At 37.4% G+C, this 71,867-nt stretch overlaps 6 protein-coding genes and 2 pseudogenes across 6 annotated transcripts; 5 read left to right on the top strand and 3 right to left on the bottom strand.

The window, feature by feature from the left end:
* Positions 1–1,048: 1,048 nt before the first annotated feature.
* LOC149385272 (peroxisomal membrane protein PMP22-like) lies at positions 1,049–6,606 on the top strand. Its single transcript, XM_089626817.1, has 7 exons — positions 1,049–1,165; positions 1,402–1,500; positions 4,186–4,287; positions 4,441–4,516; positions 5,793–5,863; positions 5,952–6,037; positions 6,422–6,606. Exons 1-7 carry the CDS (start codon positions 1,094–1,096, stop codon positions 6,474–6,476), a joined length of 561 nt encoding a protein of 186 aa, XP_089482943.1. The 5' UTR covers positions 1,049–1,093; the 3' UTR covers positions 6,477–6,606.
* Positions 6,607–10,841: 4,235 nt separating this feature from the next.
* On the top strand, positions 10,842–12,171 carry LOC149385273 (putative F-box protein At4g22030 pseudogene; annotated as a pseudogene).
* A 4,388-nt stretch (positions 12,172–16,559) lies between these two features.
* LOC149385274 (uncharacterized) lies at positions 16,560–17,107 on the top strand. The gene has a single exon (XM_089627073.1). The coding sequence runs from the start codon at positions 16,581–16,583 to the stop codon at positions 17,058–17,060; it is 480 nt and encodes a 159-aa protein (XP_089483199.1). The 5' UTR covers positions 16,560–16,580; the 3' UTR covers positions 17,061–17,107.
* Positions 17,108–21,821: 4,714 nt separating this feature from the next.
* LOC149385275 (uncharacterized) lies at positions 21,822–24,045 on the top strand. Its single transcript, XM_089626018.1, has 2 exons — positions 21,822–22,329; positions 23,522–24,045. The coding sequence occupies exons 1-2, from the start codon at positions 22,047–22,049 to the stop codon at positions 23,902–23,904; spliced, it is 666 nt and encodes a 221-aa protein (XP_089482144.1). The 5' UTR covers positions 21,822–22,046; the 3' UTR covers positions 23,905–24,045.
* Positions 24,046–24,129: 84 nt separating this feature from the next.
* LOC149385276 (S-type anion channel SLAH4-like) lies at positions 24,130–26,612 on the bottom strand. Its single transcript, XM_089626019.1, has 3 exons — positions 26,091–26,612; positions 25,247–25,666; positions 24,130–24,562 (listed from the first exon to the last, which is right to left on the bottom strand). Exons 1-3 carry the CDS (start codon positions 26,589–26,591, stop codon positions 24,308–24,310), a joined length of 1,176 nt encoding a protein of 391 aa, XP_089482145.1. The 5' UTR covers positions 26,592–26,612; the 3' UTR covers positions 24,130–24,307.
* Positions 26,613–32,187: 5,575 nt separating this feature from the next.
* Positions 32,188–34,497, top strand: LOC149385277 (uncharacterized). Its single transcript, XM_089626289.1, has one exon. It carries the CDS (start codon positions 32,188–32,190, stop codon positions 34,495–34,497), a length of 2,310 nt encoding a protein of 769 aa, XP_089482415.1.
* A 10,752-nt stretch (positions 34,498–45,249) lies between these two features.
* On the bottom strand, positions 45,250–46,682 carry LOC149385278 (mitogen-activated protein kinase kinase kinase 18 pseudogene; annotated as a pseudogene).
* A 16,320-nt stretch (positions 46,683–63,002) lies between these two features.
* On the bottom strand, positions 63,003–66,691 carry LOC149385279 (aspartic proteinase A1-like). Its single transcript, XM_089625285.1, has 14 exons — positions 66,576–66,691; positions 65,856–66,230; positions 65,707–65,767; positions 65,505–65,599; positions 65,312–65,424; positions 64,921–65,089; positions 64,793–64,832; positions 64,642–64,706; positions 64,439–64,552; positions 64,287–64,351; positions 63,789–63,930; positions 63,583–63,702; positions 63,408–63,496; positions 63,003–63,312 (listed from the first exon to the last, which is right to left on the bottom strand). The coding sequence occupies exons 2-14, from the start codon at positions 66,222–66,224 to the stop codon at positions 63,228–63,230; spliced, it is 1,527 nt and encodes a 508-aa protein (XP_089481411.1). The 5' UTR covers positions 66,225–66,230; positions 66,576–66,691; the 3' UTR covers positions 63,003–63,227.
* Between the last annotated feature and the right edge of the window lie 5,176 nt (positions 66,692–71,867).

Consider the following 71,867-nt stretch of genomic DNA (forward strand, 5'->3'; position numbering starts at 1 on the left):
CTAGATCTAAAAGTTTTATAAACCCTAAGTTACCCTAAACCCCTAAATATTAGACAAAAATATAATCAAAATGATAAAATTAGTTAACTTACCCATGATTACTCCAAAATAGAGAGGGTTTGAGAGGATTTGAGAGCTTGAGAGATGATTTGAGTGAGAATATGTGAGAGAAAGAGGGTTTATAAGGTTAGAGGGGTATTTTCGTCCATTTTGGAGCCAAAGGTTCAGTTTTAGATATTTTTAAAAAACGTGGTCTAGTAATGATATTTTGTACATATTTAGGTCCACTTTATGAAATTTTTCTATCATTAGATATATATATATATATATATATATATATATATATATATATATTATATAACTGATGTTGACATTTCAATTTCCCAAAATATATCATCAATATACGCTCTTTTTTTTTTCTTCTTTAATACAAATATACAATGATACCTAGTCCAAGTCCATATGTACACCAAAAAATGCTATGAATACACTATTATTAATTTATTTGACGACTCATTTTCATTTTTACACATACATTCTTTATCTTAAGACACTGTATTTTATTTTTCCTAGTAGTGTAATTACTAAGATTTTGTCGATTTTTATTTTTACTTCGACATACTTGGCCCCTCCTTGTATAAGAATATGGCTCCGCCTCTGTTCCTTCCGTTAAGCTTGTGTACTGATAAAGGGACCGTTGGAGGAGTGCATGTTTTTTTAAGGCAGTTTTGCTGCCAGTAGAGATTGAACCCACAATCTTCGCTTTGCAGGTGACGTGGAATTTTCGACTAACCTATGCTACCACGAGTAGTGCTTGTTTACATGCCAATATTTAGCTCTTTAATTTCTATTATATTATCCAGCTTGCCACATTAATCAATGATCAAAGTAAAAAATAGTACACTACCTAATAAAAAAATATTATAACAAGTACACGATACGAGCAATATCATTATGCTTGATGTGATAATAATAATACAATAATTGTGTTGATAAATGTTATAATTGTACTTTAGTCAATTGTTTTAGTTTGGTAGATCGGAACAGACACAGCCTGTGATCGAAGTTTCGGAAATCCCCATTTGAAGAATCCATGGGCTCCGTCGCCAAGAACGGTTTGCAACAGTTCATGGTTCAGCTTCACCGTCATCCTCTCAGGACAAAGGTCCAATCTTTTTTTCAATTTGATGGATTTTTTTAATGGTGGATGTAAAATGAAAATCACACATCTTTTCTTTATTTTCTCTATATTCCTTGTTGGTTTCGTAGGGGTACCTTCTGATCGTTGTTGCCAAGAAGATGCCCATTTTTATTTTTTTTCCTTGTTTCTGAAAAAACGTTGTGTCCCTTTCATGTGAATCAATAAAATGAAATACTGATATGAATTTTTAATGTGTTCAGGCGATTCTAGCAGGGGTTTTGTCAGCGGTGAGTGATGTGGTATCTCAGAAGCTGACTGGGATTCAGAAACTTCAAATTAGAAGGCTTCTTCTCAAAGTGGTGTTGCTCTAACCCCTCTCCATCTCTCTCATTCTCTCAAATAACAATGCCATATCATTACAAAAGAACATTCCAGATCTTTCCTCAATTGATTATGAAATGAATCTTCGTGACAGTAACGAAACCAATCCAATCCTTCTCTTAAAGGAAAGATCCCCATGTGATTGTAAACATTGTTATTAGGGAAAATATCAATAGTATCCCTTGTGTTTAATCGAAATGCGAGATTTATCCCCTTCATTTTTAGAAATATCAGACATATCCCTCCAGTTTAATATAAATGACATATACATCCCCTACAAAAATGTTATATTACAAATATCACCATTTTTCGTTTATTTTTTACAAAAAAATAATTTGAAATCCCCTAAATACCCTTAATGAAATAATTTTTAATCTTCTATTCTATATACAAAAAAATTAAATTAAAAAATTTCTTTATAAAAAGTTAAGATTTTTTTTTATAAAGAGAGATTTTGATTTTTTTTTTAATAAAATAGTAAATAAATATTTATTCTATTAAGGGTATTTTGAGGAGTTCAAATTATTTTTTTGTAAAAAAATAAACGAAAAGGGTGATATTTGTAATATAACATTTTTTTAGGGGAGGTATATGTCATTTATATTAAACTGAAGGGATATATCTGATATTTCTAGAAATAGAGGGGATAAATCTCGCATTTCGATTAAACACGAGGGATACTCTAGATATTTTCCCTTGTTATTACTCCTCTTTATCTTTCTGATAATATATGGTTGTTTACGATGACGGATCCATTCAGAGGGGCACGATAATATAAATTATATAAATACATGCATAATTAATTTATAAATAATTTTTTAAAATTAGATTTGATAAAGAAAACAATTAATAGTTATAATAATTTATAATTAAGAAAGTAATTTAACTATAAATTTCTGTAAAATATTTGTTAAAAATGAAAAAAGGTAACATTTAATATTGTAATATATACAACAAAGAAATATTATAATTAATAATATTAAGTTTGTTAGAAAAACTATGTTTAATTTTTTTTTTGAATTATTTCAAATTTATAAGTAGATTATGTAGGAAATAAAAGCTAAAAAATTTAAAAATTCAAACCACTAACACCTGTTAAATTTATATCTTAAAGAATTATTTTATATGAAAACTATCGATATACTTGTCGATATTGAGTATAATCGGTATTGATGTCGGGCATTTTTGGAAATATTCAATTTTTTGTGACTTGCAATAAATTTCATATCAAAGCCCAAATGAGGCCTACAAGGACGCCCGATCCAAGCACGAAAGGCAAAAAGACCAAAAGAAACAAGCCACCCACGCACACAACAACATCACAAGCGCGCCGCGTGGACGAATGCATGACGCGCGTACCAGCGGACCAACGCGCACACATGAGATCGCAGCGCGCGCGAGAGGCCTCTCGCGCACGGCTTGCTTTCGCCCACTCTGATTTTTTGAGCTCTTTCAGCCCTTCAACAGCTATAAATAGACCCTTCACCTAGAGAAAAAAGAAAACCAATTCTAAACTCTCTCTATTCAATTCTAGAGTCTTGAAACAATGTCAAGGACCCTCCGCACACAGCTTTACTCTAAATCACTCACAAATCTCAAATATTCTCAAAAGAATAACGGCCACTCACCTCACTCATAACAATCAGACTAATGTTGAGCGTCGGAGAGCGCGCAAGAGGCATCGTCTTTGCGCCATTCTAGCTTATTTTCTTTTTCTTATTATTCGTAGTTTCTCTGCGACGAACGAATGTTCTTGAGCTAGAGGAGCGACATTCGTTACTTTCGAGTTCTGCATACCCGACTCAAGCGCGACTGCTTGGTCCGGCCTTGGGTCGACCCGTCCAAAGTCTTTAACCTTGTTCAATTTTCAGCGACAACATTTTGACGCTAAAAGGAGGGGGTTCGAGAAATATTCACGAGCTCCCACAACAATCTTTTTCTGACTTAAACATATTGAAAACTTTCAACATAACTCTTTGATCGTGATGTCTGTAACTAAGATTCCCAACACCTCTGAGGGAGGCGCAATCACCCTCGCCGAAAATTCCCAATATAAACTGCATCAACTGCGTAGATAAATTAAAACTTGCCTCTGAACGAGATCGCATGTCCGATCCTAGAGCAAGACCCGTTCGAAGCCTTGAACATTGTTCAATTTTCAGCGACAACATGTATAAATCGGTAGTGATCGTAAAATCATTTTAGATTTTTCGTCGATAATCGATATACCAGTGAAATCAAAACTTCAATATCGTAATTAATATTTTGAACATTGGTTGGAATAAATGAAAATCCCGTGTATACACATATATATACACATACAAATTTCAATATACATATATATAAATATATACATATATATATATATATATATATATATATAAAGTTTTCTAAAAATTCATGATGCAAGATGTATCAATCTATAAACCTTGAATTTGAGTGAGGCGTTAATAAGACATAGCCAATCATTAAGTTAACATATCTTTTATCCGATAATATGCAAAATGTAAATTTGTATTGTACAAACACTCTTTTAATGTATATAAATTCATAAACAAATACATAAACAAACTTGTTTCTCGAATTTTTGAGGGGGGCACGTGACCCCTTGGCCGTGTTGTACATCTGTGGCTGGCTCTTTTTGTTAATGTGTATGAATTCAGGTTTTTGGAGTTACGTACGTTGGTCCGTTCAGCCATTATGCGCTTAAATTACTTGACAAGATCTTCTCGGGAAAGAATGACACAAAAACAGTCGCCAAGAAGGTACAAAGCCTCATCAACCCAAAATAATTTAACATGTTTGGTTAAGAATAATTTATTTTAGATTCTTTGCATTCTCAAGACATAGCTTGGTTTGCTCGATTTAGAAGAAGCAAAAAATAATCAGTCTGAAGATGTTTGATTTGATCGTTTCAGGTGATTTTTGAACAGCTAACCATTTCTCCTTGGAACAACTTGGTTTTCATGGTTTACTACGGGTTGGCCGTGGAAGGTGAGTTTGATAGTAACCGAATAAAATTTCGTAGATTTTATTAATAGAAATCGTATGAACATATAATAGTCAATATCTATATACTTCGAGAGCTAGATCGTTAGTCTCTCGTGATATTCTGACAAAGACTAACGGAAACATGAAAAATAAACTAACTTAGATGGTTTATTTTAAATTTTTATAAGCTTGAATACCTTAATTCTACTAGGAATCGTACTTAACATAAAAATATCCCTAAATTACTCTTATCTATTAGAAAACTAGTGATAAATAAATTAAATGACTTCCCTGGCCTACTCCTTAGCCTACACGATTGCTAAGATCTAACAAAGTGATTCCTAAACACCTGGCTTTATTAGCTTGACCGTTTTAAAACAATAAATAAAAGAAATTAAAAAAAAAAAAAACGACTTTAGCTTTGATGTAAGAGATATGTGGGTGAAGGGAAAAATGGAATATTTAAACAAAAAATTAGTCAAATAGGCCACGAAAATTCTAAGAATTGCTACATAGTCAACCTTTTGTAAATAGTCACCTCAACTTATTTACAACACTTAAAAAGACAAAAATACCCAAAAACATTCCCGTCTATTTTGAATTTTTTTTGTATTTTTGCGTGCCGTAAATAAGTTAAAGTGACTATTTACAAAAAAATTATAAAAAGTTTGCTATTATACAAAACGATATAAGTCAAATGACTATATAACTAAAAGACCCATATTTAAAACTAGTGTCAGGGTTGACTCTTATATGTCTTCTAAACACCTAAAAAAGTCAGTCTTTAAAAGAAACCTCAATTGGCATAGGCTTAGTGTGAACATTGGTTTCTTAGAATTGTTTTTAGAGCATTTCCAATTTTAATGCTAAGATGGTGTGATTTTTACACTTAATACGGTATAATTTTTACACTAAATTTTTGTTTTTTTTTAATATTACATTATTTTACAATAAATACAGTATTTATAGAACATACCCTTAGTTTAGTTAATCTAACTTAATTATCTATTAATTATATGTATATTCTAAAATATATACACTTTAATTATTATAATATGGATTGATTAGATTATTAGACTAATGCCTAAACATGTCGAGTAATTTTTATAGAAATGAATAGTGTTACACTAAATTTAGTATAACACTACTAATTTGGTGTAAAAACTAGATTATTTATTAAACTTTTATGTTATTTTTGGGACAAGTTTAGCCCACTTATGGGATTTTGGAATTTTTAATTGGAGATGGTCTTACTCAATAAAAAAAATACGAAATGCAGGTAGACCTTGGTTTCAAGTGAAAGCTAAAGTAAAGAAGGACTACCCAACTTTACAATACAGTGCATGGATGGTATTAGTTTTTTTATTCTGCTCCGTCTCTTCGATAAAATACATGGATTGCCGTATAATGCTATAACAGCTTATATTATATCACATAGATCGGGCCGGTTATTGGGTGGATCAAGCACCAGTACGTGCCGCTACAAATGCGTGTCGTTTTCCAGGCCTTGGTTGCGTTTTGTTGGTAAATTATTGTTAATTATATCAGATTTCAATTTTTGAGTTTTTTTAGGGTTTATTAAATATGTAACTTTATAGACATAATCGAACCTTTCGATTATATGTAACTTTCGTTAATTGTAAATAAATAACAATGTTTTTATTTCATTAACACAGCCATATTTACAACCTATATTAACATAACACAAATGAGTATAGATGGAATGTTTGAATTGCTCACATGACTACTTATAATTAATAACATGTTAATTATTTGCAAATTCATAACTATTAGTAGCTTAGTTAGTTAGTTTTTTTTTTTTTTTTTTTTTTTTTTTAATTTTTTATGATATGTTCAATGTTTCAATGGGTGAAATAACGGGCGGATATTTTTGCTTTTATCTTGTAGGGGAATTTTCCTAAATCTTCGATCAAGATCGGTGGCGTTACCAAAGCCCAAGTGAGGGCAGAATATATTTTACAGCTTCAGTTCCATTACTGCTACTTAGAATATTTAATTCATCATCATGGTCCTATTGCTCTGCTTTGTTTGTTGATTATTATGTACTACTGAACCTGAATCTGAACGCCTATTAATTGTGTTCCATGGCCATGTTGATTGAGAAATAAAATCAATTGAATCTTTGATTATCGATAATTGCCATGCTTGTGGAATGTCTTTTTTGCAATTATTTTAATTATATGCAATACTCTCTACTTTGCTTGTTGTGGTCACACGTGCGATGTCACGTGGACACTGCTCGGCTCGTACTCCATGTTTGATAGCATGCGTGTATCGTAACTAAAAAGTGAGTTTATTTTTATTTTATTTTTTTGGATCGAAAAGAGCATTGCATAGCACTAGTATCTCCCCAAAAAACAAAGTTTGTGTTGCCCATTTACATAACATATGAGCATTTTGATTACTATTTCTAGAAATCCAACTCAAAACAACATTATAAAAAGAAAGTAGAAGCTCTGCTTCTTGGTGCCGTGGAGTCTCCCAATATGCTTCAGCATAAGCTTTGCTATGAATTGGGGGAAGAAAAACAACAAGGGCTGTGGTTGAAATTGAACCTCTGATTTTTATTTCAGTTTTTAATGGTCAAACTTGGAATTTTTTTTGTTGAATCGGAATAGTATCCCATTGAAGCCTCGTACATTGACCAATGAAATTTTACAAGACTGTCTACCAGCTGTCCAATTTATGGAATCAGATGAAACAGTTGTAACCGTTTCTGTTGTGAGATGAAGGTTTCTACTGATAACCATAATTGAAGAGGCAAATTACATTTTATTGGAGGCTAAATTAAAATCAGTATTTGATTTAAATAATCGTTTACATGATTTTAATTTTTAAAATTATATAATTTTTTAATAAGAAATTATATAATAAATTATAACTTTTTATAAATTTTCCAACGCTTGTTAATATTGATAAAATCAGATGTAAAATGAAAACTTATGACCAAAATAGTCTAAATACTTGCAGGTTGCCAGAGTCGATTAAGAATATCAAAACTTCATAAAATATTCTAAAACAAAACTCGATTTGTTTGAAACATTGGTAGAACTACGGATTTAGATGTTGTTTTCGATGATTTTGAAATACGAAAAATCAACATACCTATGAAAAATCGAATGAAAAAAGAGTAGAATATGAAAACATATTATTTTCAGAAAAAAGAAAAAAGAAATGGTGGCCAAAAAATATTGCATAATGCAGTAAATAAATACCATTTTTATATGTTTTGTACATTTGAATTCAAAGTTGTATATTTGTGAAATGGTTTGTGTTTGTAGAATATGTGTACGCTACTTGCAACTTCTTTCGACCTCTTTGGTTACTTGAAAAGATATTGAAATTCTGTTTCGACAGAAGAAAAATGTAACGCACAATGTAGAATCAATGTGTTCGAAAACTTGTTCTGAAGCAAGCAATGAATAAGAAATAACAGTGCATAAAAGAAATGAATGACACAAAGAACGGTTCGGTGAAATGTCACCAATCATGGGGAGGCTCTCAGCCAAGTGAAAATGAATTCACTAAAACAATAAGTAGTCAATAGAACCAATGTCTTATATGAACAACACCGGACTCGATGTCATTTTATTATTACTACATATGAATACCAAAACAAGGCTCCCCTTGAATTTGAGACTCCTCTCAATTACACTCTTCAAACACGTTCCTGATGTTTGGTCACCTTCAATATCAATGCACGTGAATACTTCAATCACGCAATCACAAACTCAAACTCTCACAAACACTTAGATCTTTGGAAAAGTATTTAGAGATTTACACCACACGAATCAAACAATTAGCTTCTCAGTCCGCCAGTCTTACACGTCTAAGAACCCTAAAAGTTTGATCGATGTGTGCGTCAAAACTACTATGAGAGAGTCGCACGGCTTTTATAATAGTCAAACAAGGCATGAGGCCAATCTAGGGTCTCCTTACCCATACACGCGTAAAGATCCATTGAGTAAAGACTCCTGCAAAACATTCTGACTAACCAAGAAACTTGCCAGATATACAGTCTGCGCTCAATGGACAAGTTGATCGACATCTTTCCACAACAACTTCAGTAAAAAAAAAATAAACCAACACAAACGTAACAACATATTTAATCTCATATTCTATCTTATTCATATAGAAATTTTGATAGAGTTTCCTTTGTTTTACTCAAAACAAAACTTACTAATAAGAAATAAAATTGAATTTAATCAATATTAAACTTAAATCAATAATCAATAAGTATTTCAAATTTGAATTCTATATATAAAAAAAAAAAGTCATCACCTCAAAATCACTGACGGAGGAAATTATAGGATTCGACAATACACGGCACCGAGCGACGACTCGAGGTTGGCTAGAAGTTCCGGCAAGAAGACAAATAAAATATTTAAAAAAATCATGTTTCTGAGTTTGTATTTATCTTTACCTGTTAGGTATTTGCAAAAATCATATTTTTCATTATATAGTATTTGATTAGATCTACCCATCAACTATATTTGATATATTTTGAAAGAATTTTATATGTGCTCCAAGCAAGGAATCAAATGCCCACGAATTTTCACAATTTTCGCCGGGAAATTCGTTTCCGGTGAGTAAACGGCCGTCGAAAGCTAAATATGTCGTTTGTCGTCGTTTTTCGTCGATTTTCATCATTTTTCATTTTTTGTCGTTTTCGTCGATTTTCGTCGTTTGTCGTTTCACTGTCGTTTTTTGTTGCTGTCGTTTTTCTTTTTTTGTGTCGTTTTTTCGCTGTTGTCGTTTTTCTTTTTGCTGCCCTACTGCTGTCAGTGTTGTTGTTGTTTTTTTATTTATTTTTTATCATAGTCTAATATATAATATCATACATTTAAAAAAAAAATATATCACGCATAATCTAATATATAATATCACACATTTAAAAATTATATATAATATCACACATACTATGAGACAATTCTAATAGATAATATCACACATTTATAAATTATATATATTAAATATTATTAATAGCACACATTTATAAAATATTATATATATACAATTTTCTATTAAAAAAGATTAGATACATAATGTATTTTCTTTATATATGTTTAAAAATTGAAAAATATATGTATGTATTACATGTATATATTTTACCACATTTTTTCCGTTCGATTTTCCATCGGCACGTCGGTTTTCCATGGAAAACGGCATTTCACTTGTGTTTTTCCACATTTTTTTCGTTCGATTTTCCATCGACATGACGATTTTCCGTAAATCACGAGTCTCGAAACGGCCACGAAAACGGCATTTGATTCCTTGGCTCCAAGTAGCATGTGATGTATGCTCCTTACTTTATCGAAAATATACATAAGATCAATAGAATAAAATCCGTGTAATTTTTTAAAATATCAAATTCGGGGCACTGAGATAAGCAATTTAGATTTCATATCTTTTGTCAAAATGTCACTATGAATTAATATTATTTATTTAAATTAAAATAAATGAAACAAAACTGTTTGATTTTGTCAACTTTTTTTTCAAGATGAGAGAAAAACAAAATTCAACGTGCATGAATTACAAATAACTGACCAGAGGGACTAATTTATTGGTAAATCATCTCCACCTTTAATTAAGAGATGGCAAAAAAATGTAAAAACATTGATTAGACTATAATTTAAAAGTGGGACTAATCAACACCCATTTTTTAAAAAAAATAGACAATATTTAATTTTATTAAAAAATAATTTATCTGGTCGAAGTAAATTAAACTAACTGTTTAAGTCCATTTAATTTACTTCGAACTGATGGATTATTTTTATAATAATTTTTTTTTAAAGTGAGAGGATTGGTTATTTGTAAGAAAAAAATGACAATAACCTAAAGTATTTATGTTTTATGCGGTGAGTATACATAATCATAACGGTTAAAAAGTACTACAAATCTAATTATTAAACTATGAAATTATATGGCTTGAAAGTTAGATTTCGTCCCATACAAATATGTACAACTGGGTAAAGGGGTGTTGAAAGTCAATGTGAAGCAGCCAAATCTAGAGAGGGTTTAGACCAGAAAGACGACGTCATGCGAGAAGCGGTCTAGTCTCGCCATAGCATTATTCAAACCGTCAAACTTTTACTACATGACTTTTTCAGGTTTTTAATAATAAATCTCCTATATATATATATATATAAGGCGACCTTTCATTCAACAATTCATTTCATCAATAAACAACCGAACACAAAATCACCGTCTCTCTACCTCTCTCAAACCCAATATAAGCCATTGAAATTAATCCCCAAAGCAAAAGCTCAAAAAGAGAAAGAGAGCTAGTAATTATTACGTAGTTGATATGGCAACAACACTACTTCAACGGTCTTCAAACGCGTTCGGCAACAATGCAACTTATTCTCAGATCAAAAACAGTTCATCATCATCATCATCATCAAGAAGAAGACCATCGTCAGCGATCACGAGATCCATCATTAGCTTGCCCAAACTCCAATCAAAGGGCTTCCCTAACATTCTCCAGCGGGATAACCTGATCATGACCACACCCGATTATTTCCCAAACATCTCAGTCAACGCCGATGATGATGAGCGGTCGTCGGCGATGATCCTGGCGAAGATTCACGCCGTCATGGACGCGGCGGCGGAGAGGGCGGAGATGCACCGGAACGTCGGTGAACAGCGAGACAACTGGAACGCCCTTCTTCTCAGCTCCCTGAACTCCATGACCCTCGCCGCCGCCACCATGTCGGCGCTCTCCGCCGCCGCACCGGACCATTCCTCCGCGCTCAGAATCGGCGCCGTCGCGCTCTACGTGGCGGCCACCGGAATCTCCGCCGCGATGAGCAAGCTCCAGCCCTCTCAGCTCGCGGAGGAGCAGCGCAACGCCACCAGGCTCTTCCAACAGCTCCGCCGCGAGATAAAGACCAAAATATCCCTCGGTGGGGTATCGGAATCCGACGTGGCGGAGGCGATGGAGCGAGTCCTGGCGTTGGACGAGGCGTTCCCGCTCCCGCTGCTCGACGGAGCCATGCTCGAGAAGTTTCCGGAAGAGGTGGAGCCCGCCGTCTGGTGGCCGAAGAACAACCGCCGGAGATCCTCCGCCGCCGGGGGATGGAGCCCGGAGTTGGAGGAGGAGATGAGAGCGATCCGCGGGGTCGTTGAGCGGAGAGACTCGGAGGAGTATCTGAAGCTCGGCGAGAAGGCGTTGAAGCTCAACAGAGTCCTGGCCGTGTCCGGACCCGTCCTGACCGGTCTCGCGGCCGTCGGGACGGCGGTCTCGGGACACGTGGCGGCGGCGGCGGTGGTGGGAGTTCTGGGAGGGGCTCTGGCGAGTTTTGTGAGCTCGGTGGAGCACGGGGGTCAAGTGGGAATGGTGTTCGAGATGTACAGAAGCAACGCCGGGTTTTTCAAGCTCTTGGAAGAGACGATCGAGACGAATGTGAGGGAGAGGAGAGAGAACGGAGAGGTTTTGGAGATGAAGATCGCTTTGCAGCTCGGAAGAAGCGTCTCCGATCTCAAGAGTCTCGCTCGTCGATCCACGTCTAGAGACAATGAAGACCACGATGGATCATCATCACCGGAAGAGTTCGCTAGCAAGCTTTTCTGATAACATATGCAAATAGTTTGTTTGCTGTTAGTTCATTAGTTGTAGATACGTGTAAATCTACTAACCACGATTCTTTTGTTCATGACATTATTCATATATACTCAACTATTCTTTTATATATCTACACTATTACTTACAGTGGCATGCAGAACAAGAGTGATATATAAATGAGAACACGATCAAAGTTTCCTGAAAATATGAACTGAATCAATTACGTGTGTACTCTATTGCGCGTGCACTTGTATTAAAGATTTTTATTTATATGTATGAAAACACTACAAGTGGCATTAGTACACACTCCACTGTTTAGCCGTCAGTGTGAAACGTGTTATATATGTATAGAAGCACTATAAAAACAGCTCAGCGAGCGTATCTTTTTAGTAGGAGACAAATATAATAACTGAAAATCAATGTAAAACAGCAGTTTATACATTATCGTTATAACAGGAAAATCGGCAATCCATCAAACATGATAAGATTTATGCCGAGCCTACTAAAGAATACCAAACATAAATAGTTGGTACCGAATGAGAAATCATATGTTAAGTTTTGCTAATCACAAAGCATAACCGAGAAGATCGGAGAAAATAACGGTCGGTTACATTATGGCTAGTCAAATCGAATATTTACAATGGTCAAATAAACGCCGAATAATCCACTAAGGACCGAACAGTTACTAAATAACTGGCATAACAAGACATAATTATATAAGCGAATTGAACTAACTGTTCAGACGTGAAGTGATCACCCCACGATCTAACTGCATCGACACCTATAAAAGGCGAAACAAGCACATCAATAAAAGGCTAGAAACTCACACAGAATTGAAGCATGGCTGAAATTTCTCTCATCTTCACTTCACCTATATTTTTAGCACCCTTGTATTCATTTCAATTGTTATATTGAGATTTGTTTTATTAAACAATCTGGCCAATATTATCGTTGTTGTATCTATTTTTTTTTGTCATCAATAGATGTCATGTAGTTTCTATCGAAAGAAACGGTAGGTACAACTAGTCCATGGACAGCTAATCATCGCACTGTAAAAATTGGATAGATTCTATATATAGTCATTGGGGCATCCTAAAAAGATCTAATACATTCATCGAGTTCTTCCAAACGATCAAAATGGCCTGTTACTAATGAAATTCATTGTCGGCTCTCTGTCCAGGCCCATGCCTAAAAAGGCTTAAAAAAGTGGTCAAAATTCATTTTAAAAACAATCATAAGAATGCATTTAATTTTTTAAAATTACATTTTTAATGGCATAAAAAACATTAAATTCTTAGTAATACATTACTTAGATGTGTTAAGTATATTTTTTTGTGCTTACTTAATGAGCAAGAGACACACTTGTGAATAAAACCCAAAAGGATTATTCCTAGCTATCACTCTCTATGATCCGTTGTTGGCTCTGAGTTCTGTTCCAACGAAGGCAATGTTCGCCCATATCCAGACTTTGTATGTAAATTTGAGCCGATCACCATGTTCGACTTTCGTTGTTGGCCACGAACAAAATTCCTCGCAAGATTACTTTGGCCAGAGAGCAAGAGCGTACCCGTCTTATGTGTGGATACTCCATATATCATTTACCGCGGGATACCAGTAAAATCAGAGTTGCAGCGTGGCTGCATAAGCAGTAATTTAATCTACGGATGAAACTACTATTTGCATTGCAGAACACTTTGTTTTGTGTCGCAAATATTCATGTCGAGCAAATAACATTTCTATTGTGCAAAGAATTCGCGCGACATAAATATTTATCAATGATCTGTCGCGCAAACATATAACTATGGGTTGAAGAAAGTTAAAAACTATAAATCGGGAACTCTTGCCCGTACTTTTGTGTATCTACTTTTGTCTTTGTGTGACACACATGCATGTCGCGCAAATTACTTTGCAATACAGAAATAGTTGTGCCAATGAGTGGTGTAGTGCATGATTTGGATTTGAGAATACAAAAATCTAAAATGGCCTAGATGGGTTTGCCTGCACAACCCCATTTTTTTCAAATCCAAAATGCATACAACAATATTCTAACAATTTCAAATTTATAAAACCATACAATTAACAAGAAGCTACCAAAACTAACATATATTGATTGAACTTAAAAACTTACAAATAAAAATTAATTTCCTACCTAGCAAATATTTATTTCAAATTTCTAAACAAAATTTTTATTTCAATTCAAAATCAATCACCTTCAAAGAAAACTAAATTAGTAGTTCAAATCAATCTAAAACTAAACTAAATTATAACGGTATGTAAAAACAATTAATTTAAACAAAAACGGAATACTTAACCGGAAACAGCATTGACTATCACTGCGAGTAGCAGAATCACGGAGAGTCCATCATATTTATCAATGTCTACGCAATTAACATAATATAACAATAAAACTATTTTAATACAAATAAGTAACATATAATTGAGTAATTAAGCCACCAAAATTTGGAGATTTTCTAAATAGTCACCTTTTGTAAATTTCAATAGTAAATAACTATTATGGTGATCTGACATTATGTAGCGCTTTTAGCATTTCATTTATACAATTGGATGACAGTGGTTATTTACAATTATTAACGAATATTTACAACTATAATTGTTTTTTTTTTTTGTTAATAAAATATTGTGGCTATTTACTTAAAATTTACAAAAACTTGTCTATATGGAAAAACTTGAGTTTTCATATGTCTATATATCTAGAGAACCCAATAAGTAATCTGTATAAAAATAAACAGTTTAAAGAAGATGAAGTTAATTGAGAATAACATCAATATTAATAGATAGAACCAATAGATACAAATTTAGGAAAGGAATCACACACACACACACACACACACACACACACACACACACACACACAGAGAAAGAGAGAGAGTTCATTTCGTTAAAAAGAACTTAAACGCGAACAAGTCGCGACTAATTTTTAAAAAAAATCATGTAATGAACATATCGAATGTGGCTCTATATTTGGTGAAAATTTGAAAGAGCCACGCCAAGTTAATAATGTATGTTGTCATGGACGAAGCCACAGGCTGCTCAAGGGGACTACAACCCATTCCTCAACTCTTTATTTATTTTTAATTTTTTTTGCACTTTTTGTCCCTTTTTAATATATGTTTATTTTTTTAACTTAAAAATTTACAAATCAGTCTCATTGAACTTTTATTTTTGCATATTAGTCCCCTAGTTTAGATTCCTAGCTTCATCCCCGTATGTCTTCACGATTTCTCGCGCTTATATTTTATCATGGCTGAATCATTATTTTGTTACCACGTGAAAAACTATCAAGACTAAAGGGGTCAAGAGAGATAAACCAATTCTGGTGATTCTGTCACCGCTGTCGTTGTTCTCGTCGTGGATCGAGGTAGGTTTTCTCGATCTATAATATTTTGTGAAAATCATCTAGTTCTAAGATCTTCGCTAATTAGGATCGTTTAAATTATGCTTACACTTCGTGCCGAATCTCTTGATTTTGATGTAGTTGGGTCAATTTTATGGGTTTGGGACACGCTATGCTTAATTTGGGCATGACTCAATGCGTTGTTAATGGAGGACGAAGTCCAACATCAACATATATAGCCTTTCAAACTTTGACGTGATCACCGTTACCTAAAATAACTTGAGGATGATAGGAAACAGATGACTTGATGAAATAGTAGTATAGTACTAATTGAAAAAAAAAAGTATTTTTATTAGTATTTAGATTTGATTGAAAAAAGTGTATGACTCAAACTCATCTACTTTTGGGAGTAAGCGTGCATACTACTAATTGTGGAATAATTTAAAGAAATATTTATGTATATAGTATACTTATCATATTATCCCATTTACAATCAAGCTTTAAGCATATCGCGGTAACAGCCGTTGATAATGGGTCTGTTCAACAACTAATTAATATAATTTATAGATTATTCAACAAACTAAACAAAGGTAATTCAAAGTATGGTAGTAAATGCTTTTGATAAAGCTTAGGTAAAAAATAAAAAATAAAATAAAATAAAAGCTTTTAAAGGTGTAGATGGTATATAAAAATGTAACTTGATGTGGTTAATCTAAATTATCAATTGGTGACATTATTACTGAGACATGTATCATTAGTCATGTGTATAGCAGTACCACTTTCTAAGGGATTTTTATATGTATGTGTACAGACATATTAACCACATCAGAATTCTCGAGGTTAATTAACGCGCGAGTAGAGAGATACATAGTCTCATAATTGTATTTTACTTAGGAACATAATATATAAAAGGGCTTTCTTTCTGTTCCTACTACTGGTAATTTTAAGAGATTTGTAAGTATCTGGCCCAAATAATATACCTCTTATAAAATTATAGCCAAACTATTTGTTTATTAAAGAAAATAGCCCAAACCTAAAACTAACATTACAACATTCCAATTATACCCTTCTATAAAAATACCATAACTCATCAGAACCCAGAAACACCCACCACCGTGGCCAGAGGTATGAGTCATCGCAAGTCAGCTGCTTGCGGAGGAGGATCGCCGACATCGCCCACCGGCCTCCGCCGATCATCGGCGGCGACGCTCCCATTCACTTTCCTCCGCCGGCGATGGCGCGCGACAGCCACGCGCTACGTCAGTCTCTTTTCAAGCAGCGATCGTGGTCGCCGGACATGGGGCGCGAGTAGCTGTGGCTCCGGCGGAAACGGAGCAACAACAGTGGGAAAATCGCATCTGCAGAGGAGCAAGAGCGTGACCGACGACGACGTGGACGAGCTCAAAGGCTGCATCGAGCTCGGCTTCGGCTTCGAGTCGCCGGAGCCAGCCGATCATCATCACCGCCTCTCCGATACTCTGCCGGCGCTAGGGTTCTACTACGCCGTCAACAAGCACTACGCCGATTCTCTCTCCGAATCCTCGGGTAGCCCTCCTCACGCCATATTCGATCCAGGTTCGTACCAATTCCTCAATCAATTTGATTGATTTTGTGTGAAGAGATTCTGATTTGGGTGTTTGTGTTTGTGTTTGATTTTGGGGAAAATAAAAATCAAACCTTTTGATAATTCCGAGCAGCGGCGGCCATGACATTACCGAGAGCTAAATTCGTGAGAGTCGATTTCACAGAATCCGGATCCATGATTTTTGTGTTTCAAAAAATGACTTTCGAATTCGCTAAAAAACCTGAAACACGTTGAAGATACAAGAACTTTCGGGATTGGAAACTAGGGTAAATGTAAGAAAATGAAGAGAGAGATTTATAAGCGAAACATTCCTCTTGACGAAATTGAATGAGCAGTGATTCAAATCGCTAGTGGTGTTTTCAAAGGAGTCTGAGGATTCACTTCGAATCGATCGATATTGCGAATAGTTTGCCTTAGGTCACAGATAAATATTCAAAGTCCGAGAGAGAGAGAGAGAGAGAGAGAGAGAGAGAGAGAGAGAGAGAGAGAGAGAGAGAGAGAGAGAGAGAGAGAGGAGAACCTGTACGAAGACAATCGAAGTCGTGAATCTGAGACAGTAAATGAATGTGAAACTAATTAATTGTTCACGGAAATAATTAGTAAATCGTATTTACTATTAGATTAACTAGTCATATTTACCATATAAACGAATGATTTACTCAATGGTTAATATGATTTACTGTCGGATTTTTAGTCCACGATTGTTCACGGAAATAATTAGTAAATCCTATTTACTGTTAGATTAACTAGTCATATTTACCATAGAAATGAATGATTTACTCAATGGTTAATATGATTTACTGTCGGATTTTTAGTCCACGATTGTTCACGGAAATAATTAGTAAATCGTATTAACTGTTAGATTAACTAGTCTTATTTACCATAGAAACAAATGATTTACTCAATGGTTAATATGATTTACTGTCGAATTGTTAGTCCTCGATTGTTCACGGAAATAATTAGTAAATCATATTTACCGTTAGATTAACTAGTCATCATCTCTGATACTATTTACTAATTTTGTTATTGTTAATTAGATTTACTAATTTTTTTGTTATGGATGATATTATTTACTATGATAGTTAATAATATTAACCTAAGGGTATAATTGGAATATTGGAATGTTGTCATGATAAATTGGCTATTTTCCTAAATATATTAATAGTTTGGCTATAATTTTAAAGTAGGGGTGTCATTTGGCTGGTTCTTTAACCGGCCCTAATTTTAACGTAAAGCATTTGGAATATATGACATCGAAAAGATATCCCCCAAGTAAAAGAACCAAAATTTCTCAGAGAAATGATGTTCCAAAACCTACTAATTGATTGTTACTAAGTAGGTGAAATCGCTCGTCCAATCTTAACATTTTGAAATGTAAAAGAATAAAATAAAAAACTTCACAGTTTGTTTGTCTAAGGCCATCCCCAACCAAATTTTAAAACACATTTTAAAGTATCGTTTTAGCTTTAGGCTTTAGCTGTACTATAAATCTCACTCCGATAAAACATTATGAGAGATTGTTGAACAATATTGCGCTAAATGTAGCGCAACACTGTTTATTATTTAACGTGTAAAAAAAATTTGTCTTAAATTTTAAATGTTAATTTATTTTATGGATTTGTTTTCGCTACACTAAATATTTTGAATAGCTCAAAAGACAACAAGAAGTTTATATAATAATAATTATTGCAATTCTAGGATTTGAGAAGATGAAATCAAATTGGGAATTTGGACTCTGTTCTTGAATGAATCAGAGACCCAAAACTGTTTTATTTGACTTACCGATTTGTATATCAAACCAGCCTTTATATAGGCTGTGAGCAATATGTAACGACTGATAAAAAACTAAACTAACCAAAAACGACATAACAAAGACTTCTTAAACTAAACTAAAACTGTAAACAACATAACCAAATCTCAGTTCTAATACACCCCCTCAAGATGAACTTTCTTGAAAGTTTATCTTGGACTGAAAAAGATTAAACATCGGAGAAGAACTTGATTGTGCGAATGAAGAAAAAATGGACTTTGTGAAGAACCGGTCTTGTTTTGAGAAAAAAATTTCTCTGAGACATTTTGTCGAACACCTTGAGTGCGCTAAGAAGAACAGAATTGCAGAACATAGCTTTCTTGGCAGCTCTTGGCACCCAATCACCCGTAACGTCAGAGAAACCAACAAAGCTATCCAGCTCTCCGAAATGAGCCTGAGTGGGAGCCTTGGCTTGGGCCGGGTCAGCGAGCTCCGACAAAGGAACTCCATAGAAGGCAACGACAGCATCTGCAGCTCTCTGGATGTCGGTGTATTATTCGAGCACGAACTCGTCTCCGCCGGGACGGTACGGACCGGTGACGTACACGTTCAGCGAGAGCACTCTGGCGGATCGGAAGGCGTCGCCGAACTCGGGGATGTCGGTGATGATTGCTTCGGCCGCCGAGTCGCGAAGCCACGGCTCGGCCGGGGAAACCAGATCTGCCGGAACCCGCCACGGAAGGTCGGCGAACATGTCGGAGACGATGGTCTCGGTTGAGCTGTAGAAGTCTCGGCGCTCCACAACTCGCTGAGAGCTGAACAGACAGAGCGTCTGTATTCTTCCGGGGGCCCGAGAATCGCCGACGTAATCGAGGGTGAGGATGAAGTACTCTTCGCCGTCTTCCAGCGGCGGAGGATCCGGAGGGTACGGCGGATCTTCGTTCACGTCGAGATAACAGTAGTATTGTTCGCCGTCAAACACCGCTCCGCGGTGATCGTATAGTCGAAAGAATATCTTGAATGTCGACACGGCGGGAATTCGCCGGATTGGGATCTTGAACCCGTTGATACGACGTTGAATCGCCGAAAAAAAAAGATCTTGAAGTCTTGACAAAGCGGAAAATTGCCGGAAGAAGATCTTGAAAGTTAACACGGCTTGAATCGCCGGAAATAGATTCTTGTTGATGAAACGGCTTGAAATTCGCCGGACTAGAATCTTGATAAAAATACTCCGAACTTCCAATGCGCTCCGTCGATGAAGCTTCTTCCGTCGATGAAGCGATGGTGAGAAGAACTTGAAATCGAGAAAAAGAGGCGCCAAATAACCGGAATACTCGGAGGTAAAAGAAAATTGACCTTCGTGAAATTCCACCGGGCTCGCGTCGGAGATCTTTTCCGATCGTCGAGGAAATCGGGGAGGACGAAGTGGATTTCTCTAACCTAAAAAATTGAATGCGGAAATTCGCTCTGATACCATATTGCAATTCTAGGATTTGAGAAGATGAAATCAAATTGGGAATTTGGACTCTGTTCTTGAATGAATCAGAGATCCAAAACTGTTTTATTTGACTTATCGATTTGTACATCAAACCAGCCTTTATATAGGCTGTGAACAATATGTAACGACAGATAAAAAACTAAACTAACCAAAAACGACATAACAAAGACTTCTTAAACTAAACTAAAACTGTAAACAACATAACCAAATCTCAGTTCTAATAATAATAATAATAATAATAATAACTCTGAGTGATGGAATTGAGAAATAAAATAAATATGAGGTTTTGAGCAAATAAAAGATAAAAAAGAATATACTTGATTTGACATTTACTTTCAAATAGTGTAAAATAAATTTAATCCGTGGAAATACATTGCTAATTATAAGCTGATCCCTAATATGTACAGAATTAAATATCAGTTGAATTACTTATAGCTCATGCGTGAGGTAATGCACGCACGTGAAAAAAGTACGATATAATATAGATGATAATAATGTTCAATTTACGACTTGAAACTCACGTAATACAGTTAAAATCATTTTATGAAATCGTATACGAGTGAGCACGTTCAGTTGGAATCATTTCACTTTAACAGATTCAAATCCATTAGTTAACGTGATGGGCAGTTTGGTGCTGTATAAAATACCAATTTAATACTTCTATTTTTATTTTTCATTCTGTGCCCTTGCTATATAGCACTCCCTAGTATTTTTTATTTTTATTTTTTAATTTTTTCCTTTCTTCCTCGGCTTTTGCTTATTTAGAATAGTTTCCTATATATTATTTTTCTCCCCTTTTGGTTGAAAAGAAATAGTTTTTTTTTTAAACCATTCTATTCGGCTATTCCTAACTGCAGTACTGCTCGGCATTATCCTTTTTTTTTTTTTTTTTTTTTTTCTGATCCATAGATGGGCTTAAGGATAAGGAAAGTTCAACCAGCTTTGCTTTTACAGTGCAACTTTTTTCACCAGCTTTTAAAAATTAAAATGTCACTTTTCATTTTCCTATATGTTAAAAGATCCTATCGCTGTCCAGAGGAAAATGAATCATTCTTTGAAAGTTACAAGGGAAGAGCCAATTCTCGTTCTTGTCTCCAATAAGTAATTTTGAAAATCAGACGTACGATAGCGATATCCTGATATTATAAACAGAGAAAAACATTAAATTTTAAGTTTAAACCTCACTGAAAATTGTCCACACCTATAGCTTGCGAAAGAAGAAAAAAAATTATTTGTCTTGTTTATTTTGTACAGTTTTTATTTTGTAATGTTGTATGTTATTATAATGATGTCAGTATCCTTTGAAATTATCAGAGTAAAATAAGAAATTTAGACATTTCCCCTACTATTTATCCTTTGAGTTAAAATTCCCAAAAGGACCACTCTGCAACCGCTGAATTTGTCAGACGGTGAAATATGTGATTTAAAATTCTAAACAAACCAAAATGAAATTATTATTACAACTTGGTGTGGAAGTGGAAATTAATAGTTAGAAAAAGAAAACTAAAACGGAAATGGACTTTTGTAGCAGAAGAGTACTCTACAGCAATTAATAATAAAAGGAAAAGAAACAAAAGTCTCTCGCTCTTTCTCTCTCTCTCGGTCGACATAATATAATCATCATTTTTCTTCCAATTCAGAAGCCTCCTATTCGATCTTTCTTCCCAAAAAAAACAAAACAAAAAAGCAAAAAATAAAAAAAATATCTCCAATTCGAATTTTCTAGACTCCGTTTCTCTACATCCGATCCTATCCTAACAATGCTTCAGCTGCTGTTCACGGCGGCGGTGGCGGAGATGGCGGTGATAGTGCTTCTGTCGTTCAAGACGCCGCTGAGGAAGGTGGTGATCATGGCGCTAGATCGGTTGAAGCGCGGTCGCGGACCGGTCATGGTCAAGACCATCGGCGCAACCGTCGGCATCGTTCTTTTCTCCAGCCTCTACAGCATGGTCAAGATCCGCCGGCGTGGGATCATCGACGGAGCTATGAATCCGACCGATCAGGTCCTCATGGCCAAGAATCTCCTCGAAGTCACTCTCATGGGTGAGTCCTTGTCGATTCGGTCGTCAATTTGAGGTTTCGAATTTTTTTTTTTTGGCGGAAATTGTGTTTTGAATTTTTTTTCCGATGTTTAATAATTTGAATTTCTGTGTAGATCACTGTTTTGTTGATTAATGTTTTGTGATAGAGGTTTCTTAATTTCGGTGAGATCGCCTTGCTAATTGGTTTGAAAAGTGTTTATCGGTATCCTATATTCTGGATCTCGTTGAAGGTTCTCTGTTATTGAGCATTTTTCTGATCTGATTAAAATTCGTTTTTGTGGTCTTCTTTATTGATTAGCTGATTAGTGTAGGAGTTTGATCATTAGTTTGTTTGCAACATCATCAGTTGTAGTGGGTCGCTATCGTAGATATAACAACACTTGTAGATTAGATATTTAGGTGTCTTGTTCTAGTCCCTTGTTGAATGGTATGAGCAAATTCTGAGGCGGTGTTTTATTTCAGTGATAGAGATGAAAATAAAAAATAAAAAAAATATTTTGCACTGGAGTATAGACTAAGTTATTGATGTAAGCAAGGATAATAGAATAGTGATTCTCAGTATGAATCATTGTTTGTGTAGTGTACTGTGATTGGATTGCTTAAACCTTCAATGTGGTGTTCATACGAAATTGTATTTGTTGTTTAATTATAGAAATGGTAGCTGTCGAAACTATTTTTCCGATACGATATCTTTGTTGAGTTTTGTGTTTTTGGTTTTGTTTGTAATAGTGAAAGATTTAGTAGAAGCTGAAAATTGATTTGTTTGTTGATTTGATTTTTCTCTTTGGTGACTAAAGTGATCTATAGATATTTCCCTATCATGACTCAACCATAACCTTTTTGCAGAACTTGTGAAGCATTCGTGAAATTAGGTTTTCGTTCGGAAACTCAGAACAAATTCTATTTCGAGGCACAGATTTTATTTTCTAGCTAATCAAGAGAACTAATCTATGCAGTGATTTCTTTCCTTAAACACTATTATATACTAGCTAGCTGACTTATATTCACTTGTGATAGATATGGTCTCACTAGAACAATGACTTGTATTTCTGTTGAATATTGTCCTCTGACTCTGTTTTTACATGTCCACTGTTCCTGCCCCAATGATTATTATCATCTTCCATAGCAACATGGTTTGTATTTCGCATTGTATATACAAATCCTAACCACAAATTTGGCGAAACTATGTTCAGGTTCATGCCTATTTCTAGTCCTGATGATAGACAGACAACACCACTACATCAGGGAACTTCGAATGCGTAGGAAAACCATGGAAGGCATGAAGAAACAGAACCAAGCAGGATTTGAAGACGGAAAGAGCTCCGGTTCCGACGAGAAAAGGGCCAGAGAAGAACTGGCCACGCTACAGGACAAGCTCAAGGAGCTCGAGTCGGAGCTGGAAAGGAAGTCAAAGGACGTCCACGCGGCAGAGGCCAACGCGGTGGCTCTGCGGAAACAGTCAGAGGGGTTTCTTCTCGAGTACGATCGTCTGCTCGAAGAGAATCAAAACTTGCGTAACCAGTTACAGACTTCTGACCGGAGATTGTCCCACTCCGGCAGCAAGAAAAATTCATGAACACGCAAAACAATAGTGTATCATCAATCAAACCACCTCTTATAAAGTTTTCCATATTTTTCTAAGTTTTTTTTTTTCCTCTTGTTTTTTTGTCTGTTTGGTTATACTTGATAGTATATGTTACTCAGTTCAATGGCTTATTTGTTTAGTATATGTCGGATTTAAGCGTGGCTAAAAATGAAAGTAACAATATAGAGAGCGAGAGAGATGGGATTTTGATCGGCATTTTGTTTGTTTGTTTTTATTTCTTGTGTTTGATTGAAGTGGAGTGGATTATATAACATGTTCTCATATCATGTAAAGACTGACGAATAATGTCCATAAAATTCCAAATTTCTCATGACCAGTCTGTTATTGGTAATAGACGATCGAGAAGGGGCTGGTTATTCGAAGCCGAGACATTTTAGTAGTAGCGAGAGGAGGAATAGTTTTTGGCGAAGAGAGAGTTGGTGTTGAGAGCGGTGAGCAACATCAAAGCGAGGAAGACCAAAATAGAGAGGACGGAGAGGAGCAGCATCAGAGCTGAAGCCGTCATTGTCTTCTCTTTCTTTGCGTATTCCGTGGCCGCCAATGCCACAAATGTGAGAGGGAACGAGTACGCCCACCACACCACGTTGAACCTCTTCATTGATTTCTTGAACAAAGCTGGTCTACATGCCTGTACATATATATATGCATCAAATCAAATCCAATACTTTTTTTTACCTTTTTTATTTTTTTTTTAATTGGGGTTGAAACCATAACTTTCACTTTGGTGGTGGTGTGGATTTACCAATTAGGCTATGTTATACTAGGTACCACAAATCTAATACTTTTTAGTGTGTAAATAGCTCACTCAATTTCATAGTAAAATGGTTTTATTTTTACTAGCTTACTATTATCATGTAAATTGGCATTCAAATGAAGAAGATACAAACATAAAAAGTCACGATTAATATATATATATATATATATATATATATATATATATATATATGCATTTATATATTATAAAATAAATTTTATGATGGGGTTTTTTACAAAAAAAAAAAAAAAAAAAAGAAAAAAAAAGAAGAAGCTATACTTGTGATATAAAACCATATATTTAGATTGTCTTTTTAAATGAGAAAAAACATGATGAATGTTATAGAGTATATCAAACGTTTCTATTCCAAGAATTCAGTTGTGTTTTTCTAACGAACCATGAGATTACTCCAAATGTAATTCTCATAGCATGACGTAGTTTTGAGCACAGCACACAATCTTACTTACTTCATGCATGCAAGCTGTACGTAAGTGATAATAAACTACAAGTGCAATTAATTTATCAATACTAATGGTTACTATATATCTATATAAATACCAGTGATGCGAAGAGGAACAGGGAGAGGAAAAACAGCATCTTAGATGGGGTATCAAAATCGCCGGCGATACCGGACCATGCAAGCGCGGCAAGACTAGGCGCGGCCGAGAAGAGGAAAAACGATGGCCTCATAACCGCCGGAAAATTCCCACCACCGACGAGTCTCTGATAGAGAGTAACAAAGAGAACAAAGTAGTGAGCGAGGGAGAGCGAAAACATGACCACCGCGCTCTCCTTCCACCCGATCGCCGCCGCCGCCATCGCTCCGGCCAGATTCCCCATCACCGACATCTGGCTCGTCGGATTCGCCACCGTCGAAAGAAACCTCTTCTCCGCCGTGACCCACTGGCCGTAGAACTTGACGTCCAAGGCAAAAACCGGCGCCACAAGCCCGGCCCAAATCGCGGCCCGATATGAACCCTCAGCCCACGGCGAGGCCTGTAGGTGATGGCAAAGCAGCAAATTGTCGTCATGTCACCGGACAGATGAGAAAAAACGACATATATATCTTCAGTACCCGATTTATTATTATATATATTTTTTAGTGTAATTAGTAATGTATGAGACGTAAAAAAGAGACGGACGGTCGGAGTTCCTATCTTTAACTTTGTACTGAACACACAAAAAATGTGAAAAAATTACACAAATAATGTTTCGAAGAGCAACACTTTTCTAAAATAAAGGCCGTTTAAATCCGTCAATTATTTGAAATTAATTTTCTCAAAATGAAAGTATAAATAGTAAACAAAGTTAAATAAAGCCTAAAACAAAGAAAAACACGATTTTCTCAAAACTCTAAACATCATTAAAATTTAAAAATGATTGTTCACGACTTGAAAAACACGATTTTTTCATGATAAAAAAAAGATATAAGTGTAAAAGTTGCCTGTAGGAGAAGGAGGGCCGATATCCAGGGCGCGTAGAGATAATTCGCGCCGATGTGGTGAGCGAACTCGGCGCGGACTGAAGGGAATCGGAAGAAGCATTTGAGGGCGTAGAGGAGAGAGAGGGTTAGGAAGGCGAGGAGAGAGACGGACCATAGGAGGAGGAAGGAGAGAGAAGGCAGGGTTTTGAAGACGTGGTTCATCGCCGACGTGGCTTCGTCTGAGCTCTGCTCGTAGTCGTACGTGTGGTGTCTCAGCGTCTTCCACAGCAGGGCTTGGGCTCCGAACGACATGGTTATCCTGAAGTACCCTGCGTGGATGCTGCTCAGAATGGACGGCTGTGATGACGAGTCGTCGCTCGAGGATTGTGTCTCTGCTGTCATCTTTGCCTTCCGATCATCACGTCCGTCGTAGAGCTCGGTTACTACTGTGACCTTTTCATCATGATCAAGCTGTGACATTTTTATATTTTTTGGATGATGTGAAGTGGTTTTGTAGTAATGAGAGAAAGTGAGTTTGGGTGTTTATATAGGGGCTTGGGAGAGCAAGGACGGTGAAAAATAGTTAGATAATAATTATGTATTTATTATTATTTTATTATAAAGAACAGAGCTACGTCAACAACGACGGCACCAAAAAAAAAAAAAACGAGTCAGCATTACATTGTGGTAACCTCATCTTGTTCTTGCTGGCCATTTTCCTTTATATATATATATATATATATATATATAATTCTGAATTTATGGAAACTATATGGTTCACAGATGTTAATATCACATGCGATTAATTAACTAAAAGTCTAAAACTATTTAATTAACTACTTCCACTGATTAAATCTCCAGATTCTAGTGACTTAAAAACTCATGCTACATTATTCTACAGTATTCTCTTTTTTAATTTACAAACACATGTTTATAATTAGCTATTGAGCATGGTAATAAGTAATTCATTTGATAGCTATTAACAAAAGGAGGGCCATGAATACTTTATCCAAATTGCAGATTAAAATTTTCTAGACATACTTATGTGACATTATGAATCTACCGCTAATAATGGCAGTACATGATCTATATTTTTGACAAAAGAAAACAGTCAATATCATTTCCCATTTACAAAACAAAAGTGGGAACCAATATAGTGAACGGTACCTCCATCAATAATTTAAGTTATTAATACCCAAACGGTGATCATAAGTACGGACAGATAAGCAGGTTATGGGGGTTATATAGTAATTAACACCAGATATTTCATTGGGGTGTGACGTAAAAAGATAAAATAGTCAATCTGTATGCTTTTCCTAATTTTGATTGTGTTTGTGTGGAGTACACCACTTCATACACACACCTTTTTAAATATTATACATACATATATTATTACATGCATAACCTTTTCATATCTTTCTGGATATGCTAGTAAATAGTCGTCCTTGGTCCTTTATTACAAGCAAACTATACTATTAACTTGCCGATTTCTATAAAAATTGTTCTTTCCGATCACGAGAGGCCAACAACAACATAGTAAGAGCTGAATAGTACGCACGTGTGTGTTTTTATACATACATATATATATATATATACATACATATATATATATATATATATATATATATATATATATATATAAACCAAGTAATAAAACGACTCGAAAAAATTAGTGTCATATCCATGCAAAAATAACAGATACGCAGAATAATAAATGTACCATGTAAGAATCTCTACTAGTACATACTCATACGAAACACTAAATATTACTTCACTCCCTTGGATATGTTGTGTATTGTTAATCTGTACATTATTTCAAACGGGTGGTTAGAAGAACTCAGTTAATATTATATTATTTTCACTAAGTTTGACGATCAGTGGGTTACAAATTATAAATTATTTCTCACCATTAGAATTTTTCTGTTGAAGACCCTTAATGTTTGCGCTGTTGCACAGCCTCAGCATCTATATTTAAAGACTGTATGTTAGTAGACAAAAAAAATAAGAAGAGCGTACTCGATGAAATTTAGATATTTTCTTAAACGCAATAATCTTAAAGCAAATCAGGTTATCCATGTTGCAAATTTTCCACAACGAAACTACGCAAATGTACGTATCCATCAAGTAAAAAAGAGTTTCAAAAGTATAGGAGTGTCGAGGACTAAAGTCATTAAATAAGAACTACCTTAACAAGTTAAGCAAATGGAATTCGAAGTAATCGAGATGATGATTAACTAAACATTTAAATGTAAAGATAAAATGAAGATTAATGAGAGCATAAAATGAGATTCCGTATGACTCAAACTAACATTGGTTATTTGTACACTAACATATTGCCTTAATTATTTCCTAAGTTGCTAACCCAATTCACATAACTATAATCGACAATCTCTCCCAAGTCACTAAGAAATCTAATTATGTATCAACCTATTATATCCCAGTCTAAGTCCTATGAAAAAAAAAAAAAAAAAAAAAAAAAAAAAACACTAGGAGCAAGAATCTACAAGGTTACCAAAAGTCTAAGTTATATAGCCCTGGGCATCACATGCCAATTCAAATATATATGCATGATCATTCATGCCAATCCTAGAAATCAATTCAATGTAGCAAACGAAATAATCAAACAAACATAATATGTAAAACGAGACAAAGTTTATATATAAGGAATAATTCAATTCAGGTTACATTATAAAAACTTGATTTATAATAACAAATGCAAATAAACGAAATATATGGTAGTAAAAACTAAAGTAAAGAGAAGAAATAGAAAACTTGATGAAGAGGAAGAACAAAGCTTCCCAATCTTTCCAAAAGTCCAAATAAAGCTAAGAATTAATGACAACAGTTGTGGCTTTCGAAAGCCAAATTCGAATATTATTTAATGATTTATTTGAGAGTTACATTGGCCATCCATAGTTGATCCAAGGGTAACAACGGCCGGACTAAAAACATGTATATATGTTTAAAGGGTTTAGACATTCTACTAATAAGTAGCTGATTTCACATTATTACTTTTTTTTTTCAAATTAGCTAGATTTAAGAGTGTTTAGTTACAAACATGTAATTAATATTGACAAAATTGATATTATTAGTTACATGTTTGTAACTAAATACTCTTAAATCTGTCTAATTGAAGAAAAAAAAATAGTAATGCGGAATAATCAATTTATTTATTCCTATCTATGTATAAAAGTGTGTCGGAACTCGCTTTGTTTGTTAGACTCCAATCCAGACAGCCTTAAACATCCTCTCTCATCCCGAGTTGAAAGTTTTTCTCTCTACTCAAACCCTAGCCGTCAGAAACTTTTCCTCTTCGCCGCTCCCCTCCTGGGAGGTCGCCGCTGGTCGGCTCCGACTTGGGGGGGAGGCTGTCCTATCTTCTCATTACCTCGGAAATAGCTTTTATTGATCCCGCATCTATGGGTCTCCTTGTCCTCGCCGGACCCCGAGCCTCGCCGGACGCCCTTGTCCTCGCCGGTGTTTCCTGCAACAACCGTGCTCGGCCGTCCCAGCTCGGCCGACAGGGCCGAAAAGACGTCGCCGGAGTTGCTGAACCTCGCGGCCTTGCAGGCCTCGAACGTCTGAGTCGGCCCGCCCGAGACCGAGGTCGCGTCCCACAGCTTGACGTCCGTGGAGCTCGACGAGAGCAGAAGCTGGGCAGCCTCGCCGGAGGAGTGGTGGTAGGACTGCAAGACCGTGACCGGAGTCTGGTGGCTGTGGCAGCTCTCGATCATGCCGCTGGTGTTGGTGTAAAAGATCTTGAGCTCGCCGGAGTGGCTTCCGACCGCCACGAGCGAGGTGTCGCGGAGGAAGGCGATGGAGGTCAGCGGCGCGCCGCTGTCGTCCCGGCACGTCCGCCACGGCCGGATGCCCCCGTTGCGGATCTTGAGGGGTGGGACTTCTTTGAGGGCTTTTTCTTTGGGCATGATGAAGACACCTTTAGTTTAGATTCAAGTTTTTCTTTGTATTTTTTGGGGTCCTTGCTCCGACTTTTTTATTTTTCTGCTCGGTTTCTTTTGGTACTATTTGGACTCGGATTAGCCGTAGTCTCTTATCCCGTAGTGGATTTCTTGTTAGGTTTTGATCTATGCAGGTTGAAGAGCCATCTTATTCGTGACCATCGGACCGAGGTTGGTTGGATTTCTCCATCGCCAATCTTTGGGTTTTTGAACGAGCCTCTCGTGTGCTCTATCTGTGCTTGTAATTCTTCTCGTTGTCGGAAGTTTGCACATAACGTACTTTTACCGGAACTTAGTGTTAGATTCACTTGACTTAGGTCTTGGTGACTCATGTACTGAGGTGTCTTTCTCCTGTATTGATGGGTTTTTTTACCCAATTTTAATGGAAAATCCGTTCTATTCAAAAAAAAAAAAAAAGCCTTAAACATGCTTTGAATTTTTCTGAAAATTTTAAATTTAGCTTTAATCACTAGGAAAAAAAAAAAAAAAAAAACACTTGGAAACCATTTCGATTCAAACTAAAAAAATACATGATAAATATGTGTATTAAAACACACTTATCTGCATATAAAGATATATATTTATATACATGATGACGATTCACGATTTTTTTGCTGGTGAATTATTTTACAAGAGGGTAGCTAAAAAGAGTGACTCCTATGGTTTTGCTTTTTATATATGCATGCACTCAGGGACGAAACAAGGAATGTAAATTAGGGGGCTAATTTGTAACAAAAAATTTAGGGAGGAACTGATTTGTAAATTTTGAGAATAAAAAAATAAGTAAAAAGTGCAAAAAAAAAAAAAAAAATTGAGGGGGCTATAACACCCTCTTACTCTCATATGGCTTCGTGTCTGCATGCACTTACTGTCAAATTAAGTTCTTTTTATTAACCAAATAGATTGTGGTATCAATTTATGAAAATAATGTTTCTGCTCTAGTACTATTCTCAGTTAAACTTTCTATCAGCGTAACTAGGTCAATATTGTATTTCAATAAATTAATTTATCCAAAAAGTTTTTCTTTCTGCAAATTGGCAGACTTTCTTAAGGTGGGGAGGATAAGATTGTGGGCTACTAGTCTCCCCATTTAGGAAAATAATCTGGAGTATTAATGCATATGTGCGTATGATGTTAGGTATTAGGTCAGCCATAAAATAATAATAAAAAGTAGACAAAAACAATTATTTATCCAATCCGAAACAGCAACGAAAGTCTACCCATTATGACCACATAAATAACAAATTAATAGGCTTAATTATTACTTTACTTGGACTTCCATAAATTTCAAAAACAAATATTAAAGAACCAATCCATGAATTAAGGATATTTCATTTATTATTTTTTATTATAAGCTGAAAGGAGAATGTAGTCTATGTGGAATGTCTAGTTCCACAGCTTACATATTATATATGTGTCAATAATATATATATATATATATATATATATATATATTATATATATATCTATTTATCTTAGCAGCCACTTCTTTATGACTTAATTAATCTAATGTCTCAACTTCAACGAAACTAATTATAATGCGTATAACGTTAAGTGAAATATTAGTGAAACGATTGTTTGATGTTATGGAAAATGGCTTTGGAGTTTGAACTATAATAAGTGAAATAGCTCCTTTCTAGTAGTAACAAAATGAAAGTTCATTTGTTACAGATTTTATTATTTAGCTTTATATTTGGGAGTTGTCGTTTGTTTTGTTTGGATCAGTCGTTTATTTTTAGGTTATTTCTAGATGGGGTACTTTAGACTTTACTGATGGGTTTTGGCATCAGAGTTGTTGCCCTATTTTCACTGTCATTTAAATACCTGTAGTACTCTGAACATTCTTTTTCTTTATGCAATCAAAAACCAGAAAATTGTCCTACCCTGTTTACTCTTTCTTTTTCTCTGTTGCTTGTATTCATCGTCACCATAGCTCGACGTGGTCGAGGACGTGGTGTTGTAGGTGGAAGGAGCATACAGGTCCTTAACAACTTGGTATCAGAGCCAGAAATGGCGCTTCCGACGAGCGCCTCCAATGCTTGGAACAGAGAGTCGAACAACAAATGGCGACACTTGAGCAACGACTGGGAGCCGGCCAAGAACTGATTATGAATCAGATGGCAGAGTTTTTCCAAAACATGCGTGCGAGGGAAGAGGCGCCCGCCGCAGCAAATCGCCTTATTCCGGTGGGAGAGCCGCCACCGCCCCAAAATCCACCGGTCAGAGCTCCAGCGAGGCCTTTCCGTCTCGATTTCCTGATGTTCGATGGTCAGGACGACCCCACGATATGGCTGTGCCGAGCCGAGCAATACTTCGACTTCCAAGCGGTGCCGGAAGATGAGAAGGTTCGATTGGCGGCGTATTACTTGGAGGGAGACGCCCAGATCTGGGTCCACCGACAACGCCATCTTCATCCGGATCTCGGATGGGAGTTATTCAAGAAGGAGTTAATTCTTCGTTTCGGGTCGGCGCCGTACGAGGATGCCTTTGGAGAGCTCTGCAAACTTCGCCAAACGAGCACCGTAAAGGAGTTTCAGGGGCGATTCGAACGCCTACTTAGCAAAGTCAGTGTCCTTCACGCGGAGCAAGAGACGGCGTGCTTCATCAGCGGTCTCCGAGAGTCGATCCAGGCGGATGTTAGAGCACAACGACCGTCAACTCTGTCTTCGGCGATCGGTTTGGCAAGGATCTATGAGGCACGGAATCAGGCGACGTCCAAATGGGCTCTGCACTCACCACGACCCGTCGCGGCCACCCCGGCTGAAGAGCAGAACACCATGAGCGAGCCAACTGAAATCAAGCCCTCCAATCCGACAGTCCGGCGCTTCAAACCTCACGAGTTGCAAAATCACCGAGCTCAGGGGCTTTGTTTCCACTGTGACGACCGCTATTCGCCGGGGCATGCTTGCAAGAAATTGTTTTGGATTGAGATTGAGGAAGAAGAAGGTGAGATGTTCGTAGATAATTTGGATAAACACGACACAGTGGCGGAAGGGCAAGAGATCTTCTTGAATGGCATGATCGGGGTTTATGTGCCACAAACAATGAGGATTGTGGCAAGGTTGGAGAAAACTCAGATTACGGTCCTCATCGATACCGGATCGACCCACAACTTCCTCCACGAATCGTTCGCCAACAAATCGGGGCTTCAAGTCGAGGCATGCTCGGCTCTCAGAGTTGTGGTCGCAAGCGGACAACGTGTTCGAAGCCCGGGGGTGTGCCGCGAGGTAAAACTCAACCTCAATGACTCCCAATTTGTGGTTGATTTTCACTTGTTCGGACTAGAAGGATGTGACGCAGTGCTCGGGGTACAATGGCTACGAACGTTGGGCAAAATTATGTGGGATTTTGAGACAATGGAGATGGAGTTCACTGCTCGGGGCCAAAAATGTTTCTTGGTGGCTATGGCTCAACCCGCGAGTACACAGGTTAGCTACAAGACCGCCAACAAGGCGCTGCGAGCGAGCCCGAGTTCGAGTATGTTACTCCAAATCCGTTTGTCGGAGGAGGGGAACTCACACCATGATGCCACAAGCTGGGAACCTTGGGCTCGCCGCTTTCCGACGGTGTTTGGCGATCTGCGTGGCCTACCTCCACAACGTCCTCACGATCATCAGATACCGTTGCTGCCTGGCTCGGGACCAGTGAATTTGAGACCGTATCGCTACCCACAGTACCAAAAGCAAGAGATCGAACGGCTCGTCATCGACATGTTGGCTCAAGGAGTCGTTCGGCCCAGCCGCAGCCCCTACTCATCACCGGTACTCCTAGTGAAGAAGCGCGACGGGTCGTGGCGATTCTGCGTGGACTATCGGGGGCTAAACAAGATCACGGTGCGAGACAAGTTTCCCATTCCCCTCATCGGAGAGCTGCTTGACGAGTTGCATGGGGCCGAGGTCTTCACCAAACTCGATCTTCGTTCTGGGTACCATCAAGTTCGAATGGCGGAGTACGACATCGCCAAGACCGCATTCCGAACTCATCACGGCCACTACGAGTTCTTGGTGATGCCATTCGGTCTAACCAACGCGCCATCGACTTTCCAAAGTCTTATGAACGAAGTGTTCAAAGAGGTAACGAGGAAGTTTGTGCTCGTATTTTTTGACGATATCCTCGTGTATAGTCCTAATCTCCAGATTCATTGGGAACACTTGGCGCAAGTGTGCGATCTCCTCACCCAGAATCAGCTTGTGGTGCGGAAGGATAAGTGCTCCTTGGCCCAATCGGAGGTGTCGTACTTGGGGCACATCGTGTGTGCTGAAGGAGTGAAGGCTGATCCGAGCAAGCTCGAGGCGATGCGGTCATGGCCGCCACCGAAGAGTGTGCGAGAGCTCCGGGGGTTCCTTGGTTTGACGGGTTACTATCGTCGTTTCGTCGCGGGATACGGCCACATCGCTCTTCCGTTGATGGAGCAACTCAAGAAATGAGGTTTCTCATGGGGGGTCGAGGCTGCCTCAGCATTTACGAAGTTGAAGGAGGCGATGATGACAGCTCCGGTCCTCGTGCTGCCCGATTTCACCCAAGAGTTTGTGGTCGAATGCGACGCGTCGAAGTCGGGAATCGGCGCGGTGTTGATGCAGCTAGGACACTCACTTGCCTTCTTCAGTGCAGCCCTCAAGGGTCGGAATGTGTTTCTCTCGACCTATGAGAAGGAGTTGATGGCCCTCGCATTAGCCATGCACCATTGGCGGCCATACTTGTTGGGTCGACAGTTCCGTGTTCGAACCGATCACAAGAGTCTCAAGTTTCTCCTTGAGCAACAAATTAGCACGGAGGCTCAACAACGTTGGATTATGAAACTCATGGGCTACGACTTCACCATCGAATACAAAATTGGACGGCACAACTTAGTAGCTGATGGCCTTTCACGCCGTGAGAGTTCAAGCAGCCTTTGTGCCATATCATTACCCGAGCCAGTGTGGTGGGACTCGGTGGTGGAGCTCAACACGATGCACCCAGAGCTGCTTCGGCGCCACAAAGCATTCCTCGAGGGATCGGGGACTAACTCGTGGACAGTCAAGAAGGGCGTACTCTTCTTCAAGGAACGGATCTACATGCCTCGTGACTCCGACTTCATTCCGGTCATTCTCCAACAATTTCATGACATGGGACATGAAGGTGTACAAAAGACGGTGACGCGGATCCGAGCGTGTTTCTACTGGGATAAGATGATAGAGAGTGTCAAGGCGTGGGTTCGGGAATGTGACACTTGCCAACGCCACAAGTCCGACCACCAACTTCCTGGTGGATTGCTTCAGCCGCTGCCTATACCGAATCAGATTTGGTCCCACATATCCATGGATTTTGTGGATGGACTTCCGAAATCACGTGGCAAGACGGTGCTAATGGTGGTGGTTGATCGTCTGTCCAAGTACGGCCATCTCATTCCATTGGCTCACCCGTACAAGGCGGAGACCGTAGCTCAAGTTTTCTTCGAGCAAGTCTTTCGTCTCCACGGACTGCCGGCCTCGATTGTGTGTGACCGCGATCCGACCTTTACTAGCCGTGTTTGGACAGAGTTGTTCCGCCTCCAAGGGGTCGCTTTTAACTTCACCTCCGCCTATCACCCACAAAGCGATGGGCAAACAGAAGTGCTCAATCGAACGGTCGAGATGTACCTACACTGCCTCACTAGTTCACGTCCCAAAGATTGGGTGCGTTGGCTTCCCTGGGCGGAATATTGCTACAACACGAGTTGGCACTCGGCGATCAAATCTACACCATTCTACGCGGTGTACGGGCGAGAACCACCGACCTTGCTGAGTTACGTCACGGGTACTGCACGTTCAGTGGAAGTGGACGAGGTTTTACGCACTCGGGACCAAGTCATTGCTATGCTTCGCACTAACATGGCTGCTGCTCAGAATCGCATGAAACAGGTATACGACAAGAAACACACCGACGTCGAGTTCGCGGTGGGTGATTCTGTGTTCCTCAAGCTGCAAGACTACCGCCAACACTCAGTGGAACTCCGAAGGTACCACAAACTGTCACCTCGCTTCTACGGGCCTTACACGGTTGTAGCACGGGTCGGGCCAGTGGCGTACCGCTTAGCATTACCGCCCGACAGCCGCGTTCACCCGGTCTTCCACATCTCGCGCCTCAAGAAATTTATTGGCAACCATCCAGTCACAACAGACCCGCTGCCCGACTCAGAGCTCCCTTCTATCCAATGCCCCGCCGAGATCATGCGCCACCGCACAAACACCGAAGGAAGAGAGGAACTGCTCGTTCGCTGGTCAGGAAGCACCGAGGAGGATGCCACATGGGAACTCAAGCAAGATTTCACAGAGGCCTATCCAGATTTCCCACTCTCTTGAGGACAAGGAAGTTTTTCCGGAGGGGGAAGTGATGTTACAGATTTTATTATTTAGCTTTATATTTGGGAGTTTTCGTTTGTTTTGTTTGGATCAGTCGTTTATTTTTAGGTTATTTCTAGATGGGGTACTTTAGACTTTACTGATGGGTTTTGGCATCAGAGTTGTTGCCCTATTTTCACTGTCATTTAAATACATGTAGTACTCTGAACATTCTTTTTCTTTATGCAATCAAAAACCAGAAAATTGTCCTACCCTGTTTACTCTTTCTTTTTCTCTGTTGCTTGTATTCATCGTCACCATAGCTCGACGTGGTCGAGGACGTGGTGTTGTAGGTGGAAGGAGCACACAGGTCCTTAACATCATTTCTAAAGGTATTAAAGATAGACAGTAGGATTGTTTTCTGTTAGTTGTGTACGGCTCAGATTAAAGCTCACAAGTGTATTTATATCAAACAGTTAGTATGCGATATTCAGTTACTCAATACAAATCAAGTCAGTTTTGACTCTCTCTCTCTCTCTCTCTCTCTCTCTCTCTCTCTCTCGTTATTCTTGTTATGGTATCTGAGCAAGTTGTGCAAACCTAAGCTTCAATCAACAATGGCGTTTTTGAAGGCGAAAACGAACGCATCTCCGACAATCATCGATCCTCAACATCAAGATTCTGCGACTAAGATGCATGTCTACCAGAATTTTGCGCATCACGTCAATCCCTTCAATCTTTTACTATATCAAAACAATTTCCAGTTTTGAAACACTCAGGTGATCTCCACAGCACGCGACCATGGACTCGAAGGTTTTCTCCAAAACACCGGCTCCGATGGCATCGCGATCTCCACGCCAAATCCAGAGCATGTGCTCTAGCTTATACACGATCAATTTCTTCTCATTTTTTGCATCAAATTCAGAGAGCATCCTAGGTGATGTCAACTGGTGCGTAAATTCGGCGATGGTCTAGTCCACATTAGATCAGTTCTTTCAAACTACATCAAAGGCGCGAGTGATGTAATTGCGTTTCTCTCTTCCGACGCTGAAGAAAGGAAACTTGAGTATTGATAAGTACATACTCAAGATGATGACAATCGCCGATAACTTGAGATGTGTTAGATCCATAATCAGAGACGACGACCTAATCCTCTGCGTTCTTGGAGGTCTAGGATTTTAATGAGAATCAGTTGTGGTGAATCTCACCCGTCGCTCTGACTCTAATCTGTCCCTACCAAAAGTTCAATTCACACTTTAGTCGCCAGAAATTCGAATCGAGGCTCAGAGCGTTGTAACTGCCTCAGATCCGTCAGAAGCTCCAATGGCGAATCTTGCTTTTCGAGGAGGACGCAACAACGGAGGACGCAACCGCGCTCGTGGCCGTGGTGGATGATCTGCAGGATGAGGCAACAATGGCAATAGTCCTACTCAACGGTGTTGCGGGATAGGCCATCTCCCCATCAATTTGTTTTACCAGTTCGATATGGAGTTTCAACGATCTGCACCATAAAGATCTACTCAAGGCTCACCTCAACAGTCCTACAATGGATCTCAATCTCAATGTCAAAATGGAGCACAAGCCTACGTTGGAAGTCAAGATGATCAAATGAGTCAAGTGTGGTACTAGATAGCGGCACAACGAACCACGTCACTGGAGACCTCTCCAACCTCAACATTCAAGCTGACTACAAGGGAAAGAACAAACTCACTGTCGGTAATGGTTCCTCACTCCTAATTTTATGTATATGTGATTCAAATTTTAGAGTAAACCACAATAACTTGCTTCTGAAAAAAAAAAATTTAACATGTTCCAAACAGAAAAAAAAAATTTAGTGAGCATCTCACAATTCACCAAAGATAACCATGTGCTTATAGAGTTTTATGATACTCAATGTCTAATCAAGGACAAGGCTTCGATGAGAGTTTAGCTGGTTACAGAACTTGAGGATGGCTTATACCAGCTCGATCTCTCACAGCTTGCAGTGCCTCTCAAGCCCAATTTCCGTGCCTTTGTGTCTTCTTTAAGTGGATGTTTATTTTCTGATTGTATTGGTCATTTTGAGTAAGTTAATCAGCATGTTTGTTCTGTTGTGAAATCTTTGTAGTAGCACTACAAATTCTCGGGATGCCTGTGTCACATATGTTTACACCATAAACCGTCTCCCAACTATAATGGCTGGTTCCTACAGCCAAGCAATGGCTGGTTTAGAATCAAACCTTTGGCTTGACGCCATGAAAGTTGAAATGCACTCGATGTACGTCAACAAAGTCTGGAAACTTGTAGAACATCCCAAAGAGATTAAATTCATAGGGTGTAAGTGGATATATAAGAAGAAAATGGGACCGGATGGGAATGTTGAGACGTTCAAAGCACGATTAGTGGCTAAGGGCCCAAAAGGAAGGTATTGACTATGAGGATACCTTCCCGTCAGTCGCGATGCTTAAATCCATCTGCATACGTCTATCCATTGTTGCAGCTCTCGACTATGAGATCTGGCAAATGGATGTTAAGACTGCCTTTTTTAATAGAAATCTTGACGAGCGCATTTATATGGCTCAACCAGACGGTTTCGTGGAAGAAGGTCAAGAGACCAAGGTTTGTGAGTTGCTTAAGTCCATTTATGGATTAAAGTAAGCACTAGGTCATGGAATATTAGATTCGATGAAACTGTGAAAAGCTTCGGCTTTGAACAGTCAATAGATGAGCCTTGTGTTTACAAGTTAATACACGAAGGTAAAGTTGTGTTTCTGGTACTATATGTCGATGATATACTACTCATAGGTGATAATGTGGGTAAGTTATCTGAGGTTAAGGTCTGGCTGGCAAAGCAATTCGATATGAAGGATCTAGGAGAAGCCGCATACATTCTGGGGATTCAAATCTTTCGAGACTGGAAGAACCAGACTCTATCGCTCTCTCAAGCATCTTATATTGATAAGGTGATGGATCGCGTCTCGATGCAAGACTCCAAGAAGGGCTAAACACACTTTAGGCATGGAGTCTCACTCTCTAAGGACCAGTCTCCCAAGACTGCACAAGAGATTGAGGACATGAGAAAAATTCCTTACGCCTCAGGCGTGGGAAGTCTCATGTATGCTATGCTTTGTACTAGACCAGATATCTACTTCGCAGTTGGCGTAGTAAGCCGTTTTTAGTCCAACCCTGGACCCGAGCATTAGATTGTTGTTAAGCATGTTCTTAAGTATGTTCGGAGAACTAGGAACTTGATGCTTACATATTCAGGTACTGACCTGACTATGACGGGATATACCGACTCCGACTTTTAGGCGGATAAGAATTCCAGGAAATCTACTTCAGGATCTGTGTTCATCCTAAATGGCGGATCTGTTGTTTAGAGGAGTATCAAGCAATCTTGCATTGTTGACTCCACAATGGAAGCTGAATATGTCGCTGCTTATGAAGCATCCAAAGAGGCTGTATGGCTTAGAAAATTCCTTAAGTACTTGGAAGTCGTTCCAAAAGTCGACGAGCCCATGACACTTTATCATGATAACAGTGAGGCTGTCGGTAACTCAAAGGAACCTCGAAGCCATAAGCGCTCTAAGCATATTGAGATGAAATACCATTTGATTCGAGAGATCGTGCAGCGCGGAGACGTGGAGGTGAAGAAGATCTCAACGGTGGACAACCTGGCAGATCCATTCACCAAGGCTTTAGCCAGAAAGATCTTCGACCAGCATCGGGAGGGATTGGGCATGAATGACTACTCACATCTTCTTTGAGTCAAGTGGGAGTTTGTTGGCATTGGTGCCCACAAGAAGAGTAGTAGTATATAACTTATATACATTTGATGTAATAAAGTCTCACAAAGACTCTTGCTTGTAACTGCTGAATAATTAATAAAGAGTTGAAATTTTCATTCATTCTTCCTTGTTTATTTGAACATTTATGATAAACCTTAGTCTTTAGTCCTTAAACAAATCTAACAACAAATGAAGAGTCAAATATAGATTTGCATGAACAAACTCTTCATGGTTTGCTTAAAACGGCATATTTACAATCTAAGGATCAAAGGGTTATTGATCTCAGTATGATTATTAGGAGAACCTATGATGTCTCGTTATGAGACATAGAGAGTTGGAGACTCTATAGCTCTTCCTAAGTATCTTCTGAAGATACTGAATTGACCAGTGCACTTTTAGAGACATTGTAAGAACAAAACCATTTAACCTCTTCTGTCTCAAAGTCACTATTTTTGAATTGCATCATGCTTACTTCAATCCTGAAATGAGACATGTCATTTCATAGCTTACATACTCTCAGTTGAGAAAGTCAGAGTTCTAGATTCACTATGTGATATAGACAAGACATATTGATGAAGTACTAAGTTATGAAGATGTCATGAACAACTTTGTGAAGATCTCATAGATATGGAATTCATGTACAAGATTACTGAAATGCAATGTATATCACCTCATGCTTTGTTCCTTTGAATGTGAATAAATGCACTGGTCAGTGTCCAAATTGAGTCATGACTCTTTTGGATGAATCAACGTGACTTGTTAGCTCCTCGTCAATACATTGTTTCTAACTTATTCACAAGTGACAAAGAAGTTGAGGAAATAACAACTAGAAGGGTAAAATTGTAATTCTATAAATCCCATCTAGTTAATGATATTCATGAAGGGTAAACATAGATAATATTCAATGGATCCACTCATCACAATTAAGTAGAATTTTTAGTAGAAAATATATTCATTTGAACCGAGAGATTTTCAGTGTCAAGTCTTTAGTTGAGTCAATTGACATTAAGCTAGAACTTGAAAAAGGTTTGTGAACTTTTGTGTTCAAGCATGCTAGCTCAAGCTTTGTTCATTTGGATCCATGAGGTCACTACCACAGGCCATTGAGTAGGATTTGTTAAACTAGTAGATAAGTCAAAACAAGTTTAAGTGTTGAACTAGACGAATTTTACGAAAATTGTCTAAAGGATAATTTTGTCCATAAGGACATAAGATAGTATAAATGTCAAAATAAGATTTTGGACACTGTCATATGATGACAATGTGATTGATCCACACTGCCAACATTGAGAATTGAGCCTTGGGGATTGAATTTCATTTTATGGAATTTTATGTGAAAATTCTACATATGCTTTTCTTGTACTGTCATGAACAAATAAAGAAACATCTAGAAGCTTGCTAAAAGGAAAAAGAGGAACCAAATTTATAGCACGATGCTATGATGATGGACGGCCAAGCTAAGGAAAAAGGGAAACAAATTTCCAACCTTGGTGTTATGATAGGAATGGGAAATAAAGATTGTGCTCATGAATATGTGATATTCAATAGAAAAGAGGAAACTACCTCTTCAAGGCAATCTCTCCTTCTATAAATATCACACCTCATTCACAATGTTGAAACAAGTTTTTGAGATTGAGAGCTTCTCTCTCTAGACTTGGCCGACCCTATCTCTCTCTCTCTCTCTCTCTCTCTCTCTCTCTCTCTCTCTTCTTCTTCTTCTTCTTCTTCTTCTTCTTCTTCTTCTTGCTCTTTTGTTTTGGAACCTAGGTCCTCATTAGACCTAGATTTTGTATTAGCTCTTTGGCTCTAAGGCTAGTTCTTGAGTCATTGTGTTTAATAGTGGCCACACACTAAATCATTTCTAAACTTGAAGATTCTAGTGGTAGAAACTATCGTGGTTACTCGGATTCAAGAAGACACGAAAGAGACAAGGTAAGTGGGGAGACGAGCGATTCAACATTTCCAAAGGCTTCTCAACGTTCAAGCTTCTAACGAGGTTGGTACCAAGTGAAAACTCTTTATAGTTTTAAAATTTTAAATTATATGTCTGTGCACTTTGTCTAGGTAGTAAAATCGTTTTACATGTTTTAAAGAATTTTTTATATTCCGCCGCTTAGTAAAGGCGATAAATTATTCTTAATCCTAGATCTATTCCAACAGGAATCACAAAACCAAAACTCTTTACAGTTGAATCACCTATGTCTATTATTGTTGAGAAACTAGATATTGTTTGTGATTCTTTGTCTAACTCCGTGTGGAAAGGTGCCATGGACGTTGAGCTCAATGCTCTACATGAAAACAAAACGTGGTCCCTAGTTCCTGCTGAGTAGGCATTTAATATTGTGTCCAACAAGTGGATATTCAAGGTCAAACAAAACGCAGACGGGCCATTGAACAAGCTAAAGGCACACTAACTAGCTCGTGGTTTTGAGCAAACATCTGAAGTTGACTTTTTTTTAGACTTTAAGCCCTGTAGTCAAGCAATCCACATTGAAAGTCATCTTCAGTTTAGCCGTGAATTTTGGATGGGAAGCAAGTGTTGTATGTAAACAACGTTTTTCACAATAGTATACTACACGAAGAGGTTTTTACACATCAACCTGAAGGATTCGTTGACAAGTCAAGGCCTGAGTACATGTGCAAGCTTCGCAAGGCAATGTACGGGCTAAAACAAGCGTCACGTGCCTGGTATGATCAACTCAACCTTGCACTTTTTACTTGTGGCTTTAAGAACTCTATTTCAGACACGTCATTGTTCATATACAAGAAGGGCCATACTTGCATTTACCTTCTAGTATACGTCGCTGACATTTTAATTACCAGCAACGACCCAAACTGATAGCCAAGGCCATCTCTAACCTTGACAATCAGTTCAAACTAATAAGTCTTGGCTCAACCAGTTTTTTCTTGGCTTCAAGGCCTGCAGAGATGAGATAGGACTCAACCTTACACAAAAGAAATATTTGAGAGATCTCTTAGCCAAGAAAAATATGACATCAGCTAACTCGAGACCTGCATCTATGTGCTTGAGTGTCAAACACTACAAAGGAGATGGTGATCCGTTTGAACACCATTCTCTCTATTGAAGTACTATTGGCTCTCTCTAATACTTTACCATGAAGAGACCAGATATCTTATTTGCAGTTAACAAACTCAGCCAATGTCTTCACGCTCTAAGTGCTAAGCACTTGCCTGCAAAAGATTACTTCGTTATCTCACTAACACTCCAATCATAGCCTTTGTTTTACAACTACACCAAGCCTTAGTCTCACAACATCTGCAGACGCTGACTGGGCCTCCAACATCAATAATCGCTGGTCAACAAATGGAGTTTTCATCTTTCTTGTCCCATACCTCATTGCATGGTCCTAGAAGAAACATGAAGTGGTGGCGACTAGCTCAATGGAGTCTGAGAATCGAGCCTTGTCATCAGCCACAGTTGAGATTGTGTGGCTATAGTCGCTTTTCACGGAGCTTGGCATTCAACTTTAAACCTGGTCCCATGGTTATTTGCTGCGATAACATGGGTTAAGTATCACTAGTTTCGAACCCTATTTTCCACGCCAAAACAAAACATATCGAAATCGACGAACACTTCATCAGAGAAAAAGTAGCATCGTGGGTGGTTGAAATGCGCTCAGTCCCTATAGCTGAGCAGATAGCAGACATCTTCACCAAGCTATTAACCATTCCACAGTTTGTATTTTTTTCTAACAGATTAAACATGATCCCACACCATGTCTAATTTGAGGGGACGAATTAAAGATAGAAAGTAGGATCGTTTTCTAGTAGTTGTGTATAGCTTAAATCAGCGCCCACAAGTGTATTTATATCAAACAATTAGTATGCGTTATTCAGTTAGTCAATACAAATCAAGTTAGTTTTGACTCTCTCTCTCTCTCTCTCTCTCTCTCTCTCTCTCTCTCTCTCTCTCTCTCTCTCTCTCTCTCTCTCTCTCTCTCTCTCTCTCTCTCTCTCTCTCTCTCTCTCTCTCTCTCTCTCTCTCTCTCTCTCTCTCTCTCTCTCTCTCGTTAAAAGGTCTTACATAACAAATTGGCAAATCAACTAATATGTAATTGTGGTATGGTTCTTAATCTGTTGTTTTTGTCCCATGTTGATCTCTTGCATTTTTTTCCAACACCTTAAGAACTTAAAACATATTTGCAAAATAAAATAAAATAAATAACTTTTTAATTATATTCTAACCCTAAAAACACTAAATAAATGTTATACAGTTTTATATTTTTAGAGTAATATCTGAGTTCAATGGTACCATTTATAATCATAAAAAAAAAAAAAATGTTATTTTAGATTGTAATATGTTATTAATAGTTGAGGTGCTGAATTTATTTACATTTTTTTTCGAAAAATACCAAAATAGTACAAATTAAGATAATGACAACAATTTTACTCTGGGAGTAAGCCATCATGAATTATCTCTAGGGGGACTGAGAATTAAAAGAAATTTATAATGTTGTTTTTTAATTTGAAACTCGATAATGTTATAGATTCTGTAACTATATTTGACTTATCTATATAATGATTAATTATACCATTAAATACATATCAAGTATAAAATATACATATTTAGGATTAAAAATAAATAAACTTACTTACACCAACAACATATTTGTGTATATATTCTCTTATTTTTAATTTTAATCACACCTCTTTTTTTATGGTTTAAGAATCACATGTACATTATCTATACTATATATGTATAATCAAGTGAGTCACATGTTCGTTTATTTTTTAGAAAAAAGTAATTTGAACTCCCCAAAATACTCTTAATAGAATAAATATTTATTTACTATTTTATTAAAAAAAATCAAAATCTCTCTTTATAAAAAATATCTTTAATTTTTTATAAAGAAATTTTTTAATTTAATTTTTTTGTATATAGAATAAATAAAAAATTATTTCATTAAAGGTATTTTAGAGATTTCAATTTTTTATTGTAAAAAATAAACGAAAATTGTGATATTTGTAATATAATATTTTTTTAGGGGAAGTATATGTCGTTTATATTAAATTGAAGGGATATGTTTGATATTTCTATAAATCGAAGCGATAAATCTCGCATTTCGATTAAACACGAGGAATACTCTTGATATTTTCCCCTTTTTTTTCTTCTAAATTTGTAACCTATACTAGGAGAGGAACCCTATATATGCACCAACAATCAAATAGAATAAACAAGCAAGAAAGTATGCACAAAGAACAATATAATTCATTATAATCAAAATATAAGCAAACACACAATAATAATATATGGCCTTTGGCACATTTAGAGGGCATGATATGTGACCCTCTTTTACAATCTCCAATCCTACTAGTACCACTACAACAATGCCTCCTTTTCCCATGCTTGCAATCTCTCAAACCGTCCTTAAAATCACACCAACTCATAGTCTCACTCTCAACATCACAAGCAAAAGCAAGTTCAATTTCTGGGGCCCCAGATAATTCCCTTTCTGGGCCAACTTCGGCCCAATCAGCCCTCACAGTAATCCAACCCACTTCGCAGGCCCAATCACCCACCTCACCAACGCAACAAAGACTTCTAACCCTCTCACCAGGAGATTCGGATCCACTTTCACAACCCGAATCCCGGATTTCCAACACGCTCTTGGGACTATCCGAGTCGAAACCCGGACCCGACCCGAAATCCCCGGCGGCAACAACGAACCGGTGCTCCAGAAGCTGGCTCGCTGACCACCGCTCCTTCGCGTCTCTCCTCAAACACTTCCCCAAGAAATCCCTCCCTTCCTCGGAAACGCAACCCGGGATTTCCAACCCGAGATCCGAAAACCCGACCTGGTAGAGAGCGGAAACCGGGTCACGGGCCTTAATCCAAGAAACCCGGCCCGTTAACATCTCAATGACCGTACACCCAAAGGCCCAAATATCCGCCGCGAAACCCTGAGCCTCCCCTCGCGCCACCTCGGGCGCCATGTACGCAGGAGTCCCGCCGAACCCCGCCGCCGACGAATCTCCGCCGTCCACGTGTCGCCTGGCGCATCCGAAATCGGCGATCTTGATACTCCCCTCGCCGGCGACGAGGACGTTCGCTCCTTTCACGTCGCAATGCGCGACGCCTTGCGAGTGGATGTACCGTAGCCCCAGCAGAATCTCCCTCGCGAAGGCTCTCGCCGCCAGTTCTCCGATCGAGCCTCCGCGGCGGCGGATCTCGTCGGAGAGAGATCCGCCGGGAGCGAGCTCCATGAAGAGCTCGTACTTGGACTCCGTGGCGCGGAATCCTCTGTAGGAAATGACTCTCGGCGAGCTCAGGGAACAGAGGATCGCTTGCTCTCTCCGGAGCGTCTCGGAGTTCGAGAGCTCCGAGGATTTGACGGCGATCACTTCGCCGGAGCTAACGGCCGTGGCAAGCCGGACCGTGGCGGTGGATCCCCGGCCGATCGTCGGACCGATAGTCCACTGCTCGTCCATTGTTGTATATCTGTTTGTGAGTTTACTTGTGCGAATGGTTCTTCTTCGTTTCTTCACTATATATATAGTGAATTGTTGGCTTCGCCGAAAAGCAAACGTTGTGCTTTTTATATGCAGATATAGATTGAGGGAAAAGTTTAACTTTTTATTTATTTATTAACTGATTGGCTTTGCGAGAAAGTGAATGGGCGGTCGCGGTTGCGTTTAGGCAATGTGGGAGGGAGGGGTCCACGTGGCGGCATGAGAAGGGTATGAGGTCGGCGGTTATTACTTGGCAATATATGTACAAGTCAGTCACAACACTCTCATTCTTTGAATCTGGCGCCACGTGCGCACGTGACAATTTCGCGGAGGCTCTAAATACTAATTATCTTGCTGATTGATTGGGGAGTTTAGTTTCGTAGGTACAGTGGATTGGCATTCTCCCAGTAGTAATAAACTAATAATACTAATTAACTTTTGGGGTTCGGATAAACTTGCTGTTAAAGCCAATCAGATTATGGTGTGGCAATTTTATTGGAGTGGATTTGGAATTGGATTAGCGATTAAGTTAAACAAGAACAAGAAGCGAAGCAAAGCAAAGTGTGCGGGACAGTTGTAGAATAAAGTTGTTTTTTTTAATAAATAAATATTTTAAAAAAGGCAAACCAACCAAGCAAGTACAAGTAACAACCGGTCTGGTATAGAATCATAGATACCGTTACAATCCACCTAAAACTTTGGCTACACACTCTGGTAACAGTTAGAATATTATCTTCTATTATTATTATTATTATTATTATTATTATTACTATTATTGTTGTGCGGGCATTGAGGGACGTGAATACAATGTTAAAAATCAAATCATTGAGTCGCTTTCTTGGCATGCCAAATTATATACCTTTCCTTTGCATTCCCTTCATTCTCTCTCTCTCTCTCTCTCTCTCTCTCTCTCTCTCTCTCTCCAAACACATAAATTTGGTGTGTCAGCTACCAAGCTTTGTCAGCTTTGTCGGCTTTCGACAAAGCCTTTTCGGTTTCTTTGGAGACTCAAAAAGCAAAGCTCGTGGCTTTATCCCAAACAGAAACTAGAAATATATGCCTTCTTTGTATTTTCTGTATTCTCATCACTCTGATCTTTCAAAAAAGAATTAAAAAAATTATTCTCATCGCTCTGCCTTGTAACGCCTTCTTCTTTTTTGCTTTCACACTTAATTTGCTGTCTCATGTGTTTCATGAGCTGTGTGACATCCGGTTTAAGATCACAGCAAAATGGGGTTGTGAATTTGTTGGTGCCAAGTTACGAACTTTTAATTATTATAATAATAAGAAATGTATAAAATGGACAGAGAAAGTAAATATGCATGTATATGTGTTACGTACGTAGGCTAGCTATAATGACAAACGTAACACATGTGACATGTGATCATATCATCACAATTCTTCAACGACTAATGAATTGGTGGCCAAATCCAATATATGGATAAGTATTATATGCCTAACAAATACTATTTGTCAACGTGCTTAATACATTTTCGGGTTTGAATTTGGACTAAATGTTGTTACATCGCACGACATGGCTTGAAGAATTTGAAAGAACAAAATATAGCTCCCCCAACTAGAACACATGGTTTTCAATGACATTTAGTAATATTAAGACCGCAAATATTACAATAAAATAAAAATTAAAAAATTGGCTTTGCATTTCGTGTGATGTGTGGTCAGCAACGCGACTCGTCGTTTTTGTTTGTTGATGCGTTGAAAGAAGGCTCACGCTCCATTTGGTCTTTGAAGGTGGGTAAACAAAATAAATATGAATGAACAAAAAGCTTCAGATTTTCTTTTTCATATGCATTATAAATTGAAGAAAAAGGTGGGAAGTATAAATAAATTTAAAAAGAGGAGAGATGGAATGATGAGTAAAGAAACTAATTGAATAACCGATAGCTACGTACCTTTAAATATTAGAATATTGCCCAATTCGTATTAAGTGTTGCTCTTTCCGCAATAACTTGTCTAAGTAAATTCAATCAAACAAAGTTAATCGATTAGTCTCGCCGCCTCGGGCAAACTTTTTTTTTTTCAGTTGGTATATATGTTTAATTTACAATATGAGTTCATTTCATTTACCTTCAGGATATAGCTTTTTGTTGTTTCATGTGATTGTTGTATATGCTGATATACACTACTACAAATGTTGGATTATACAACCCACTTTCTACAACGCTTAACATAAGCGTTGTAGAAACTAGGGATTCTACAACGCTTAACATAAGCGAACATAGTGTTTCTACAACGCTTATGGCTAAGCGTTGTAGAATCTCGGTGTTTCTACAACGCTTATGGATAAGCGTTGTAGAATCTGATAGTTTCTACAACGCTTAAAGCTAAGTGTTGTAGAAACTTAGTTATTCTACAACGCTTTTGTTAAGCGTTGTAGAAGTACATAAATTTCAGATTTTCCACAACGTTTACACTATCCGTTGTAGAATCCTCGCCGCGGCACCACGTGATTTATGCCTCGGCAAGAACTTTCTACAACGCATCGTAAAAGCGTTGTAGAAGGATGGGCCTCGCCGCGGCACAATTTCAACATCGCCGCGGCGAAACTTTCTACAACGCTTGTTACAAGCGTTGTAGAATCTATTCGCCGCGGCGATAAATATTTCTCGCCGCGGCGACATAATTTCGCCGCGGCTAGAAATATCCTCCGCCGCGGCGAGGTGGATACCGTGGCCAAGCAGTTTTTTAAGAAACTGTCTCGCCGCGGCGACTGAGGAATCTCGCCGCGGCGAGACGTTCCTACAACGGTTATAATAACCGTTGTAGGAACGTCTCGCCGCGGCGAAGACATATTTTCGCCGCGGCGAGGTTTTTTAGGTTTTCACTATAAAAGGCCGTTTTCAGTTTTTTTTCTCATTTTTTCCAATACCCACACACGAGACAACCATTTTCGGCCGCATCTTTCCAGTTTTTCTCTTCCAAAATCCCTCGCCACGTCCTCGCCGCCCAAAAATCTCGCCGTCGCCTTGTCCTCGCCGCCAACTCTCTCTCGCCTTGTCCTCGCCGCCATTTTTCTCTCGCCGACTCCTCGCCGTGCTTCCTCTAGCGCCTCTCTCTCTCTCTCTCTCTCTCTCTTGCCGCCTCATTGTAAGGTATGATTTTAAAAGTTTTTTAAGGTGGTTTATTGATTTAATTTCGTGTTGTTGATATGGATTTCTTGTTGTTTACCCGAATTGCATATAGTTTGATTTTTTTTAATTCACAAATTTAGGGTTTTGTTTGATTTTCTCTTTTTGGAACAAGAAATTAGGGTTTAGGTTAGTGGAATTTGAATGAGTGAATTTAGGTTAGTGGAATTTGAATGAGTGAATTTAGTGAAATTATGGTTTTGTTGATATGAATGAATTTGTATGAGAATTTGAGTTAAATTGAAATGTCCGGATTCTGTTTGACATATTGTTACATAGGTTAGTGGTTAAAATGGTTATGTATATTAATGTTGAGATTGAATTGTTTATGAATTTGTGATTGATCGAATTGTTCATGAATTTGTGATTGGTCGAATTGTTTATGAATTATTTGTGATTGTTGGAATTGTTTTAATTTGTCATGTTTAAATATATATTCTTGGAATTGATATGTAATTTGATATATTTTAATTGTACAATTGTTTATGATTATGTTTTGTAGGAGCTTGAAAATGCGTCGAACTAAAAACACGGCGGTCCCCAAGGCTCCGAGCTCTTCCAGAGGTCAGAGTAAAGGAAAAGGCAAGCGACCTCGTCAACAGTCTCCCGAAGAGGAATACAACTCGAGTATCTTTACTAGCAAGGTCGCGGAGGAACGCTACGACAAAATCTTGCCGCGTAACATTATCCATGAGAGAGGATTCAATGTAAGCAATACATCGGATATAGGAAAGCAAATCCGCAACAGCATAGTTGGTCATGATTGGTGGAGGTACTGTGCTGTACCCGAGTTCGATTCGAACGTCAACTTCGTGTACGAATTCTACGCAAACTTGCCGGACTCCCAAGGTGATGTTGTGACGGTCCGTGGGAAACCGGTCGATATGAGTATCGAAGCTATCAACGATCTTCTTGGGACCCCAGATGTGCCTTTCGAGAACGAGGACTATCGAGAATGGCTAAGAAGTTGCAACCATGAGGAGATGTCGCGGGTGTTGTGCATTCCGGGAGAGGATTGGGTCACTGAAAAAGGAAAAAGGGTACTCAAGCGTGACCAACTCACCAGGATCGCTAAAGCGTGGATTTACTTTGTTTGCGCTCGTCTCTATCCGATCAAGCACTTCACCACTCTCGACGAGGATCGTATCCAGGTGTTGTTCTGCATTGTTAAAGGCCTTTCCATTAACGTCGGTCGATTCATCTATAATTGGATGAAGAAACTCGACTATACTAATGAACGACACGGTTTGCCATATCCGGCGATCATTACCGGCCTTTGTACAAATGCGGGGGTACCACGCTCGAAAAGGGATATGATCCACAGTTCAATGGGGCCTATTACGGATTCCATTATCGAGCGGTACAAGATTAGGGAGGATCCACAAGCGGAGGAAGCGGAAGAAGCGGAGGAAGCGGAGAAAGAGGGGGAAGAGGAGGAAGCGGAGCCCCTATTGCGCTTACCAGCACCTCCGGTAATCGACCCCGCCACCATCGACTACATTGCTCATTGTTCCAACTATCTCGTCGGCGGGTTCCAACACACGCAACAGTACATGCACCAACAAGCGGAGTATGGCGCCTCTCACATCAATCAGTTGAACGATCTCTACTCTCGGTGGGACATCAACCAAGAGAATCAGGTGTTATTTCCTCCATATCCTCAGTACTCCGACTATCCGTACGCACCACCAGAGTGGCCACCGCATATGGCACCTCCTCAATATCCGGCGAACCCACCACCACCACCACCGAATGACGAGTAAATTTCAAGAACCAACAACACCAACTCTTCCATATAAATTTCAAACTCTTTTTAAATTTAAGTTTCAGTTTAAGACTCGCTTGGTTTATTTATGTTTATGACTAGATTACTGTGTTTTATTTGTGTGTTTGAGACTTCAGTCTTTGTTTGAGACTCGTTTGGTGTGTTTTATTTCATATATGTTTGAAACTTGATGTTATATGTTTAAGACTAGTTTGGTTTGTTTTATTGATTGTAGAAATTTTAATTGAATGATCATTTTTAGTTGGAGAACAGGTTAAATATTGGAAAAAAAAATTGAATGATTAGGTGGTAGAGTGCTTCTTCGCCGCGGCTAGGTACCTTTCTCGCCGCGGCGTGACTATTCTCGCCGCGGCACCGTATAGTCCCCGCCGCGGCGAGTGCTTTACGCCGCGGCTAAAATATTACTTCGCCGCGGCGAGATTTTGATTTTTTAATACCGAGAGTCTGTGTTTTTTAAGAACTTGTCTCGCCGCGGCGAGGTGATATTCCCGCCGCGGCGTGATAACCTCGCCGCGGCATGGAATAGACGTTGCCACGGCGAGGTTTCTACAACGCTTGTTTAAGCGTTGTAGAAGGGTCCTCGCCGCGGCAGGATTTGTATTGCGCCGCGGCGAGATTTTGATTTTTTAATACCGAGAGTGTGTTTTTTAAGAACTTGTCTCGCCGCGGCGAGGTGATATTCCCGCCGCGGCGTGATAACCTCGCCGCGGCATGGAATAGACGTTGCCGCGGCGAGGTTTCTACAACGCTTGTTTAAGCGTTGTAGAAGGATCCTTTCCGCGGCAGGATTTGTATTGCGTCGCGGCGAGATTTTGATTTTTTAATACCGAAAGTCTGTGTTTTTTAAGAACTTGTCTCGCCGCGGCGAGGTGATATTCCCGCCGCGGCGTGATAACCTCGCCGCGGCATGGAATAGACGTTGCCGCGGCGAGGTTTCTACAACGCTTGTTTAAGCGTTGTAGAAGGGTCCTCGCCGCGGCAGGATTTGTATTGCGCCGCGGCGAGATTTTGATTTTTTAATACCGAGAGTCTGTGTTTTTTAAGAACTTGTCTCGCCGCGGCGAGGTGATATTCCTGCCGCGGCGTGATAACCTCACCGCGGCATGGAATAGACGTTGCCGCGGCGAGGTTTCTACAACGCTTGTTTAAGCGTTGTAGAAGGGTCCTCGCCGCGGCAGGATTTGTATTGCACCGCGGCGAGATTATCCTGCCACGGCGAGAGTTGTACTCAGCCGCGGCGATGTCGGAGAAATGTAATTTTAATGTAAATGACATTGTATAGAGAAATTTTGAATGAAAAATAACGTTGTCCACAGGAGAATAACATAAAATCCAAAATGAAAATACATTATCTAAATGTTCAATATCAAACAAAAATAGGATCTATATCTTTACGAAGTAGATGTGAAACATCGTCATCATCAAAATCATCCACCTCTTGATCAATTGGCGGTAATCCTGATGTGAACGGAGGAATGCTAGACATGTCTTCGTCTTCTTCTTCGTTACCGTTTCTCGCTTTCATATGAACCACTAACGATAACTCAGGATTTGCTGGATCCGAAACATAAAACACTTGACGTGCTTGCGAAGCCAAAATAAATGAATCATTCTCGTAGCCAATCTGTCTAAAGTCGACAACTGTAACTCCGTCATTATCAACTTTAACGTGATTATTGTCTGCCCATTTGCACTGGAATAATGCGACTCGCAACCCGCAATAATCAAGTTCCCAAATATCTTCAATGTATCCGTAATACTTCATAAAAGCATGTTTTGGATTCTTATCTTTCGCCGACGAAACATGTAAAGCTTCAGCAAACAATGTAACACCACTATTTTGTACGGGATGCTTATTGTCTCGTTCCTTTGTGTAAAATGTAAAACCATTAACAGACCAAGCAGTGTACCTTGTAACCATTGAGGAAGGCCCGCCAGATAGTTTACTCAACGTAGATGAATGTCCTGCCTCTTTAAATATGCGTTTTCCAAGCCAGTTTTGAAACAAACGGTTGTGCTCTTCTTGCAACCATTTTTCATTTCTACCCTTCTTTGGATTATTCACTTTCAACTCATTCAAATGAATATCCACAAATGGCTTGACCTCAGAAACGTTGTGTAGCACATGGAGACTTGCTTGCTCCCATTCTTTTCGGTTGACGATCGAATAAGTACCTATAATGAAACAAATACTTAAAAATAATGTTCATATATAATTTAAATAAACAAATAAAGTGTTAAAAAAATACCTTTAGATAGAGCTTTTGAATCAAAATTGGTATTCTTAGGTAACCCAATTTCGTCTGTTTTAGCTAAATACTCAGAACAAAACTCAACCGACTCTTCTGCTATGTAATTTTCAACTATGCTTCCTTCCGGCCTATTGTAGTTCTTCACGTAGCTTTTCAACACTTTCATATAACGTTCGATTGGATACATCCACCGTAAAAACACGGGCCCTCCTAATTTCACTTCACGTACCAAGTGGACGGTTAAGTGGATCATTATGTCGAAAAACGAAGGTGGAAAGATCTTTTCGAGCAAGCACAGAGTTTTCACCAATTCTGACTGCATTAAATCCAATCGAGTTGGATCGATGACCTTCGAGCAAATCGAGTTAAAGAATACACATATCTTTGATATTGCAAACCTCACATCTTTTGGCATAATTCCTCGCAAAGCAAGAGGCAACATTTGTTGTAGCAGCACATGACAGTCGTGCGTCTTCATTCCAGTAAGTCTCAAATCTTTCAAAGACACGAACCTCTTATAGTTTGACGAATGACCTTCGGGGACTTTAATAGAAGCAAACCAGTTACACAATTTTTTTTCTCCTTTCGATCTAGAATGTACTTTGCCGGTAGTAATTTTGTTTTTTTCCCACCCCCCTCCTCGGGATGCAAAATCTTACACAATCAGTTCAAACTGATAAGTCTTGGCTCAGCCAGTTTTTTCTTGGCTTCAAGGCCTGCAGAGATGAGATAGGACTCAACCTTACACAAAAGAAATATCTGAGAGATCTCTTAGCCAAGAAAAATATGACATCAGCTAACTCGAGCCCTGCATCTATGTGCTCGAGTGTCAAACACTACAAAGGAGATGGTGATCCGTTTGAACACCATTCTCTCTATTGAAGTACTATTGGCTCTCTCTAATACTTTACCATGAAGAGACCAGATATCTTATTTGCAGTTAACAAACTCAGCCAATGTCTTCACGCTCTAAGTGCTAAGCACTTGCCTGCAAAAGATTACTTCGTTATCTCACTAACACTCCAATCATAGCCTTTGTTTTACAGCTACACCAAGCCTTAGTCTCACAACGTCTGCAGACGCTGACTGGGCCTCCAACATCAATAATCGCTGGTCAACAAATGGAGTTTGCATCTTTCTTGTCCCATACCTCATTGCATGGTCCTAGAAGAAACATGAAGTGGTGGCGACTAGCTCAATGGAGTCTGAGAATCGAGCCTTGTCATCAGCCACAGTTGAGATTGTGTGGCTATAGTCGCTTTTCACGGAGCTTGGCATTCAACTTTAAACCTGGTCCCATGGTTATTTGCTGCGATAACATGGGTGAAGTATCACTAGTTTCGAACCCTATTTTCCACGCCAAAACAAAACATATCGAAATCGACGAACACTTCATCAGAGAAAAAGTAGCATCGCGGGTGGTTGAAATGCGCTCAGTCCCTATAGCTGAGCAGATAGCAGACACCTTCACCAAGCCATTAACCATTCCACAGTTTGTATTTTTTTTTCTAACAGATTAAACATGATCCCACACCATGTCTAATTTGAGGGGACGAATTAAAGATAGAAAGTAGGATCGTTTTCTAGTAGTTGTGTATAGCTTAAATCAGCGCCCACAAGTGTATTTATATCAAACAATTAATATGCGTTATTCAGTTAGTCAATACAAATCAAGTTAGTTTTGACTCTCTCTCTCTCTCTCTCTCTCTCTCTCTCTCGTTATTCTTGTTAAAATGTCTTACATAACAAATTGGCAAATCAACTAATATGTAATTGTGGTATGGTTCTTAATCTGTTGTTTTTGTCCCATGTTGATCTCTTGCATTTTTTTCCAACACCTTAAGAACTTAAAACATATTTGCAAAATAAAATAAAATAAATAAATTTTTAATTATATTCTAACCCTAAAAACACTAAATAAAAGTTATACAGTTTTATATTTTTAGAGTAATATCTGAGTTCAATGGTACCATTTATAATCATAAAAAAAAAAAAAAGTTATTTTTTATTGTAATATGTTATTAATAGTTGAGGTGCTGAATTTATTTACATTTTTTTTCGAAAAATACCAAAATAGTACAAATTAAGATATTGACAACAATTTTACTCTGGGAGGAGAGTCCATGAGACGACTGATACGCCCTCGTGCCTAATCGATACATAACTCCTCGAGTTGAGTCCCGAGTCCACGAGTCGACTAATAAGCCCTCGTGTTGACACTCCACATAACTCCTCGAGTTGAGTTCCGAGTCCACGAGTCGACTGATAAGCCCTCGTGTTGACTCTCCACATAACTCCTCGAGTTGAGTTCACTCATCATGAATTATCTCTAGGGGGACTGAGAATTAAAAGAAATTTATAATGTTGTTTTTTAATTTGAAACTCGATAATGTTATAGATTCTGTAACTATATTTGACTTATCTATAAAATGATTAATTATACCATTAAATACATATCAAGTATAAAATATACATATTTAGGATTAAAAATAAATAAACTTACTTACACCAACAACATATTTGTGTATATGTTCTCTTATTTTTAATTTTAATCACACCTCTTTTTTTATGGTTTAAGAATCACATGTACATTATCTATACTATATATGTATAATCAAGTGAGTCACATGTTCGTTTATTTTTTAGAAAAAAGTAATTTGAACTCCCCAAAATACTCTTAATAGAATAAATATTTATTTACTATTTTATTAAAAAAAAATCAAAATCTCTCTTTATAAAAAATATCGTTAATTTTTTATAAAGAATTTTTTTAATTTAATTTTTTCTTGAAGAATTTGAAAGAACAAAATATAGCTCCCCCAACTAGAACACATGGTTTTCAATGGCATTTAGTAATATTAAGACCGCAAATATTAAAATAAAATAAATTAAAAATTGGCTTTGATGTGTGGTCAGCAACGCGCCTCGTCGTTTCTTTGTATGTTGATGTGTTAAAAGAAGGCCTCACGCTCCATTTGGTCTTTGAAGGTGGGTTAACAAAATAATTATGAATGAACAAAAAGCTTCAGATTTCTTTTTCATATGCGTTATAAATTGAAGAAAAAGGTGGGAAGTATAAATAAATTTAAAAAGAGGAGAGATGGAATGATGAGTAAAGAAACTAATTGAATGACCGAAAGCTACCTTTAATTACTAGAATATTGCCCAATTCGTATCAAGTGTTGTTCTTTCCGCAATAACTTGTCTAAGTAAATTAAATCAAACATAGTTAATCGATTAGTCTCGCCGCCTCGGTCAAACTTTTTTTCCAGTTGGTATATATGTTTAATTTACAATATGAGTTCATTTCATTTACCTTCTGGATATAGCTTTTTGTTGTTTCATGTGATTATTGTAAATGCTGATAGAAGTTTTATTTTTATTCTATGTTAGTTTTGCTAAATTCTATAATTACTTTTTTCAATCGAAGATGTTCAAGATCAAGGGCGGATCCAAAAATTCAAGTTGAGGGTGGCCAAAAATATATAAATAATAATAAAATATCATATAATAAAGAGTTTTGTTAGCAATTAGCCATTCTTTCCGGGAGATATTAAAATAATAGCCAAACTATAGATTTATTGGGGATATAGCCAATATCATATTAGAGTACCTAAAATACCCTCCTCCCATGTGTAATCCAGTCTCTCCACTCCACCGCCACAAAACTTTCCCATAGCAGCCACTCGTTGCTTGTTCTCGGAAAAGAATCTCCGTCCTTCCATTGATGTGCCTCGGAGCAAGAAATCACCGGCAAAGGAGCAAAAAATCGTCGGCGTTGAAGAGTACAATGTTTAGCAAGCAAAAAGGCATGATTCATCTCTTCCGATCAGTGTTCGTATGAATCACCGGAATTGGGATTTTCTTCAGACATCTTCGATCAAGAATTGCAATGGTAAAGCGGAGGTTTGGCATCGTTCCTCCTCTGAATGATTGGTCGCTGCGTCTCGCAAACCTCACCGCGGAGGCTCGATTTGTCTCTCGAGTGGGAGCCTATCGCCGATCCAGGTTCCGGTGGGTTCGTTCGGCTCCGGACGAGGTACAAACACATTCTCCGCGCCAACGGCGGTCTTCCGCCATGGAGGAACTTGGTGACGCACAATATTCCTCATCGTACTTCAACGCAGGATTGGATCTGAAGAGCGTCGATGTCATCGAGATAGAGGTTCGTCCGAGGGAAAACGTCGATCGATTGAATCCGTAGGTTCTTTCTCACGCGGATTGTCTTGATTTGAAATCTTCTTCTCCAACTCATAGCCTCTCCATCAAATCCTACAGGTTTGCTCGCTATAAGGTTTGTGAATTTTATGCTCTGGTTTGTTGTATTTGTGAATTATGGATGTATGTTGAAATTGAGTATCTGTAATAGCTTTGGTGCGTGTTTGTTTGGCGATGGTGAAATGAAGGATTGACTATTTATAAATCTTCGTTGCATTGGTGTATATGAAGAAATCATTTGATTCACTATATACATAGGTTTTCATATTTTTATATACATGTGTTTTAGTGGTGATGAACGTAGGATTGATTATACACACTGTCAGTGTGATGGTGATGATGAGTTTCGATCGACTATACATACATGTTCATTATATGTGAAGAGTGTTGGAGATTATACATAGACTTCCATTTTTATTTTTTCAGATGCGAAGCGGTTGATCGGAAAGCAATTCAGCAATCCATCAGTCGAACCATAGAGCTGGCGATCTTCTCATCCCCGTCCCGGCGGGCCACACCTCGTTCCGCCTGCTCTGCCACTCGTCGCGCATCGGCGGCATGATCGGAAAATCCGGCTCCGTCATCAACGCCCTTCGGATCGCCACTGCATCGAAGATCCACGTCGACACTGCCGCCGGCGCGGAGGTCTCCAACCGCGTCGTCACCGTTGTTGCGTCCGTTGGACCGCCGGATCTACGACCAGGGTCTCTCTGCGGAGTCAGTTCGGCGACAATGGTTCCGGCTAACACACTTCTAACACACTTATTTTATGGTTAATCTGTTAGATTAACTAGAAATTGTGCTAGCTTTGTCCTGAAATTTTCTAACAAATATGTAGTAAATCGGATTTACTATTATATTTACCATAGAAATGAATGATTTACTCAATGGTTAATATTATTTACTGTCGAATTTACTGTCCTCAATTGTTCACGGAAATAATTAGTAAATCGTATTTACTGTTAGATTAACTAGTCCTCATCTCTGATACTTTTCCTGTTAGATTAACTAGAAAATGTTATGGTTAATTTGTAAATGTACCTAATAAGATTTACTGTAGTTCTTGTTATGATTAATAAGATTTACTGTTCTTGTTACGATAAATAAGATTTACTGTGTTCTTGTTACGGTAAATAAGATTTATTGTGTTCTTGTTACGGTAAATAAGATTTACTGTGTTCTTATTACGGTAAATAAGATTTACTATTGTTCTTGTTAAGGTAATTAAAATTTATTGTTGTTCTTGTTACGATAAATAAGATTACTGTTGTTCTTGTTACGGTAAATAAGATTTATTGTTTTTTTGTTACGGTAAATAATATTTATTATTGTTCTTGTTACGGTAAATAATATTTACTGTTATTCTTATTACGACAAATAAGATTTACTGTAGTTTTTGTTATTGTTAATTAGATTTACTAATTTTTTGGTTATGGATGATATATTTACTATGATAGTTAATAATATTAACTTAAGGGTATTATTGGAATATTGAAATGTTGTCATGATAAATTGGCTATTTTCTTAAATATGTTAATAGTTTGGCTATAATTTTAAAGTAAGGGTGTTGTTTTGGCTAGTTGTTTAGCCGGCCCTATAATAAAGGATATAGTCTAATAAAAACCACTACATTTCAATAGTGAATCTCTTAATAGTTGGCGTGAACTAATTATCACATATAAACTATAAGAGAACCGATAAAAATCTATACTCAAATGTTTAAACAAAATAATTGATATAAATTATCACAGATTGGAGAAATTGAATTTTATAGATGAGTTAAATGCTTTTGATTTTTGTTGTCATATATTTAAATTAAAATTATTGTAAATTGGCTACGTATTTCCATTTTTGTTGTCATATATTAAAATTAAAATTATTATAAATTGTCTACATATTTTCGTAAATAATATTTAATCACCACCTACACTTAAATTTGTAAGATTATTCACCCACAACAAATATGGGATTTTCTTAAGTGATTTACTTTGAAATTTTATATAGTTATACTGTTTTTTAAGTGACTTACACCATTATAGACCCTATAAAACTTATATAATAATAATAATAATAATAAGGTAGTTATGATATTTTATAAAAACAAATGAGATAATTACAAAATTACATATTAATACGTACGTATTGATGAAATAACCAGATTAAAAGAAGATAGTCATGATATTTTATGACAAGTTGAGGGTGCCCCAGGCCACCCTCAACCACATGGGTCTGCCCCTATTCAAGATATTATTTTGGTAAACCAAAATTCTCTGTTGGTAAATTAAATTTATCAGGCGAGTTAATTTAATTTAGCTCGCGTGTAAAAAAATAAATTGTTGTTTCTTGTCTATATTATATGCCGATAGAAAGGTTTCTTGTTTATTTTGTGTTATTTTGTTGCTAATTTTATAATTGTTTTTGAAAAAATTGTATGAACTAGTCAAATGGCTACTCTCAATTAAAATTATAGCTCAACAATTTAAATATTATAGAAATAGTCAATTTCATGTCTACGTCTCCATAGTATAATGCATGCATTATCCCGGGTATATGGGAGGTGACGGAACTCCGACTTCCATAGAAGTGCTCATCTGGTCCTTAATGGTACCAAAAATTTCTGGTCATTAAGGATAAAAAATTTGGCTGTGTCGGAATTGGAATTTATAGCTCAGCCATTGGAAGTTACAGTTTTGTTTACTTTCGCGAAAATAATAAAAAAAAAATCAAATTTTAAACGAAATGTTAATGGGTTTAAATGTTAAACTTTGTAATAGGGTGCTAAAATGCAAAGATGAAAAATGAGTAAGAATTTCTTGGAAACGGTCTCGTTAAATCCTCACCGAGCAAACTAAAAGAGAAAAATCTCGGTAGAGAAAGAGTACCTTTAAAATTGATTAATAATAATTCAACAAATAATTTACTATTTATTACAAGGGCACTACAGTTTTCTATCCCAAAACAAATTATAAAATTTGATATAGCCAATATTTGTAAACGTTTTGAAAAATAGCCACACGGTCTAAACTAACGCATGCATTTGACTTAAATACCCTTTAAACTAATCCTCCTATAATGAACTAAATAAAATCGTAAATAAATTTTAAAAAAAATGCAATCACAAGTGTTAATAGATTCTGATTTTCTAGAACTAATTCAAACTGAACATGGCGTTTTGAATTCTGAAATACATTTTTATCTCTTTCCAGAGTCGTAGCAACTTGAAAAACAAAGGAATGAAGTATTGAAGTGGGATAATCCAACATTGGTTATGTGTGTGAATGAACATGTGTTTATATACCGGTTGGACCTCTCCACTTGACACCAATTGGTTTTGAATTAGAATTTAACATGGTATCAGAGTCTTGTCCATTCACACAATTTGAATTTCGCTCGGCCCACGCGAAACGTGAGGGGGATTGTTATACTATGCCGTGAAGGGGAGTGTTGAAGTGTGATAATCTCGCATTGTTTGTGTGTGTGAATGAACATGTGTTTATATATCTGTTGGACTTCTCCACTTAACACCAACTAGTTTTAAGATGGAATTTCATTTAAATTCCAACTAAAAACTTAATCGAAACCGGCTCATTGGTCGAAGACGGAATTAGAAGCTCTACTTGACTCGAAACCTAATCGGGATAAATGATTATTAGGACTCAGCTAATACAGGGATTGAAGACTAGGTCTAGGTTCTTAAAACTTTCAAAACAAGATTCAACGTGAAATTACTAAAATACCATTGGCTATTAGGGTTTCGGGAAAAACACTAAAATTTTAAAATTTTGTTAAAATTCCAATAACTATAAAACATAATTTTGAGTATTTTTTGTAAAGGCACCACGGCCAAAAACCCACTTTGGCTATTTATTAAAAATAAACCAAGTATTATAAAATCAGACTTTAAAAACTTGTGCCGAAAATTGTTTGCGCATTGTTTTCAATATAGCTGAAATGTAGAATTTGTTTATTGAAAACAAAGATAAATTGTATATTTAGAAGACACATAACACTAAACAGTTCAAAAACTTTCGAATTAAAATAATTAACGATCTCGTAATAAGCGTTTCAAATTCGGATTTGAAATTAGGCTAAAACTGTGAAACAGGTCTGCACATTGATTTGAAAATAATCATAAAAAATATTATGTATTTGATAAATAAAAAATTATTTGATTTCATATTTAAACAAAATACAAATAAAAAAAAAAAAACTTTTTCAAAAAGACTCATTGCAAAATAATGAATTTCGAAGCCACCGTAGGCGTTTTAAGAAATGATTTTTTTTTTAATCCGAACCGAAAACCACCTTAACAAATGTTGCTAATAGAAAAGATAAGAGAAAACCATAAAATTTGAAGAACATTTAGGAGTTGATCAGAATTCTTCATATTTAATTGGTATCATATTAAATGATATTTATGGGCTACATCAGCTCTTTTGGAGTCATTGACTTTAATTTTAATTTTGAAAGTTTGAATCCGATGACTTACAGTGCAATCCGAGGAAATTCGACAAATTCCGATTAAATCCGACATAACTTGATGAAATTTAAAATGTTCTTTGATAATGGAGTGCAAAATTTAAAAATTGTATTATCACCCAAAAAACGTGTCAAATGTCAAGTTTTGTGAGAGAGGATTGAGAGAAAGATAGAGTAAGAGAGTTAGAGAGGGAGAAATGATGAAATGAGAGGAGAATTAGGTTTGAAAGGGTATTTTTATCAAAGAAACTGTGACAAAGGTTCATTTCTGTAAGTTGGTAACTACTAACCCTTGTCATGATTTTTTTCGTATTTATGATGTCTAAAAAATGATATTTCCCGTGCTTAATATTAATTAGCATTGCAAACAAAAGTACTAATCTTGAATTCCTTCTTGGTGATCAAGATAGAAAGAGTTGTCCTCAAGGCACAATTATCTCACACTGACGTGCCCAATCTTTTACGTTCAGATTTCTTCGGGACCATCATGAACTCACTCGCATTTAGCATCTAGAGAAGAATAAATAAATAAAAAAGAGCACATAATTATTGCACCAAACTCATAGATATTTATTTAGTAAGGGAAGGCAAAAGTGCAAACAGTATAGATATTTACAGAACCAGTGAACCACGCTATAATATTCATACTGTCTCTTTTTTTTTCTTTTTTTTTTTTGAAATTTTGAGGCACATAACAAGATAAGCGCGACATAAACACCACATATGAGATTTCTGCTTATGCCGCCTCGGCAAACCCGACTTGGAGTTTTCCGGAGTCAAAGACGGTGTGGTAATGACCCATGAAGACGTCCCCGAGAATCCTGCAACACCACTCACACACACTTTAAGCCTAAAGTCCAATATTACATATACATAATAACAGAGTTGGGATTGGATTGGAAAGTAGACATCGTACCAGAGTGGTCCTCGAGGAGGAGGAACATCCAAACCGATGAAACCGCTGATGCACTGAGCTTGAGCTCCTTCGCCCACCTTAAGTATATACTGTTCCGGAAATCAAACAATTGTCAGATGAAACTTCACACTGATTTATTTTGTAAACTTATTAGAGAGTGTGTTTTCATCATTACCTCTTTGGGGGTCAAGTCGAAGTTTTTGCCCCCGATGGTGAATGCGATTTTGGGCATCTTTGAGAGGCTGTTGCAGTCGACGGACGATTCTCCCATTGGGTTTGGCACTCGGTCGCAGAGCTGAGGAGAAAGGAGAAAAAAAAAACACAATTGTGTAAAAGAGTTTGCGGTTTGAAGAGTTTGGATTGGACGGTTTATTAGTTCACCTCGTTTGCGTAGTTGAGAATGCGGTCTTGTGTGTCGTTCTGCATGAGCCGGTTTCTCATCCACACGACCGCCATCTCACACGCAGAGCACATCGCATCGTTTGATTTCACACTCTCGCCGACCACGCTCTCGATGCCCATACTATACACGGATCGACACGCTCAAGGAATTAAGTTAGACAAGGTAGTCGAAACAAAAGATTAGCTACCATATTGTTTTTTGGCTTGAATGTGTTGAGATCTCAGAGGGTACGAGTGCTTATAATATAATTAGTACTTAGTTCAGCAGTGATTTTAGAATAATTAATGGTAAATTTAGTCTAAATTATCATTTGAGGAGAATGAAAAAAATGGATTCAAGAGAAGCCGAGGCTTTTAGGAGAGTTCCGGGTATTCCTATCGTGTTATCGAAGAATGTCAAAGGTTCTTATCGAAATATTTCTGAGTGTCTTCCAAAAATGTAACAGTTAACCATAAGGTGGTGATTTCATTTCTGACCTGACACTGCGTGTGCCATCGAAGGCACATAGTCCGACTTGGGAGCAGATCTTCTTAGGCCGTACCTTTGCACATAATACACACACAGTTTTCAACTCAAATATCTCATAATATTGACCGTGAAATAAATAAATTAAAAAACTGATCAATACCTGTGACATAAGCAGATCGAGAATGTTTTGTCCGTACTGTTCCACCACTGCTTTGCACTCCTTGCTAGCAACTCCGGAGGCTCCGATTGCGTGGTTTATCATAGTCACCACAGTCTAAAAGGTAGAGAAAAAAAGATGGGCTGTCAATAATACGTAAATCGCTGTCATTATGATCCAAACTTCATCACCAAGCAAATACATACAGTTGGACCGGCGAGTAGGGAAGTGCCAGAATCTGCAATGGCTGAGCAACCGTTTCCACAGTATCCTGAAACACGGTACTCAACAAAATATAAACATATGTTTCTTGAATAGTAAAAAAATATTTAAATAGAGAGGGGAAAAAGTACATACCAGTTGGTTTACCCCCAATGAGAACATCTCCCATGTCAAACTATCAACAAAGTGAAAGTAATTATCAGCAAAAGCGATCGAATCCGGTGTATAATAATTAAAGCCGAATATAAATAGCTTGACCGAACCTGCCAATATCCTTTTTGAGTCACGGGAACATACAAGTGCTTTCCCTTGAAGTGTTTTGGATCGACTCCTCCAAAAACAAGCTCACCGCCTTCTGCTTCAGAGGCCTTGCGATTGAGCCAAAACGAAAACACGGGCTTTTTCACTAGACCTTGCCCAACCATGTTGTCCCTAAAGCACACAAACGGCTCAGAGGCGAATTCGAAAATAAGTTCGAGAACTATTAATTATGACGGTGCTCCATCTCAAAACCAATTGAAAACGAGATGAGTATCTCTGGATGGTGATTGTTTAGATTCACTTATCTTGCGCCAGATCCAATTATATTTAGACATGTTCAGTATTATGAGAAAAAACATAAAGTGGAAAAGAGGCTAGGTCATATTCTCTCACCATAGTGTGACAGCCTTCTCAACGGAAATCTCTTGGAACCCCAATCCCAACAACCCATCAAACTTTGCCACCAAAAATGTGACCCCGGGCTCGCTAGTCGCTTCGATAAAGTGCTGAAAGCGATCGAATCGTTTGAGCACGTGATCAACATGGATCAAAATTCAATCCCCGGAAAAAAAATCGAGGAAATTACCTGATTCTTGACAGTGAGACCACCCACTTTCACGTCATCTTTACTGAAGAAACCCGAAATAGAGCCAGAACCATACTGAATCGCAGCGCTCGTCCCTGAACAAACATAACATACGCGATGACTAGGCCGAGTCGAGAAATACACAAACATGATAATTCATGACAGATAACGAAAACAAAAAAAAACAAAAAAACAAACAAACCATTCTTCTGATAGGACTTGGATCGGCCCGAGCTATACTTTGTATGGAAATAGCAAGCTATCTGAAACAATGCCGGTTTAAAAAAAGGGGTGAGTGAAAGAAACTGCACTAATTTTAAAAAGGGCCGAAGAGATAACAATGATTCTCACCGATGTGAGGCACTTGGATGAGGGAACCCAAAGATTAGAGCTTCCCGTATCGAAGACGACAGTGAACTTCTGTGGAGGCGAACCGATCGAGATCTCTCCGTAGTACTGAGCGTCGACGTAGTTCTTCAACGCCACGATATCGGGATCCCCGTCCCCGCCCAGATTGTACTTCCTGATTATGGAATTTCTCAGAGCTCCTCTCTTCTTTGCTCCGAGCTGTATCGCGGTACGGATGTTGGAGTCCATATGAACCTTCTTGAGCCCAATCCTAACAAGACCATCACTGGACTCATCTGCAAAAGAAGAAGAAACCAGACACGCCCAGAGCAACACACTCAACAAGATCACTCTCGTCACGATTGTACCCATTTTCACCTGTGAAGAAGGGCTTTATCGTTAGCACGATTCTAAATATAGTTCAAATGTTCCTCTTTTCTTGCAAAGAAAATATTTAAAAAAAGGGTTTCACAGACGATTAATGTATGTACTTTAATGCAAATCAACAAAGCTTTCTGAACCTCATTTTTCTCATGGAATCCAAGCTATATATAATCTTGCATGGAAAATGTAGCTCTTAAATAAACATAAAAATATAAACATGCATGTCTGTCTTTGACCACGCATTTCTGACGCAAAACTGACAACGAATTTAAGCTTATTGAACCCCTGAGATATACACTAATGTATGTAAATTAATGAAATATTGAGGTCATTACTTACAGATTCTCTCTCGCAGATGGGAAGGGAAAAAAAAAACAGAGGAAAGTTGGTGAAGAAAAGAGAAGAAAACTGGGAGTTTATAAATAACTAAAAACCGAAGGGGGAGAGAGAGAGAGAGAGAGAGAGAGAGATGAAAACCACCTGCAAGTTGGTGGACCCAGCTAGGAAGAACTAATTAATGAAGTTTCAATCTGAGCCGAATTTCTTTAAACATGGTCGAATTTAACGGTTCAATAAGGTCGAGTCCAGGGAAACCGCGATGGAACTCTCTTTTACCCGGGGATTCATGGAAAGTTTAGGAGGATTTCGGACCGTAGATCTCGTGATGAATGGTGACGAAAGGTGTGAAAGTGGCTTTGGATATAATGCTGTCGTCTTTCGGTGGACAAAAACAACAGGGAATTTAAAAGTTAAGGCCGTTACAACTGAATGCCTACGTGTCACGTTAATATATTGGTGACGTGGCACGTGACACACATTCCTCATGTGTTTCCCGCATCCACATTTTTTAAGTGAATTGCTTCACCACTGAGGGTTATATGTTATGGGGAAAAGTTCTCTCTCCATCTTTTAATTATATATTGTAACGATCAAGCGTTATCTTACTATAACTTTTGTTACTTTTACTAGTTGAAAAAACGCGTTACGCGCGAGTCAGCAATATTTAAAAAAAAAAAAAAAATTAAAAAAAAAAATAAGTAAAATAAAGTAAGTTTAGACTTTTAATTGTATTAAATATAATATACATAAAAAAATTATACAAAATATATTGATAACAGAGGGAGGAAAAAAATTAATATACATACAAAAATTATACAAAATATATTTATGAAAGAAGGAAAAAAAAATTCAAAATCGGAAGTAAAAAAAGAATCAAAACCGAAAGGGAAAAAAAAATGGTTCCACGTGTCGCTGCCTAGCGGCACCAGAATTCAAGTTGAAATAAAAATATATACAAAATATATTGATGAGACAGGGGAAAAAAATTAAAGGTCGGGAAAAAAAATAAACGATAACATATGTTATTGATATAGTATAATATAGTATTAGTATTATGATTATAATATACATAAAAAAAACATACAAAATATATTGATAGGGAAAAAAATCAAAATTGGAAAGAAAAAACAAAATCAAAATCGGAAAAAAAAAAAAATCAAAATTGGAAGGAAAAAAAAATGGCTTCAACGTGTCGCTGCCTGGCGGACCAAGATTCAAGTTCGAAAAAAATATATATACAAAATATATTGATGAGAGTGAGAAAAAAATTACAAGGTCGGAAAAAAATAAATGATAATATATGTTATTGATATAGTATAATATATTATTAATAATTATGATTATAATATACATAAAAAATATAAAAAAAATCAAATTGGAAAGAAAAAAATCAAAATCGGAAGTAAAAAAAATCAAAATCGGAAGGGAAAAAAAATGGATTCCACGTGTCGTTGCCTGGCGACACCAGGATTCAAGTTGAAATAAAAATATATACAAAATATATTGATGAGAGAGGGGAAAAAAAATTAAAGATCGGGAAAAAAAATGATAATATATGTTATTGATATAGTATTGGTAATTATGATTATAATATACATAAAAAAATTATACAAAATATATTGATATTTGGAAGGGAAAAAAAATTCAAAATTGGAAAAAAAAAAAAAAAAAACAAAAAACAAACCGGAAGGCTCCCTAAAAAAAGGGAAAAAAAAAAAAAAAAAAAAAAAAAAAACCACGTGTCGGCCCCTGGTGCCGCCACGTGTCGCCTCCTGGAGGCGCCACGTGGCGGCACCAGGATAAAAGTGAGACCCATTGTCACTTATTAACTATGTTATGGATAACGTCCATGGAATCACTGATAAGGAAAAGTTAAATTAGTCATTCAGATCAGGTAACAATCAAATCACTAATTAATAAGAACTGCATTATGATATATTTCTTTGAGTTTGTTAAATTTCTAAATCCAATAAAGATATGATTATAACTTATAAGCCATTATCCTACGTTCTTAATTTTCAAAAATTAAGATACCATTTATGTTTTTTTATCAATTTTATGATATCATATATTTCGAGATCTTTTTTCAGTTATACTGCGTCAATGAAACGGAAAAACACAATTACAGTTTGTTAACATGGATTTTTATTACTGATTTAATTTATTTTTTAGTTTTACCATATATAATAATTAAATTTCATAAACATGTTTCATTGATGTTAATTACAAGAAAATAAATCAGCACTTGGAATCCACGATGTTTGATCTGCCGAATTCTATTATATCATGTCGATTGAATGATGGTGGAATCCTCTAACTTGTCGTCTTTGCCACGTCGGAAAGTAATTTATGACTATTCGTCACCTGAGAAAAGAGAGATATATGAACTAAGAGTGCGCATAGGTTCCTTGATGGTTAACGTTAATTCGGATAACTAAGTGAAGTAGGGTTCTAAGTCTCGTCTCTAGACTAGGTAGAGAAAGTGAGAGGCATAGTTTTTCTTACCACACGCCTTAGTAGAGTAAGATATTTTAGAGCAATTTATAGATATTTAAGAAGCATCTAAAGGTGGCCTTGAAAAAATTCAGAGCCGTTATAATACTTTGGAGTCTGTCGGCATGGGAGGTTCTCGACCTTGGGTTCATGGTACGGGTTTTGCGGCGAGAGTACTTACTGCAGGTGAGGTCTACGACATTTCACTTGGAGGCATAGAGGCTCGACGCATTTCTTTTATACAAGAGTACGCGGCAAGGGGAATCTTCGCGCATTGAGGGATGTGCCTAGGAGTCACGGTGTTTGGCGTCTTGATGTAGGATAGGTGTGTGGCAGGAACGCTCCATACGTCGTGATCGAGGACCAGCGTCGCGAGGAAAGTCGAGTACTAGTGGTGTCAAATTCTTTTTCAATGTCGTGTTATCACAACATTGTGGATGTTCATTCTTACAACTTTTACACAATATATCTGATTATGGGTGTGATGGGGTTTATCATAAGGTCTCATATCAACTTGGTAAATATGCAATGTGCTTTTTATATGTGTTTTGTGTGGTCGTTCTCAAATCGTTCTAAACCACGATTTTAATTTTTCAAATTAGATCCGACGGTTTAAAATCGATTATAAAAAATCAAAAATTGGATAACACAAATCCTCTTCAAAGCCAAAGGAGTTGGTACACGAAAAACTTGAAAAATTTGAAACTACCGTAACTCTTTCAAATGGTGTGAGATTTTTAAAGATTATTGTCTCTTTTGGTTGATGGTTACCATATTTTCGTTAATATGAAGGCGTATCATTAGTTTTCGATCCCTATAAAAATTTCACAAATCTTCTTCAAAACCAAAAGGGTTAGTATACGAAAAAATTACAAAATTTGAAACTACCATATTAGAAATAGTCTAAAAGAAATCAGCGCTCCACTCTAGTTCAATTTACATTTTTACGGTTTTCTGAAACCCATAGTCATCTGCCACATTTACGGATTTATTCAAGGATAATATGGCTTACATATCTTGTTTTTTAATAGTAAAATATAAAATATAAGACCGTGCTATTTATTACAAAGCTTCTGGTATATTTTTATATTAGAAGGGGGGAAAATTTGTACAGAAGACGGCACGTACTTTTTATAGGAAAGAATAAATTATTTGTTGAGGATTCCGTGGGACATATTTGACGAAAATGTTTGCTATAAGCAAAAGATGTGAACACAAACAATAATAGATCAACAGCAACAAGCAAGGAAGCTATTTTGCTTTTGTGTGATCAAAAGCAAAATGGACGTCCTTACAAGTAAAGTAAAGCTTCAAAGTTTCAACAATCTGTGATGGCGAAATCCCTCTATTCGTGACAATTAATTTCCAATCTATTGATTGATAAGCATATATTCTTTGTTACAAATGTCAATTCTAAGCTCAATTTTCTAAGAGTTTGCTAATTTTGTCTCAGTTAATGGAGTATGACAATTGCAGTCTCGGTCCACACCAACTGAATGTCGATTTTGGGGCAAAATATTCCTTAATTAACACGAAAGTTATTTGAAGTAACTCTCTTTTATATCTTTTTACGAAATTTGATGATTAGTATTCACTGAATTAATCGTCTAATTATGAAGCATTTCATTGAACTACTACACGGGAATAAGTCCAATCTTTGATAGCAAATGTACAACAATACTGGGCCCAATATTTATTGAATGGGCCCAATGTTGGGCTTATTCCCGTTACGTAAGTTAAGTCCAATCTTTGATAGCAAATGTACAACAATAAGTAGATGAAATTAGCTGGCATACCGAAATTTTAAACTTAATTCCTCAAGTTTGACTACTTATAATTCTATAAAATTCTGATTATTCAGAGTTTTTACTTTTTACTACCAGATATAGTTTTTTTTTTATTCTTGATATTTACATTATATTTTAGAGTATGGGTTGTTTACATTTTAAGTTAAAAAATCGATATTTGATAAAAGATTTAGAATTCAATTGATATTTCTTGATAAAATGGATATTTTATTCTCTTATGATTCAAACTCATTCTCTTACTTTTCTATCTTCTCTATATCTCTCTATCTCTCTCTGCAACAATCTCCGACAGCCGTAAATGAGCACGCCCAATACATATATATATATATATATATATATATAATTATATATATTTTCATTTTGAACTCTATCATTGAAAGCATATTGAATTTCATCGGAATCAATCAGACGTAATTCAATTTAATCATAATCTCCGATCAACTACAAAAAGAGTTGTTGTTGTCCTGGAATCCGATTTATTTTGAGACTTCCAATTAATTATGATGAAATTCAATATGAATTTTAATGATTGAAATTAAAATAATAAAAAAAGCTTAATTTTTTAATTGATTCCGCGCTTGTTCGTCTTCGGTCATCGAAGATCGTCCGAGGTCGTCAGATAAGTGAGAACTGAGAGAGTTCGATAGATAGAACAAAGAGAGAAGTGAGAGAATGAGAAAAAGTGTTTGAAGTGTCATTTTTATTTAAAAAAGTGACAATAATCTCTTGAAAGTACGTAAATAAAAGTCCATTTATAATTGTTTGCTAATTATAATGTCTTGAAAATGAAATTTTTCATATATATATATATATATATATATATATATATATATATATATATATATATATATATATAAGTAAATCTTCATTTTATAAGTAGGTAACATTAATGTGAATTGAAGAGGCTCTTTCTCACATATAGACGAGATGCAAATCTTGTACCAAAATTGTGAAGCACGTTCACTATACACCTCTAAGCGACGTGAAACGT

This window comes from Urtica dioica, chromosome 9, assembly GCF_054948205.1.
Source record: "Urtica dioica subsp. dioica isolate 48M chromosome 9, U.dioica_male_clone48M_v1_H2, whole genome shotgun sequence".
NCBI classification, from domain to species: Eukaryota; Viridiplantae; Streptophyta; class Magnoliopsida; order Rosales; family Urticaceae; genus Urtica; species Urtica dioica.

What these genes read in the sequence shown, in the direction of transcription:
- LOC149385276 (XM_089626019.1), bottom strand. Translation starts at nt 26,591, where the DNA reads ATGTCACAGCTTGATCATGATGAAAAGGTCACAGTAGTAACCGAGCTC. An exon ending in TTTTTTATCATGAAAAAATC is followed by an intron (nt 25,667 to 26,090) that starts GTGTTTTTCAAG and finishes CCGTGGGCTGAG; the next exon opens with GGTTCATATCGGGCCGCGAT. An exon ending in TGTTCCTCTTCGCATCACTG is followed by an intron (nt 24,563 to 25,246) that starts GTATTTATATAG and finishes ATATATGTACAG; the next exon opens with GCATGTAGACCAGCTTTGTT.
- LOC149385277 (XM_089626289.1), top strand. Translation starts at nt 32,188, where the DNA reads ATGGCAGAGTTTTTCCAAAACATGCGTGCGAGGGAAGAGGCGCCCGCC.
- LOC149385275 (XM_089626018.1), top strand. Translation starts at nt 22,047, where the DNA reads ATGCTTCAGCTGCTGTTCACGGCGGCGGTGGCGGAGATGGCGGTGATA. An exon ending in CCTCGAAGTCACTCTCATGG is followed by an intron (nt 22,330 to 23,521) that starts GTGAGTCCTTGT and finishes AACTATGTTCAG; the next exon opens with GTTCATGCCTATTTCTAGTC.
- LOC149385272 (XM_089626817.1), top strand. Translation starts at nt 1,094, where the DNA reads ATGGGCTCCGTCGCCAAGAACGGTTTGCAACAGTTCATGGTTCAGCTT. An exon ending in GTCATCCTCTCAGGACAAAG is followed by an intron (nt 1,166 to 1,401) that starts GTCCAATCTTTT and finishes TAATGTGTTCAG; the next exon opens with GCGATTCTAGCAGGGGTTTT. An exon ending in CTACGGGTTGGCCGTGGAAG is followed by an intron (nt 4,517 to 5,792) that starts GTGAGTTTGATA and finishes TACGAAATGCAG; the next exon opens with GTAGACCTTGGTTTCAAGTG.
- LOC149385279 (XM_089625285.1), bottom strand. Translation starts at nt 66,224, where the DNA reads ATGGGTACAATCGTGACGAGAGTGATCTTGTTGAGTGTGTTGCTCTGG. An exon ending in CATCCAAGTGCCTCACATCG is followed by an intron (nt 65,768 to 65,855) that starts GTGAGAATCATT and finishes GCATTGTTTCAG; the next exon opens with ATAGCTTGCTATTTCCATAC. An exon ending in CATTGGGGGTAAACCAACTG is followed by an intron (nt 64,707 to 64,792) that starts GTATGTACTTTT and finishes ACCGTGTTTCAG; the next exon opens with GATACTGTGGAAACGGTTGC.
- LOC149385274 (XM_089627073.1), top strand. Translation starts at nt 16,581, where the DNA reads ATGAGTCATCGCAAGTCAGCTGCTTGCGGAGGAGGATCGCCGACATCG.